At 41.9% G+C, this 54,136-nt stretch overlaps 1 protein-coding gene and 2 pseudogenes across 1 annotated transcript in view; 1 reads left to right on the top strand and 2 right to left on the bottom strand.

Moving 5' to 3' along the window:
• The window catches only part of LOC111958647 (metalloreductase STEAP4-like), a 10,211-nt gene extending 7,045 nt beyond the window's left edge, over positions 1–3,166 (top strand). The window contains exons 5-7 of the mRNA XM_023979904.1: positions 2,463–2,479; positions 2,525–2,692; positions 2,918–3,166. Of these exons, the coding sequence (XP_023835672.1) occupies positions 2,463–2,479; positions 2,525–2,692; positions 2,918–3,166 (434 nt within the window). The remainder of the gene's footprint in view (positions 1–2,462; positions 2,480–2,524; positions 2,693–2,917) is intronic.
• A 5,910-nt stretch (positions 3,167–9,076) lies between these two features.
• LOC111958646 (C-reactive protein-like) lies at positions 9,077–21,008 on the bottom strand (annotated as a pseudogene).
• A 16,714-nt stretch (positions 21,009–37,722) lies between these two features.
• Positions 37,723–49,048, bottom strand: LOC111959130 (metalloreductase STEAP4-like; annotated as a pseudogene).
• Positions 49,049–54,136: the final 5,088 nt, after the last annotated feature.

The raw sequence follows: 54,136 nt of genomic DNA, 5'->3' as shown, positions 1-54,136 counted from the left end.
CCATTGGTGGGATAGATAAACAAACAGGTGCTCACTGTGGCTTTCTAAGTGCTTATTCCTGATTGAAGTGGTAACAATTAACCATTGAGGTGTTTGGCCAGGTGGCACATGTATTGGCCAATTAGCTCATGTAGTGTCATTTGAATGGCAGTGTTTTGTAATGGCAAACAGTGACTTTATGTCAGATTGTTGTGTCTATTAGCAGAGAACCGTGTGCAGTGCATTTAAAAAAGTGCCCTTTTGAATTGCAAAATGTGTGTAAGCAGAAAATGTGTTTAGACTTTTGGAGACTGAGAAGAGGTTTGCTCTCTGTGTGGTCAGTTTAAATATTGTGCTGTGCATGTCATTTTAGTGTGTTAGCAATTGGAAAAAAACTGTAATGTGTATGTGACAGAGAAAATAAGAGAGAGGGACTGAGTGTGTGGTGTGTGTGTGTGTGTGTGTGTTGGGTGTGTGTGGTGTGTGTTGTGTGTGTGTGTGTGTGTGTGTGTGTGTGTGTGTGTGTGTGTGTGTGTGTGTGTGTGTGTGTGTGTGTTGTGTTGTGTGTGTGTGTTGTGTGTGTGGTGGTGTGTGTTGTGTGTGTGTGTGTGTGTGTGTGTGTGTGTGTGTGTGTGTGTGTGCATGCGTATGTGCATTCCCTGCCTTGCAGTTTGATTAAATCCGCAGGGGTGCTCTGCTTGTGTCACAATTACATTCAGATAGAGATCCTTGGTCCCTTGTCCCCATACTATTACTTTACTAGTAATGTGCAGAGACACGGCTCGCTGCCCGATCCACTTACACACAATATTGAGTGAAACTACTCTTAATCCTCCCCCCAATACACTATATAGTTGAAGTCGGAAGTTTACATACACTTAGGTTGGAGTCATTAAAACTCATTTTTCAACCACTCCACAAAATTTTTGTTAACAAGCTATAGTTTTGGCAAGTCGGTTAGGACATCTACTTTGTGCATGACACAAGTCATTTTTCCAACAATTCTTTCAGACAGATTATTGAACTTATAATTCACTGTATCACAATTCTAGTGGGTCAGAAGTTTACAACCACTAAGTTGACTGTGCCTTTAAACAGCTTGGAAAATTCCAGAAAATTATGTCATGGCTTCAGAAGCTTCTGATAATTTCAGTCAATTGGAGGTGTATCTGTGGATGTATTTCAAGGCCTACCTTCAAACTCAGTTCCTCTTTGCTTCACATCATGGGAAATCAAAATTAATCAGCCAGACCTGTAGCCTTCCACAAGTCTGATTCATCCTTGGGAGCAATTTCCAAACGACTAAAGGTACCACGTTCATCTGTACAAACAATAGTACGCAAGTATACACACCATGGAACCACGCAGCCGTCATACCGCTCAGGAAGGAGACGCGTTCTGTATCCTAGAGATTAACATACTTTAGTACAAAACTGCAAATCAATCCCAGAACAACAACAAAGGACCTTGTGAAGATGCTGGAGAAAACAGGTACAAAAGTATCTATATCCACAGTATAACGAGTCATATATCAATATAACCTGAAAGGCCGCTCAGCAAGGAGGAAGCCACTGCTCCAAAACCACCATAAAAAAGCCAGACTACGGTTTGCAACTGCACATGAGGACAAAGATCGTACTTTTTAGAGAAATATCCTCTGGTCTGATGAAACAAAAATAGAACTGTTTGGCCATAATGACCATCGTTATGTTTGGAGGAAAAAGGGGGAGGCTTGCAAGCCAAAGAACACCATCCCAACCGTGAATCACGGGGGTGGCAACATCATGTTGTGGGGGTGCTTTGCTGCAGGAGGGACTGGTGCACTTCACAAAATAGATGGCATCATGAGGAATGGAAAATTATGTGGATATATTGAAGCAACACTCAAGACATCAGTCAGGAAGTTAAGGCTTGGTCGCAAATGAGTCTTCCAAATGGAAATGACCCAAGCATACTTCCAAAGTTGTGGCTTAAATGGCTAAGGACAACAAAGTCAAGGTATTGGAGTGGCCATCACAAAGCCCTGACCTCAATCCCATAGAACATGTGGGCAGAACTGAAAAAGCGGAGGCGTGTTGCCAGCAAGGAGGCCTACAAACCTGACTCAGTTACACCAGCTCTGTCAGAGAGGAATGGGCCAAAATCACCCAACTTATTGTGGGAAGCTTGTGAAGGCTACCGGAATCGTTTACCCATTTAAACAATTTAAAGGCAATGCTACCAAATACTAATTGAGTGTATGTAAACTTCTGACCCACTGTGAATGTGATGAAAGAAATAAAAGCTGAAATAAATAATTCTCTCTACTATTATTCTGACATTTCACATTCTTAAAATAAAGTGGTGATCCTAACTGACCTAAGACAGGGAATTCTTACTAGGATTAAATGTCAGGAATTGTGAAAAACTGAGTTTAAATGTATTTGACTAAGGTGTATGTAAACTTCCGACTTCAACTGTATATTCCTGTGACTGGGATAAAGATAATACTGTATCTTTAGTTTTTACCAGCCTCTCGTTGTCTCGCTTTGTCTCTCTCTCTCAGATAAAAGCCAATAAGACCACTCCATTTGACTTTGACAACGCAAAGGCCTGGGGCACAGACTCCTATGTCCTGGGGATCCTGGGCTTCTGTCTCTACGTCCTGCTGGGGATCACCTCCCTGCCCTCTGTAGGAACAGCTCTCAGCTGGAGGGAGTTCAGCTTCGTACAGGTACAGGGAACGCATGCGTGCCTGTACATGTGTCATAATCTAACCCTCTCTGTTATCACTCATTCACTTCTGAAAATGTGTTTCTCTGAGAATTTCCTGCTGCGTCGTGGAGCTGTAAATAATAACATTGATTCAGTTATCATCAGAGCTGTAAATATGGTTAAATAAATACGTCATAAATTGTGTTCACTTGAGACACTTGTGTTGTGTGCTCTCCCCCACCAGTCCAAGCTGGGCCACCTGACTCTGCTGTTGTGTACAGCCCATGGCTTCCTGTATGGCTGGAACAAGTTCCTGCGTTCTTCCACCTACAAGTGGTACACCRCACCAGGCTACATGCTGTGTCTGGTGCTTCCCTCTGTGGTGCTGCTGCTCAAGCTGCTGCTCATCACCCCCTGGGTGGACCACACCATCAGCCAGGGCTGGGAGAGGGGCGTGGCAGAGGGGCAGGAGACAAAAATCAGCCAACTCTGAAAATAATTACTGTGATAAATGGTTGTTTTACATACCTTAGTAATTAAGTATTTATTGATTAGAGCTTCAGCTAAATGATTAAGATGCAATGCAAATAAAACTCCACAGGGTCACTGTATCTTGCCCACAGGTACAGATATACCCATCACAAATCCTAACTTTAACTATTAGGGCAGAAAATAAAAAAACTGACATCACATCATATGTCTAGGATACACTTCTCCGAGTCTCGGGATACAGTGCATTCGAAAGTATTCAGACCCCTTTACTTTTTCCACATTTGCTGCGTTACAGTGTAACGAMTTTCTTCTTCTTCCGATGAGGAATATGAAGGATCGGACCAAAATGCAGCGTGGTAAGTGTCCATGTTAAATGTATTAACTGAACACGGGAAAAAGACAAAAATAACAAAGTGAATGACAACAAAAATCGAAACAGTCCTGAATGGTGAAACAAACACAAAAACAGGAAAAAACTACCCACAAACACAGGTGGGAACAGGCTACCTAAGTATGGTTCTCAATCGGAGACAACGATTGACAGCTGCCTCTGATTGGGAACCATACTAGGCCAAACACAGAAATACAACACATAGAATATAGAACATAGAATGCCCACCCCAACTCACGCCCTGACCAAACCAAAATAAAGACATAAAAAAGGAACTTAGGTCAGAACGTGACATACAGCCTTAATTCGAAAATGGATTTGTTTTTTTCCCCTCATCAATCTACACACAATATCATATCATGACAAAGCAAAAACTGGTTTTTAAAATGTTTTGCAAATGTATTCAAAATAATAACCTGAAATATCAAATGTACATAAGTATTCATACCCTTTACTCAGTACTTTGTTGACACATCTTTGGCAGTGATTACAGCCTCAAGTCTTCTCGGGTATGATGCTACAAGCTTTGCACACCTGTTCTTAATACAGGGAAACGTAAATCCGTTTTACCTCATTTATGACAACATGTTAAATGTGCAACCAGAGGGGGAAAAACTCTAGACCACCTTTACTCCACACACAGAGACATGTACAAAGCTCTCCTTCGCCCTCCATTTGGCAAATCTGATCATAATTCTATCCTCCTGATTCCTGCTTACAAGCAAAAACTATAGCAGGAAGCACCAGTGACTTGTTCAATAAAAAGTTGTCAGATGAAGCAGATGCTAAGCTACAGGACTGTTTTGCTTGCATAGACTGATATGTTCCGGGATTCTTCCGATGGCATTGAAGAGTACACCACATCAGTCCGCTGGTTTCATCAATAGTGCATCGATGTCGTCGCCCCCATAGTGACTGTACGTACATACCCCAACCAGAAGCCATGGATTACAGGCAACATCCGCACTGAGCTAAAGGGTAGAACTGCCTCTTTCAAACAATATAAGAAATCCCGCTATGCTCTCCGACGAACCATCAAAACAGGCAAAGCATCAATATAGGACTAAGATTGAATCACGTACTACACTGGCTCTAACGCAGTCGGATGTGTCAGGGCTTGCAAACTATTACAGACTACAAAGGGAAGCACAGCCACGAGCTGCCCAGTGACACGAGCCTACCAGACAAGCTAAATTACTTCTATGCTCGCTTCGAGGCAAGTAACACTGAACCATGCATGAGAGCATCAGCTGTTCCACAGTCGTCTGGAACAGACGGATTACCAGGACGTGTACCAGACGGATTACCAGGACGAGTACTGCGAGCATGCGCTGACCAACTGGCAAGTGTCTTCACTGAACATTTTCAACCTGTCCCTGACTGAGTCTGTAATACCAACATGTTTCATGCAGACCACCATATTCCTGTGCCCAAGAACACTAAGGTAACCTAAAAAACTAACAAAACATTTGGCATGGGTCCTCAGATCCTCAAAAAGTTATACAGCTGCACCATCAAGAGCATCCTGACTGGTTGCATCACTGCATGGTATGGCAACTGCTCGGCCTCCGACCGCAAGGCTCTACAGAGGATAGTGCGTACGGCCCAGTACATCACTGGGGCCAAGCTTCCTACCACCCAGGACCTCTATACCAGGCGGTATCAGAGGAAGGCCCTAAAAATTGTCAAAGACTCCAGCCACCCGAGTCATAGACTGTTCTGTCTGCTACCGCACGGCAAGCGGTACCGGAGCACCAAGTCTAGATCCAAAATACTTCTTAACAGGTTCTAACCCCAAGCCATAAGACTCCTGAACAGCTAATCAAATGGCTACCTAGACTATTTATGTTGGCCCCCCTCTTTTATGTCACTTTCTCTACCTACATGTACATATTACCTTGACTAGGTGCCCCCGCACATTGTCTCTGTACCAGTACCCCCTGTATATAGCCTCGCTATTGTTATTTTACTGCTGCTCTTTAATGATTTATTACTTTTATTTTTTACTTATCTATTTTTTACTGAACAGTTATTTTTCTTAAAACTGCATTGTTGGTTAAGGGCTTGTAAGTAAGCATTTCACCGTAAGGTCTACATCTGTTGTACTCAGCGCATGTGACAATGTCACAATGGCGTGTATAAGTGGCAGGGAAGTCAGGCGCAGGAGAGTCAAATAGAGTGTAGAATGGAGTACTTTAATTAAAGTCCCAGTAATCTGCTCCATAACACTCACGGGAAAAACATAAAACAAATCTGGGTACGAAGACCCGTCGCACACCTATACACAATCAACACAACACTTGACAACGAACAATCTCTGACAAAGACATAAAGGGAAACAGAGGGTTAAATACACAATAGGTAATGGATGGGATTGAAAACAGGTGTGTGGGAAGACAAGACAAAACCAATGGAAAATGAAAAATGGATCGATGATGGCTAGAAGACCGGTGACGTCGACCGCCGAACACCGCCCGGACAAGGAGAGGCAACGACTTCGGCAGAAGTCGTGACAGACAAAGTTGATTTGATTTAGGGAGTTTCTCCCATTCTTCTCTGCAGATCCTCTCAAGCTCTATCAGGTTGGATGGGGAGCGTCCCTGCACAGCTATTTTCAGGTCTCTCCAGAGATGTTTGATAGAGCTCAAGTCCGGGCTCTGGCTGGGCCACTCAAGGACATTTAGACTTGTCCCGAAGTCACTCCTGCGTTGTCTTGGCTGTGTTCTTAGGGTCATTGTCCTGTTAGAAGGTGAACCTTTGCCCAGTCTGAGGTCCTGAGCGCTCTGGAGCAGGTTTTCATCAAGGATCTCTCAGTACTTTGCTCCGTTCATCTTCCCCTCGATCCTACTAGTCTCCCAGTACCAGGCCGCTGAAAAACATTGCCATAGCATGATGCTGCCACCATGCTCCACCGTAGGGATGGTGCCAGGTTTCCTCCAGATGTGACACTTGGCATTCAGGCCAAAGAGTTCAAACTTGTTTCTCATGGTCTGAGAGTCTTTTAGTGGGCTGTCATGTGCCTTTTACTGAGGAGTGGCTTCTGTCTGGCCACTCTACCATAAAGGCCTGAGTGGTAGAGTGCTGCAGAGATGGTTGTCCTTCTGGAAGGTTCTCCCATCTCCACAGAGGAACTCTGGAGCTCTGTCAGAGTGATCATCGGGTTCTTGGTCACCTACATGAACAAGCCCCTTCTCCCCCAATTGCTGTTTGGCCGGGCGGCCAGCTCTGGGAATTGTCTTGGTGGTTTCAAACTTCTTCCATTTAAGAATGATGGAGGTGTCGTGGAAATTCAGTACTGAGAGAGACTTGGTCTTGGTCAATTCTTCAAACAATCATCTTTATTTAATATTGATTAATTATTGCAATAATGAGACCGTCAGCCCACCAGTCTTGACTGACTGTTATAGCCTGTTATAGACTGTTATAGCCTTTATAGTCTTTACAGATGATGCACAGTTTTTATATAGCTGATACCAAGATTGCTTTGTCAGTCACTTCTAACTTTCCCATAAGTCACCTTGGTTATCTACACGGGATGGTATTTTYCTTAGTTTCCCAGATGCCAGGAAGATGAGACAATGAGGCATTGTTCTTAACTCTTCCAGGCTCTCTCTATCTCCAGTCACACACACCACATCTTGTCTATAGAATGCTAGCTTTTAGTTTTTTTTTACCAACACAAATCAATTGTCAGCTTCAAGCTATCTCTAGTAGAACCCATGTCCTCAACACCCAGACTAGCTGCAGGGTGCTAGTGTGGAGACCATAAAACACAGCATTTACAGGAAACACATATCTGACTGTTTGTTAAGTAAATAATTGTTGCATTGCCAACAAATAAGGTGAATACATAATTTTCTCCACAGAGGCCACTGTTCTTGGGGACCTTCGATGCTGTAGAAATTGTTTGGTACCCTTCCCCAGATCTGTGCCTCGACACAATCCTGTCTCGTAGCTCTACGGACAATTCCTTCGACCTCATGGCTTGGTTTTTGCTCTGACATGCACTGTCAACTGTGGGACCTTATATAGACAGGTGTGTGCCTTTCCAAATCATGTCTAAGCAACTAAATGTACCACAGGTGGACTCCAATCAAGTTGTAGAAACATCTCAAGGATGTCTGGGTGGCTGGCCTCAGACAATCCCGCAGGTAAAGAATCCGGATGTGGAGGTCCTGAGCTGGTGTGGTTACACGTGGTCTGCGGTTGTGAGGCCGGTTGGACGTACTGCCAAATTCTCTCAAATTTGGCAGTACGGTATGGTAGAGAAATTAACTTTCAATATCTGGCAACAGCTGAGTGTTGAGTCAAAACTGCACATTTAAGAGTGGCCTTTTGTCCCCAGCATAAGGTGCACCTGTTTAATGATCATGCTGTTTAATCAGCTCATTGATATGCCACACCTGTCAGGTGGATGGATTATCTTGGCAAAGGAGAAATGCTTACTAACAGGGATGTAAACAAATGTGCCCAGTATTTGAGAGAAATATGATTTCTGTGCTTACGGAACATTTCTGGGATCTTTTATTTCAGCACGAAACATGGGACCAACACTTTACATGTTTTGCGTTTATATGTTTCAGTAAAAGGAAATAAACTTTTCTACTGAAGCGTGTCAATTAAATCGGTTAAAGAAGTCTCAAATATCACTAATTTGTATTCCCTGTAGCTTTAGAGTCGCAGCAAAGTTGGTTCCCGTTTGTCACATTTGCATTGCTCAACCAAAACCCCCCTAATTGATTGGTTGACAAATAGTGCTACCCACAATGCAAGTGATGACTGCATGTTGCTGTGAAGCAACTGCAGTGACTTGAAGGAGAATATAAAAAACTGCATGACCTTTCATCACAAGGATTTTTTAAAGTTTATGGAATTCAAAATGTAGGCGCAAGTCAGTTGATTTTTATTCCGATAATGTAACACTTTGAAAGGCAGTGACAACCATCGTTGGTCACCGCCAGAGACTGAAGAGGAAGCAAAACACCTCACTTGCTGGTTTAATTGAAGCAAATTAACTAAATAGACCAGACCCAGCTGCTATCACATTAGGGTTTGTGGGAGAGCCATTCCATTAAGTAGACAGGAACTGACTATTTTTCCCCCCTAATGGTAAACACCCTGCATGAACTCTTCATCTTTGATCACCACCTTTCAAAGCATTTTGCATTATGGGGACAAAATGTTGCTGCTTGAACACAGCCATTATCTTAGTATGYTCTCAGATGTTGAATACCAATCCTACCTGCCTAAACTTGCAGATAAATATTTCTGGAGATGATGGATAATAGGATGCCTCCGGTTAAATTTTCTGCTCGGGCAAGAGTTTGTATATTACTCATTGACATATTGCTGGTGGATGTGTTATTCTCAGATTTCTGGTGTTCATTTTTGTCTGCTGTAGGGTGCATGACAGTGCATGGTATATTGTCCATACAACTGAAAGACTGGTATGGCATTGCAATTGTCAATTACAGAACATTACCCAACAGCATAACGTAATTTGACAATTTATTTGGTTGATTACATATTTGAACGGTTACAGTCGGAATGCTTGTTCTCTAGCAGTACTCAATTTGTAGTCAGAAAGTCCAGGGCCCCCTAGTTGAGAACGTTTCCAGGGGTGAAGTTTGTCTGGTTAGTGTACCTCTGGATCTCACAGGGAGACAGCATGTTGTCCCACATGTGGACATCCGTCAGCAGGCCAATGAACGACTGCTGCCGGGCGAAAAGCCAGCCAAACTTAACCTGCTCCTGAAACAGGAAAATGTGTTCAGTAATAGAATGCCTTCTTGTTCGTGGGTTCTTAACTGACTTACCTAGTTAAAGGTTAAAATAAAGTGTTATTTTCAGTGTTTAATGCTTTATTTCACAAGAGCATTACCGTATGTGGACAAAAGTAGCACTGTATGGAGAATAGGGTWTCATTTAAAACAGCCATGGTTTTGTACTAATCCTATCTGTCCAAGGATGATGGTTTTTGCTTTGATGGCTTCAGATTGGAGGAATTTCCTGGTGCTGGGTTTGCCGTCTAGCCACAGCTGTTCAAGGTCTGTCTCAGGCGCCCAGGTGGCGCAGAGAGTGCCAGGAGTTGAGGGTGTAGTCCTGGCCATCAAAGACTGCTGCGCCGTTCTTGGAACATTGTTCGATCTCACCTGCCAACATCCTCTTGAAGATGACAAAAGCGTCATCTATAAGTGTGGCAAGGGAGAACAGGATGTGGTTCCTTCTGAGATTTGTGAAAAACCTGGAGACACATGTAGAGGGACAGGGAGAAACATGGTGAGAAATGGTTATGGTTCATGCATCATACAATTTGCTAAATTGTATAACTTTTTTTTTTAATAAGTTGAACATTAGTCAATAAAAAAAAACTTCAGTTTGTTTTCAGTGTGTGAGATTTCTCTAGAAGTCATTAGTCTCACATGAGCTGTGTTGGTCTCTTGTGGAAAGGTCAACATTTTACCAGAGGTCTGCAGACAGATTGTAGTGAACAAGTTTTTCCTGATCAAAAAATCTATAATTTCACCTTTAGTCTATGTAGTCTGAAATATTTACATTTCACCCAACTTAGAAAAACTGCTACAAAGTGCGCATTAGCGAAAGCTTAAAAAAGCAGCAAACAAAAGCCCCAACATTACAAAATAAGTTTATTATTTACTGTCACATTTCATTTCAGTTATCAGTGACTATATTACAACTAGCACTAGTAATACGTTRTCCATATTGGGTAAGGATAATTGTAATTAATTTAAATTAACTGTTTATATTAGTGTCATGCACTGCAGAACAGAGAGGAGGAATGTTAGTTTGGTCGGGTATAAGTCATGGTGATTAAGGAGAGTGAGGACTGGTGTGGAGGCTGATTGGCAATGAGTAGCAGCTGGTGCATGTTGAGGTAATGGAGGAGCTGCGTTCAAGTCTGGTCCATAGAGTTAGTTAGAGGACCCATCTTTGTATGTTTCAGTATGGCGTCTGTGAACAAGGGCAGTGCCATTGAGGCCATCTCGTTTTTAAAGTAGTCAATTTTCTTCTTCTTTTGTATTTGAAAAAAGTATAAAGCTAATATTGGTGGTGGAAGCCCCCAATGGCAATGWCCATACAAAACAGGTTATATCCATGATGAGTCCTCTAAGTTCATTATTAGCACCATCTATTAACTTTTTCTGTTGCATAGCCTGTATGCTATTAATCTTCTACTTTCCGTAGAACCGGTGCATATCTAGAATGAGTTTACCCTTCCCAAATCCTAACTTTTGAAAACACTAGGGCAATAAATGCTAAACTGACTTCAGTGCCTAGGATACATTTCATCCTGCACTTGGGGATATATTGTTTCTCTGTAGATGGATAACAGACACAGGTTCTCCCTGGATGAAGTCAATGGTTTCAAACATTCATTTTTCCTGAAGGCATACTGTGTGTCCATCCCAAATTGGACCCTATTCCCTTTTTAGTGCACTACTTTTGACCAGGTCCCATTGGGTGTATGGGGGGGTAGTGTTCAGAGATAAAAGGCTGTAGACAATTTCAACTGCCATGGAAGTGTCTAGTCTTCAGAGGTGTAAGGATAATAATTACTAGAAGTGAAACTAGGGTATTTTGTCCAGGGAAAGTAGTGCACTATATAGGGAATAGGTTGCCATCTCTCTCATCCTGTTTCACTGACTGCAGAAGAAATGGACAGCTATCGTCGGGCGAGATAAAGATAGTTTTGACAAACATGGACAGAGCTTTTCTGTTTCCTGAGAGTTGCTGTGTCCGAATACCCAAGCTAGCGTACTACATACTTAAACTTCATAGTATGTACTCATCGTGGCATACTATTTAGCAAGTACCGTTTAGTAAAAAGCATGCAGTATGCCACAGCCGCAATGCAGTAGCAGCTCCTGACTGGCTGAGTAGGTGGGGTTGAGTGAGGGTGGATCAAAATTCCACAGACATCCATTGCTTATAATAGCTCATTTCCAATTGGATTAATTTATCTAAACTCTGAATAGAATAGGACTGGAGTTATAGGCCTACTCAGGCTGGTTTAGGCATATACTGCAGTCCATACTGTATATATATATATATGTAGCCCTTTTATCCTATTTAAAAATACTGAAGAAAGAAACAGATAATTATGACCATTTTCAATATACAGTACCAGTCAAAAGTTTGGACACACCTACTCAGTCAAGGGTTTTTCTTTAATTGACTATTTTCTACATTGTAGAATAATAGTGAAGACATCAAAACTATGAAATAACACATATGGAATCATATAGTAACCAAAAAAAAGTGTTAAGCAAATCAAAATATATTTTATATTTGAGATTCTTCAATGTAGGGAACCATTGCCTTGACAGCTTTGCACACTCTTGGCATTCTCTCAACCAGCTTCACCTGGAATGATTTTCCAACAGTCTTGAAGGAGTTCCCACATATGCTGAGAACTTGTTGGCTGCTGATCCTTCACTCTCCGGTCCAACTCATCCCAATTGGGTTGAGGTCGGGTGATTGTGGAGGACAGGTCATCTGATGCAGCACTCCATCACTCTCCTTCTTGGTCAAATAGCCCTTACACAGCCTGGAGGTGTGTTTGGGGTCATTGTCCTGTTGGGAAAAAAATGATAGTCCCACTAAGCACAAACCAGACGGGAAGGCTTACTGCTGCAGAATGCTGTGGTAGCCATGATGGTTAAGTGTGCCTTGAATAAAAATAATTTAATAAAATAAAAATCACAGTGTCACCAGCAGAGCACCCCCACACCATAACACCTTCTCTTCCATGCTTCAAGGTGGGAACCACACATGCAGAGATCARCCGTTCACCTACTCGGTGTCTCAGAAATACTCATCAGACCAAAGGACAGATTTCCACCGGTCTAATGTCCATTGCTWTCTTTCTTTCTTTCTTGGCCCAAGCAAGTCTCTTCTTCTTATTGATGTCCTTTAGTAGTGGTTTCTTTGCAGCAATTCTACCATGAAGGCCTGATTCATGCAGTCTGCTCTGAACAGTTGATGTTGAGATGTGTCTGTTAGTTGATCTTTGTTAAGCATTTATTTGGACTGCAAATTCTGAGGGTGGTAAAGAACTTATCCTCTGCAGCAAAGGGTCTTCCTTTCCTGTGGCGGTCCTCATGAGAGCCAGTTTCATCATAGTGCTTGATGGTTTTTGCGACTGCACTTTAAGAAACTTTCAAAGTTCTTGAAATTTTCCGGATTGACTGACCATTCTGTCTTAAAGTAATGTACTGTCGTTTCGCTTTGCTTATTTGAGCTGTTCTTGCCATAATATGGACTTGGTCATTTACCAAATAGGGCTATCTTCTGTATACCACCCCTACCTTGTAACACAAGGACGGAGTTTTGGAAACCCTGGCCTAGCCTACAAAACTAAAACAATCCATATGTTCAAATCAAAAGGCCTGATTAACATGATATCAGTAACGCAGTCACATCCCGAGTCCCTGGTGCAGACACATTCAGAAATCAAAAGAGGGTTTGGTTTAAAATCTCTGATGAAAGCAAAGAGATTAAGAAACACTTTTCAATMAGAAAACAGAAATCCACTTTAGGTTAAAAAAAGTTTTTTTTWAAATGTATATTACAAAGATATAGCCTATGARGCAAAATGGTACTCGTGATCATTTTAAGGAGAAAAACTTTGCCTACATTTGAACACCACCGCAGAAGCTTTGCTGTTTGTCATCTTCCCAATTAAGTAGCCTAGGTTTGTTGTTTGGCTACTTGAAAAGAACTAGGGCCTCTCACAGCACACCTCTTCCAATGCATTGTGGAAAAGTCTGCATCGAAATCTACTAGATGAATAGCCGAAATGAGTAACATCCTGGCATTTAAACCATATCCATTTTCAAAATTTCACATACTATTAAACATATTTTTGCATACTGAGAATGCGTCATGCACGATTGCGTATTTTCCCGCAATTTGTTGATTTTTAAATTAGTACATAAACACACGCCATCTTGGTTGGGGAGCATGATGGTGCTCTGATATGGCTGAACTGATATGGCAGGCAAAAACCCAAGGACAATCCATCCAGATTTTTTTTCTTCAGCTCACCACTGATTACAATGGCTGGGAAAGGGAATATAAAAGGAATACCTCCCAGATTGCAGTTCCTAGGGCTTCCACTAGATGTCAGTCTTTAGAAAGAGTTTCAGGCTTGTTTTTTAAAAATGAGCTAGAATTTGTAGTTTTTCTAAGTGGCTCCCATTTTGGCTGTAGTGTTTGTTGCACATTCCAGGGAGGGCGCGCACTTCGTTATTTATCTCCGGTAATGGTCTCCGGTATTCTCCGTCTTAAATTTGATCGTTGATTTACATATTAGGGTACCTGAGGATTGATTAAGAACGTTGTTTGATATGTTTGGAAGAAGTTTATTGGTAACTTACGGGATTCATTTGTATGCATTTTGAATGRGGGAAACCGGTGGATTACTGTGTCAAGCGAGCCAATGAAATACTTTTTGGGGATATGAAGTACTTTATCGAACAATAGGACCATTTGTTATGTAGCTGGGACCCTTGTGATTGCAACCAGATGAAGAGCTTCAAAGGTAAGTGATTTATTTTATCTCTATTTCTGACTTTCGTGACGCCTCTGCTTGGGTGGAAATGTATGTAATGCTTTTGTGTGCGGGCGCTGTCCTTAGATAATCGCATGGTGTGCTTTCGCTGTAAAGCCTTTTAAAAATCTGACAAAGCTGCTGGATTAACAAGTTAAGATTTTAACTGATGTATAACACTTGTATTTTCATGAATGTTTAATATTACGATTTTTGTAATTTGAATTTCACGCTCTGCAATTTCACCGGATGTTGGCCAGGTGGGACGGTAGCATCCCAATGATCCGCAAGAACACAGGTGTGAGTGTTGATGAGGACAAGGCTGGAGATCACTCTGTCATGCTGATTGAGTTCAGATAACAGACTGGAAGCTTCAAAAGGAGGGTGGTGCTTGGAATCATGCATGGATACCTGCATGGAAACACGTGCCATCATCATTGCTTTGCACAAAAAGGGCTTCACAGGCAAGGATATTGCTGCCAGTAAGATTGCACCTAAATCAACCGTTTATCGGATCATCAAGAACTTCAAGGAGAGTGGTTCAATTGTTGTGAAGAAGGCTTTAGGGCACCCAAGAAAGACCAGCAAGTGCCAGGACCATCTCCTAAAGTTGATTCAGCTGCGGGATCGGGGCACCACCAGTACAGAGGAGGCAGGTGTGAGTGCATCTGCACGCACAGTGAGGCGAAGACTTTGATGGCCTGGTGTCAAGGGCAGCAAAGAAGCCACTTTTCTCCAGGAAAAACATCAGGGACAGACTGATATTTTGCAAAAGGTACAGGGATTGGACTGCTAAGGACTGGGGTAAAGTCATTTTCTCTGATGAAWCCCCTTTCCGATTGTTTGAGCGGTGTGCGCTACCATCAGTCCTGTGTCATGCCAACAGTAAAGCATCCTGAGACCATTCATGTGTGGGGTTGCTTCTCAGCCAAGGGAGTGGGCTCACTCACAATTTTGCTTAAGAACACAGCCATGAATAAAGAGTGGTACCAACACATCCTCCGAGAGCAACTTCTCCCAACCATGCAGGAACAGTTTGGTGACGAACAATACCTTTTCAAGCATGATGGAGCACCTTGCCATAAGGCAAAAGTGATAACAAAATGGCCCGGGGAACAAAACATTGATATTTTGGGTCCATGGCCAGGAAACTCCCCAGACCTTAATCTCATTGAGAACTTGTGGTCAATCCTCAAGAGGCAGGTGGACAAACAAAAACCCACAAATTCTGACAAACTCCAAGCATTGATTATGCAAGAATGMGCTGCCATCAGTCAGTATGTGGCCCAGAAGTTAAAAACTTATTGAAAAAGAAGGGTCAACATTGCAAATATTGACTCTTTGCATCAACTTCATGTAATTGTCAATAAAAGCCTTTGACACTTATGAAATGCTTGTAATTATACTTCAGTATTCCATAGTAACATCTGACAAAAATATCTAAAGACACTGAAGCAGCAAACTTTGTGGAAATTAATATTTGTGTCATTCTCAATACTTTTTTCCACGACTGTACTGTCAGCTAGTAAATCAGCTGAGATGAAGGTACACAGATTGGGAGTGGAGCATGGCGAGTAGTCCCATAAAGACATGGACTGACAATCAGTTTTATCCATCACATCCTTAACATTTAAGGATGTGATGGATTTAACCATTGCTAATGTACCACACTGACTCAGYTGCAAATTGACAGAGGTATAAGTCAAAGAAACAGAGCAAAGAAACAGGACATAAGAGACAAACGGTGGTGGGGGCTGTAACAATGGTGAGGTGCAATTGTCAGGATAACTTAATGGCATGTCTCAGACTAAACACTATCCACATGCACCTAAAATTGCAGAAAGTAGGAGGCCTTCTGTTAAATCAAATTAACTGTATTTATATAGCCCTTCTTACATCAGCTGATATATCAAAGTGCTGTACAGAAACCCAGCCTAAAACCCCAAACAGCAAGCAATGCAGGTGTAGAAGCATGTCAAGCACGTGCAACTGCACATGGGGACAAACATTGTACTTTTTGGAGAAATATCCTCTGGTCTGATGAAACAAAAATGGAACTGTTTGGCTATAATGACCATTGTTATGTTTGGAGGAAAAAGGGGGAGGCTTGCARGCCGAAGAACACCATCGCAACCGTGAAGCACGGGGGTGGCAGCATCATGTTGTGGGGGTGCTTTGCTGCCGGAGGGACTGGTGCATTTCACAAAATAGATGGCATCATGAAGGATGAAAATTGTGGATACATTGAAGCAACATCTCAAGACATCAGTCAGGAAGTTAAAGCTTGGTCGCAAATGGGTCTTCCAAATGGACAATGACCCCAAGCATACTTCCAAAGTTGTGGCAAAATGACTTAAGGACAACAAAGTCAAGGTATTGGAGTGGCCATCACAAAGCCCTGGCCTCAATCCCATAGAAAATGTGGGCGCAGAACTGAAAAACCATGTGCGAGCAAGGAGGCCTACAAACCTGACTCAGTTACACCAGCTCTGTCAGGAGGAATGGGCCAAAATTCTCCCAACTTATTGAGGGAAGCTTGTGGAAGGCTACACAAAATGCTTGACCCAAGTTTAAATTGTTTAGGGCGATGTTACCAAATACTAATTGAGTGCATGTAAACTTCTGACTCAATGGGAATGTGATGAAAGAAATTTAAGCTGAAATAAATCCTTCTCTCTACTATTATTCTGACATTTCACATTCTTATATAAAGTGGTGATCCTAACTGACCTAAAACAGGGAATGTTTACAAAGATTAAATGTCAGGAATTGTGAAAAATGGAATTTCAATTTATTTGGCTGACGTGTATGTAAACTTCAACTATGTCTTGCTCCCATGCAGATTTTGTATTTGCATAGGAAGGTGGATTCATTGCAAGCATCTAAAAGTGGGTATTGGGAATATTGTCAACCCTCAGAGTATCAAATGAGACAAATGTCTTATCAACAAATAGGTCACCAAAAAAGACCAGACCGTTCCTATGCCAGAACTGGAATGCCATGTCAATCTGTGACGCTGGGAAGAGATGATTAGATGTTAGAGAGAAGCCGCTTGCTTGTTTAAGGCTAAATTGACTTCGGAATTGGGACCAGATTTTAAGGGAGTTCTTAACAATGAGGTTCAAAACATGGGTGCCAAGGTTCATGGGCAMTGGGGAGCAAGACAGGAGAAGTTGGAAGGCTTGACTAACTCCATGATGTTCCAAGTTGGGCCATCCTTGTTTTCAAATGTAGAAACCCAATTAACACATTTAGATATATTTGCTGACCAGTAGTAGTAATAGTGTAAAAAAAAATGTATAGGCCCCGCGGGCTTAGGTCTCTAGATCTACCTTTCTCATTTGTGAATTTGATTTATTCCAAATTAAGTTGGAAATGTAGCTGTCCAGTTGTTTGAACATCGACTTTGGCAGAAACATGGGAATCATTTGGAATAAGTACAAAAACCTAGAGTAGGTAGTACAGTCATCTTAACAGAATTAATGCGACTCGTTAATGAAATGGGAAGAGACGACCACCTTATGAAATCCTGCTTAGTGCGCACCAGGAGTGTTTTGAAGCGTCTTAAATGAGCACGTGATCTTTATCCCCAAATAACTAAACACCTGATGCGCCACCTTAAATGGGAAATTGGCATACCCAATTCCTTCTGCTAACTGATTAACGGGGAGGAGCACGCTTTTTGTTAGGTTTAACTTATAACCAGAGAATGTCCCAAAACCTTGTAGCATGTCCAAGAGATAGGGTATAGACTCCACAGGCTTAGCGATGTATAAAATAAGATTGTCTGCATGTAAGGACACCTTGTGAGTTATGTTGCCCCTTAATCCTCTCCTCTGCCCGCAGGGCAATAGCAAGAGGCTCAATAGCCATATCAAATAGGAAAGAGGATAGACAGCAACACTGGCTGCCCCCCCCCCCCCCCCAGAATAAAGAACATTAAATAGCCGGAGCATATTACAGAAAGATTGCCTACCTGAGATAAATCCAGTTTGGTCAGAGTTAATTATATTTGGCATCACTGTCTCCAAACGGCACGAGAGGACCTTAGTGAGAATTTCATAATCGCAGCACAAAAGGCTTATAGGGCGGTATGAGCCACAGTCTATGGGATTCTTGTCTTTAAGCAACATCGAAATAGTCGCCTGGGTAAGTGTCTGTGGCAGTTTCTGACTAGAAAGGATTTCATTTTACATTGAGCTGAGGATAGGGGATCATTTAGAGGAGAATGCTTTATAAAATTCAATAGGGAAGCCCTCAGGCCCAGGAGCTTTACGGCTCTGCATGGACTGGACTGCCAGAGTAGCTTCATCATCACTTATTGAGGCATCCATGTTGGTTTGTTCATCTGAATTGAGACAGGGGATGTCCAGATTGTCTAGAAATGCATGCATACGAGGTGTCAGGAAGAGCCTCTGACGAGTAAAGAGCAGAGTAGAATTGCTTAAATTGATTGATTTCTTTGGGATTGGTAGAAGTTAAATCAGCTGCAACACAGATTTCAGGTATGGTGCTGCGAGCAGCGGATTGTCAAAGCTGGTAAGATAACAACTTTCCAGATTTCTCTCTGTGTTCATAGAATTTGTGCCTCGACTTAAACAGAAGCTGCTCCGTTTGTTTAGTGGACAGATTGCTACACCAATTGGATTTTGACAATCTCTTTGTAGAATTCACGAGTCGGAGAAGAGGCATGTCTAGAATGAGTTGAGTTAGCTCCGATAAGCATCTGGTGCGCTGTTTGTTGTCATACGCTGTGTATGAAATAATTTGGCCCCTTAGATATGCTTTTAACGACTCCCACACAGTAGAGAGAGACCCATCAGGGGTGCAGTTGATCTGTACAAAGACATCAATGTGAGTTGAAATGTTTTTTTTAAAGGCACTACAGGATAGTAGTGGGTCAAGTCGCCATGCGCGTTGTGACACTGTACTGTCCGGAAAGCGGTTATCTAGCTGGACAGGGCTATGGTCTGAGATAATAATGCTGTGATTATTACGTTAGCACAGCTGAAAACAGTTGTTCTGATTAAAGAAGCAATAAAACTGGCCTTCTTTAGACTAGTTGAGTATCTGGAGCATCAGCATTTGTGGGTTAGATTACAGGCTCAAAATGGACAGAAACAAAGCACTTTCTTCTGAAACTCAGTCTATTCTTGTTCTGAAAAATTAGGGCTATTTCATGCGAGAAATTGCCAAGAAACTGAAGATCTCTTACAATGCTGTGTACTACTCCCTTCACAGAAAAGCGCACACTGGCTCTAACCAGAATAGAAAGAGAAGTGGGAGGCCCAGGTGCACAACTGAGCAAGAGGACAAGCACATTAGTGTGTCTAGTTTGAGAAACAGACGCCTCACAAGTCCTCAACTGGCAGCTTCATTAAATAGTACCCGCAAAACACCAGTATCAATGTCAACAGTGAAGAGGCGACTCCGGGATGCATGGTACTGGAGTGCTTTAAGACCATGCAAATGCTTAAGAGCGGTCAGGTAGGCTGGTTTCAGAAGGCCAGCATCCCGGAGTCGCCTCTTCATTGTTGACATGGTACTGGAGTGCTGGTATTATAGTGCAATGATACCAGAGGGAAACAGTAAAAAAAATGCTATTTCAGAATGTGGCTAGGGGTGGAGTCATGTTCCCGTCATCCCCAGTGAAAGTTGCACCCGATGTCAGCACAACTGATATGAGCCATCCGGAAAGTAGGTGTGGCATTTCAATTGAGAATTGCAGAACGTTACCAGAAAGCATGATAGAAACTTCATTTGGTTGATTAAACGTTTTCATGGTTACAGTCTGACTGCTTGTTCTCTAGCAGTACTCAATCTGTAGTCAGAAAGTCCAGGGCCCCCTAGTTGAGAATGTTTCCAGGGGTGAAGTTTGTCTGGTTAGTGTACCTCTGGATCTCACAGGGAGACAGCATGTTGTCCCACATGTGGACATCCGTCAGCAGGCCAATGAACGACTGCTGCCGGGCGAAAAGCCAACCAAACTTAACCTGCTCCTGAAACAGGAAAATGTGTTCAGTAATAGAATGCCTTCTTGTTCTGTTCAGTGTTGAATGCTTTATTTCACTAGAGCTCTACTGTATGTGGCCAAGAGTAACACTATGGGGAATAGYGTTTCATTTAAAACAGCCATGTTTTGTACTAATCCTACCTGTCCAAGGATTATGTTTTTCTTTGATAGCTTCAGATTGGAAGAATTTCCTGGTGCTTGCTTTTCTGTGCAGCCACAGCTGTCCAAGCCCTCAGAGGCCAAAGTGGAGCAGATACAGTGCCAGGTGTTGAGGGTGTAGTCCTGGCCATCAAAGACTGCTGCGCCGTTCTTGGAACGTTGTTCGATCTCACCTGCCAACATCCTCTTAAAGATGATAAAAGTACCTGTAGAGCCCTATAGAGGGAATGGGAGAAACGGTTAAGCATGATGAGAAATGGTTAAGGTTCAGTCATGGATAACACCATACAAGTAGCAAAAATACTTAACTATAACAGCCATTTGTTTTAATAAGTTAGTCAATAAAAATAAACTTCAGTTTCAGTGTGAGAGATGTCAGTGTTTACCGGAGACAAACGGTGATAGCAGTGCATCTCTCTCTAGAGGTCAGTCTCACATGAGCTGTGTTGGTCTCTTGTGGAAAGGTCAACATTTTACCTGAGAGATATGTAGAGAGAGAACAGATTCTTATTTTAGCTTTTACATTTCACCCAACTTTTTAAAAAATGGTGCAAAATGCAGTCTAGCAAAAGTTAAGTGAGTGAACAAAAATCCCCGAAATACATTTGACTATAAAAGAATTTCATTACCATCATCACACTGACTAACTTACCTTGACATACAGCACATGTTGTAATCACCACAAGTACCAGTATGAATTGCTCCATTGGCAAAGATGAACAAATCCTTTTTTTCTCTTCTTAATCAATTCACTTTTTCTATTTCAATGTCATGTAACACAAAATGCACTGCAGAACAGAGAGGAGGAATGTTAGCTTGGTCAGATATAGGTGTGGAGGCTGATTGATAATGAGTTGTAGCTGGTGCACGTTGATGTAATAGAGGAGCTGCGTTCAAGGCAGCTACAGTAGTTGAACGAGTTACATTCAAGTCGGGTCTGTAGAGTCAGTTAGAGGACCCATCTTTGTATGTTTCAGTATGGCGTCTGTGAGAACAAGGGCAGTGCCATTGAGGTCATCTCGTTTTTAAAGTWGTACATTTTCTTCTTCTTTTGTATTTGAAAAAAGCATAAAGCTAATATTGGTGGTGGAAGCCCCCAATGGCAATGTCCATACAAAAACGGGTTATATCCATGATGAGTCCTCTAAGTTCATTATTAACTCCATCAATTACTTTTCTCTGTTGCATAGCCTGCCCTGTATGCTATTAATCTTCTACTTGCCATAGAACCGGTGCATATCTAGGAGGTGTTTACCCTTCCCAAATCCTAACTTTGAAACACTAGGGCGAAAAATGCTAAACTGACTTCAGTGCCTAGGATACACTTCATTCTGCACTTGGGGATATATTGTTTCCTGTTAGGCAACATCCCTGTAGATGGATAACAGACACAGGTTCTCCCTGGATGAAGTGAATGGTTTCAAACGTTCATTTTTCCTGAAGGCATACTGTGTGTCCATCCCAAATCAAACCCTATTCCATTTTTAATGCACTACTTTTGACCAGTATTGGGGGGGTTAGTGTTCAGAGTTAAAAGACTGTAGTTCTTCCGACTGCCATGGAAGTGTCTAGTCTTCAGAGATGTAAGGATAATTATTAGGAGCGAAACTAGGGTATTTGATGCAGTGAAAGTGGTGCACTATATAGGGTGTCATTTGGTAAACACTCTGTATCTGTCTCTCATCCTGTTTCACTAACTGCAGAGGAAATGGACAGCTATCCTCGGGTGAGATAGATAGTTTTGACAAATATGGACAGAGATTTTCTGTTTCCTGAGAGTTGCTGTGTCCGAATACCCAAACTGCTAAATAAACTCAGCAAAAAAAGAAACATCCCTTTTTCAGGACCCTGTCCTTCAAAGACAATTTGTAAAAATCCAAATAACTTCACAGATCTTCATTGTAAAGGGTTTAAACATTATTGTTCAATGAAACATAAACAGTTAATGAACATGCACCTGTGGAACGGTCGTTAAAACTTCTTGTCAATAGGGGGGCGGTGTTTTCACTTTGGAAAAAATCGTGCCCAATTTAAACGGCCTCGTACTCTATTCTAGATCATACAATATGCATATTATTATTACTATTGGATAGAAAACACTCTCAAGTTTCTAAAACTGTTTGAATTATATCTGTGAGTAAAACAGAACTCATTTGGCAGCAAACTTCCATACAGGAAGTGAGAAATCTGAAAACGAGGCTCTGTTTCAGGGCCTGCCTATTCAATTGCCTTAAATTTATCGATATGCATGCACTTCATACGCCTTCCACTAGATGTCAACAGGCAGTGGAAGGTGGAATGGGGTGTCTAGCTTGATCTGAGGTCGAACAAGAGCTTTTGGAGTGACAGGTCAGCCATTTTGTCAGTTTTCCAAGGCGCACGAAGGACCTCGACATTGTCTTCTGATAAGCGTTCGGTATACACGGCGAATATCTCCGGCTTTGATTTTATTTGATACATATTAGAAAAACATCATAAAGTAGGTTTTTTCAACCGAGTTTTATCAGTTTATTCAACGTTTATTGGGACTTTTGGAGTTTTCCGTTCTTTGCGCCAAGAGAGGATGGGAATGTTAGTAACCTTGGCTAGCATTGTGGCGCGAATTCGACAGAATAAATGGACATTCTAAAACCAAACAACGATTTATTATGGACCAAGGACTCCTTGTACAACATTCTGATGGAAGCCAGCAAAAGTAAGAAAACATTTATGATGTTATTTCGTATTTCTGTGTAAAATGTTGACTCCTATTCTCTTCCGTTTTGGTGAGTGCTGTCTCACAATAACGCAAGCTGTATGTTATGGTAAAGTTATTTTAAAAAATCTAACACAGCGGTTGCATTAATTAAGACACTAACAGCTTACAGACGGTAGGCAATTAAGTTCACAGTTATGAAAACTTAGGACACTAAAGAGGCCTTTCTACTGACTCTGAAAAACACCAAAGAAAGATGCACGGGGTCCTTGCTCATCTGCATGAACGTGCCTTAGGCATGCTGCAAGGAGGCTGAGGACTGCAGATGTGGCCAGGGCAATACATTGCAATGTCCTTACTGTGAGACACCTAAGACAGCGCTACAGGGAGACAGGATGGACAGCTGATCGTCCTTGCAGTGGAAGATCATGTGTAACAACACCTGGACAGGATCGGTACATCCGAACATCACACCTGCGGGACAGGTACAGGATGGCAACAACAACAGCCCCAGTTACACCAGGAATGCACAATCCCTCCATCAGTGCCCAGACTGTCCGCAATAGGCTGAGAGAGGCTGGACTGAAGGCTTGTAGGCCTGTTGTAAGGCAGGTCCTCACCAGACATCAATGGCAACAACATCACCTATGGGCACAAACCCATAGTCGCTGGACCAGACAGGACTGGCAAAAAGTGCTCTTCACTGACGAGTCGCGGTTTTGTCTCACCAGGGGTGATGGTCGGATTCGCATTTATCGTTGAAGGAATGAGCGTTACAGCGAGGCCTGTACTCTGGAGCGGGATCGATTTGGAGGTGGAGGGTCCGTCATGGTCTGGGGCGGTGTGTCACAGCATCATTGGACTGAGCTTGTTGTCATTGCAGGCAATCTCAACGCGGTGCATTACAGGGAAGACATCCTCCTCCCTCATGTGGTACCCTTTCCTGCAGGCTCATCCTGACATGACCTCCAGCATTGACAATGCCACCAGCCATACTGTCGTTCTGTGTGCGTGATTTCTTGCAAGACAGGAATATCAGTGTTCTGCCATGGCCAGCGAAGAGCCCGGATCTCAATCCCATTGAGCACGTCTGGGACCTATTGGATCGGAGGGTGAGTGTTAGGGCCATTCCCCCCAGAAGATGTCCAGGAACTGCAGGTGCCTTGGTGAAGAGTGGGTAACATCTCACAGCAAGAACTGGCAAATCTGGTGCAGTCCATGAGGAGAGATGCACTGCAGTACTTAATGCAGCTGGTGGCCACACCAGATACTGACTGTTACTTTTGATTTTGACCCCCCCTTTGTTCAGGAACACATTATTCAATTTCTGTTAGTCACATGTTATGTGAACTTGTTCAGTTTATGTCTCATTTTTGAACCTTGTTTAGTTCATACAAATATTTACACATGTAAGTTTGCTGAAATTAAACGCAGTTGACGTGAAGGACGTTTCTTTTTTTGCTGAGTTTATGTACTCATCTTCGTATACTATTTAACAAGTAAAAAAGCATGCATTATGCCAACAGCCTGCAACAAAGCAGTAGCGGCTCCTGACTGGCTGAGTGTAGGGCGGGTGGATTTTTCCAAATTCAACAGATATCCATTGCTTTAATAGCTCATTTCCAATTGCGATTAATTTATCTAAACTCTGAATAGAATAGGACTGGAGTTATAGGCCTACTCAGGCTGGTTTAGGCATATACTGCAGTCCATACTGTATATATATGTAGCCCATTTATCCTATTTAAAAAGACTGAAGAAAGAAACAGATAATTATGTKCAATTTCAACATATTCATTAGTGAAACCAAAGTGCATGTATAAATTAAATGATATCCTAGTACACACATCAAAACTTTTCAAAAGTTAAAATCAGAAGGCTAGTGCATAGACAATCTTGGACAGTTGGTTGCATGGCAAATTCAGAACCACTGGACATCAACATAATAAACTAAAACTCGAGGAAAGGAGTCAGGATGACAGCTGGGGCTTAACCCAGGAGTTTTGGAAACTCTGGCCTAGCCTACAAAAGTAAAACAATCCATATGTTCAAATCAAAAGGCCTGATTAACATAACATCAGTAACGCAGCCACATGCCGAGTCCCTGGTGCAGACACATTCAGAAATCAAAAGAGGGTTTGGTGTTTAGTTTAAAATCTCTGATGATAGCCAAGAGAACAAGACACACTTTTCAATGAGAAAAAAAACACTTCTGTTTTCAAAGCTGTAGTCTATGTCAAGGCTACTCGTGATCATTTTAAAGAGAAAAAAAATTACTTAGCCTACATTTAAACACCACCGCAGAAGCTTTGCTATTCGTCATCTTCCCAATTATCTAGCCTAGCTTTGTTGTTTGGCTTCTTGAAGAGAACTAGGGCCTATCATTTGCAGCCCACCTSTTCCACTATAAAACATATTTTTGCATACTGAGAATACGTCATGCGTGATTGCGTAGTTTCCCACTATTCGTTGATTTTTAAATTAGAATGACACACACGCACATAATCAAACACACAAACACATGCCTACACACACACACACACCATCTTGGTTGTCCATCGAAGACGATGATGACGGTGCTCCCCTTGGGGACGCTGGGGTAGGGGTGGGTTATATCTTTTGGTGCTTGTGTCACTTCATCTGGTTGTGGAGGCCGATGCGAGAGCAGCACACTGGTGCAGCTGTGTTGGGAGTCTGATTGCATTATCCCAGCTGCGTATTGGGGTGCGTCTCTTGTATCTCATTTGTAAGATAGTGTCTTCCAGGTGCTGGGTAATCTGTCCTCCCAGGTTAGCCCTAGGATGTGCTGGATTCTAAATAGAGTGTGCATTTTGTTGCCAAGGGAGCACGTTGGGGAGAGGGCAGCACCAAGGTAGATGAAATGGGGTACCACTTTGAAGGGCACACTGGGGGATGTACTGTAGATGAGTCAAGCAAGTATTTCTGTTTTCTGGGTATTGACTTGGAGGCCGACAGAGAGGTAGAAGGAGGASACCAGAAGTGTGTTCAACAAGGATTTGGTTTGTGAATGCTCGTGGCGAACTATGAGTTTGTTTTGAACAGAGTTTGCTGAACGTTTTCAACGTTCCATTTCTGTTAGTTCTTGGCAAAACTGAAATGGATGTAGCAAGAAGAGCAGCTGTTCTTGCTGCAGCTGGAGAAATTGTGGAAGATTTTTTTACATTGTGTTCCCGATCCTATTGAAGCACTGTTTACCCTACTAGCAGTTGCTATATATGGGATTGAAGATGAGTCCGGTAGAATACTGAATTATGTGGAGGAGGTGATCCCAACATACAGTGACCACTCCTTTCGGGATCAATTTCAGATGGGTCAGAAGACTTTCCAGGTAATTTGCACCACATTTGCATATTATATTTTGCATTAGATGTATTATTTATGATATGTGCATTCTCCTCTTTAAACATTTCTGAACGCTGTCTGATTTCCTGAATAAAATGAAATCAATCATAATACAAACAAGCCCAGCCTCATTGCCAGGTCGCAGTTGTAAATGAGAACTTGTTCTCAACTGGCCTACCTGGTTAAATAAAGGTGAAATAAAATAAAAAATAAAAATGATCTAGCTAGCCAACCACAGCTTTGCAGTCTCCATTTGCGTTGTGTTTGGTCAGTAGAATTGCCTCTTATGCAACTGAATTAAAATAATTATAAAAAACATATATGTCTCTATATATATCAAAACATAGGCAAATACATGATGTTTCAGTGTCCAGATTTAAAAAGTAGTGATTTACCAATTTACCAATCATTAATTAATTTAGTAACACCATCCTCATAAATTACAGCCTATTATTTAAGATACTCTGCACTGTAAATCTTTGTAAACTGACTATCAATAGGCTACTGCTGCCATCTACTGGCAGATTTTGCATAGCAATTATGCAGTAAATCAACAACACCAATGAATAGCAGATTACTCAAGATTGTTAAGTGTTCTCAGCTGAAGGACAGAGCTAACAGATTCTTATTTTGCTTTGTTCCAGATACTGTGTGAAGACCTGGCTCCTCTGGTGTCTCATAGAGGTGGACCCATTGAAAATAGGGTGTTGGCCTTCCTGTGGCAGATGGCCACAGGAACTCAAGGTAGTGTGCGACAGCCAGCTCATTTTTACAAACATCTACACAGGGAATGCTGGTTCTGTGCACAATGTCAGAGTGTAAAGGACCAGCGACCRCAAGGCCCACCTGGAGACCAACCCAATTCCATCTGCTCTGGGATTCTGCATGCTCCCTGAGTGTGGATTTAATTGTCCCATTCAGAAACAACGGCCACCTTGAAGACGAACAAAAGCATTTCAACCAGYTCCACAGTTCAACACGTGGACACATTGAGAGGGCGTTTGGGATACTCAAGTGGAGGATACTGCTACACTTGGACATGTGCCTTCTTAACAAAGTACCATGGGATTGCCAGTGCATGTGTTCTCCAGAACTTGGTCCTGATCCATGAAGGGATAACGGAGGAAATACCAGTGGAGGCCCCCATTGCCCTTGTCCCTGCCCTTGCCCCAGACCCCCAAAGGGCAGCTGTTCTACAATCACAAACACACATGAATACCCAATCACACACGTATTTATGTGTTTGTGTTATTTGTGTTATTTAAGTTTCKATTTGAATAAAACATGTTCCAAAACAATTAGTTATTAACGATTTCAGTTAAACATACGAACAAGGAAAATCTCAGGATAATTCATTGTTAGTGTATAATTAAACAATAAATAAATAAATAGATTTAGGCTACTGTTCTTTGAAATTCTGGAGTGCAGCGGTAAACTGTTTAAGAATATTGTTCCTCTCACTCTGTGCTTGAATTGATCCAGACCTAAATTGTGTAGGTCTGAAATCCGAGTGGAGTTAGGGGGTGAGGTGCTGACTACTAAAACCTCTGTTAGCTACTTGGGATGTATCCTTGATGGAAGCTTGGGAGGTGGAGCATGGCCAATAAGGTGCTAGGGAAGGTTAATGCCAGGACTAAGTTTTTGGCTTGAAAGTCCACTGGCTTGAAAGTCTACTGCTCTCATTCAATGCCCTTTTGACTATGCTAGTACTTCCTGGTTTGGGGGCTTATCTAAACTTATGAAGGGGAAGCTCCAGATAGCCCAGAATAAGTTGATCAGGGTAGTATTGAAGGTGAGTCCACGTACTCACATAGGCAGGAGCTGCTTTCAGGAACTAAACTGGCTGGCTGTTGAGGCTAGGGTGTACCAGATTAGACTAGGTTTGGTTTACAGGAGTATTTATGGTCCTGCACCCAGATATTTAAGTGATTACTTTCCTCGTGTTAGGGATGCACACAATCACAGCACCAGATCAGGTGTTGCTGATACAGGTTCAGGAGTAATGTTTGGAAAGGTACTTTCTTGTATACTGGATTCTCAGAATGTTAATGAGTTGCCTCTGCCTATAAAAACAACATCCTCTCTGGACAGCTTTAAAAATAAAGTAAAAGAATGTTTGATGTCCTCTGTGCCCATATGAATAACCCCTATGATGTAACTGGAATGATGAGATAGATGTTCTTCTTTTATGTTTTTGTTTTATTATTTCATTGCCATACTGTGTTCGATCTTGTATAGCCATCTTGTCTCAAGAGGACCACAATGGAAATAAGTCCCAGACTTTATTGTGTGTTATCCTCAATGATTTTATTCATGTGCATGTATGGCTTTTAAGTTTTATGTGTGCCTGTTTTTTTGGTTGAATTAATAAACTAAACTAAACAAAACGGTCTGTTTCTGAAGTGTGCTGATATTGTCCAGTTTTGCCTCGAGCATCTCCTTTGGTCTTCTTTTTGGGTTGAGAGTGGGGAGGGTTGAGAGTGGGGAGTGGTGTTGGCATGAGAGTTATAAGGTGCTGTAGCAGAGGGAGAGGGTGAGAGTGCATCAGTGTTACTGTGTGGGGTGTCTGCGGAGGTGCTGGGTTGAGTGACAGTGTATTTAGTATTGTGTGCTGTATGTTGTGTGTGTAGTGKTGTTGGGGTTGGTGTAGGATGGAGGTGTTGTGGGTGACAGTATGAGTGTTGTGTGTGTGGGAAAAGATGATATAATGACTGCTGGGATAACCAGAGATGACATCCTCCATTATGGAGTAGAACTCCCACTTCCTTCTCCCCTGCCCAGTCTTCTGATGACCATCAATGATGGCCTTGTACCTGTGACACACAATTTGGCATCCTGAATGAACATTAACAATAGTTACATGACACTAAGCAYGAGTCATGTAGGTTGAAAAGTTTCAAGCCAGATGGTACTGTAGCTGGATTCTGTCGATTGAGCTGAGGGAGTTGTGTGACAGGTGTTTGACGGCAACAAGGAACATGTTGAATATGACTGGACCCATACCCCCACGTTGAAGGGCTCTGATTGAAGCCCACTAAGCACCACTCTGGCATGCATACCTTCATGGAACTGTTTTTATCAGGCATCAAGTTAAGACCCAAGTGCAGACTGTGTGAAGTAGCAATYTTTATTGTAACCGCAGGGGCAGGCAAATGACAGGTCAAGGCTGGCAGGGGTCAATAATCCAGAACAGAGGCCAAGARACAGGACGGCAGGCAGGCTCAGGTCAGGCAGAGGTCGGTAATCCAGAGGTGGAGCAAAGGTACAGGACGGCAGACAGGCTCAGGGTCAGGCAGTGGTCAGGTGGGRGGGTACGGAGTCAGGACAAGCAAAGTTCAAAAACCAGGAGGACGAGAAAAAGAGAGACTAGGGAAAAACAGGAGCTGAGATAAAACGCTGGTAGGCTTGAASAAACAAGACGAACTGGCAACAGACAGACAGAAAACACAGGTATAACTACACAGGGGATAATGGGGGAGATGGGAGACACCTGGAGGGGGGTGGAGACAACCACAAAGACAGGTGAAACAGATCAGGGTGTGACAGTTTTAGTATGCTCAGAAACTTGGGTGGCACCCCAAGTTTGGTGAGCTGCTGCCTGAGTATCTCACAGTTGATGGTGTAGAATGCTATTGCCGTAAGCCGCTTTGTCACCCTTAGTCTTGTAGATAGCTACAACATTTGCATCCTTCCAGTCCTGTGGTATGGCTTTGGACAGCCAGATAGACTTGATGAGACGATGCAAGTGGCAAAGGAGGAGGTATCTCCCATGCTTCAGGATCGCGGCTGGGATGCCATCGGTTCCAGAACTTGTTGTTTTTCAGACCTTTGACCACCTGGTGGACCTCAGAGAACTTTGGTGGGATGTGTAGWCCCTGAATGGGCGGGATGTCTGGGAGTTTGTCGAGGTTGAGCAGGTCTGTGGGGTTGGTGTGGTTGAGGAAGTTTTCAAAGTGCTCCGCCATCTCTCTAAGATCCTTTGGTGGTCCTTGAAAAGCYTGTTGCCCTTGGCAGACCTGATAAGGGTTATGGTGTGTTGGGTGTTTTTTGCATCCGCGAGGCTTTGGATCGCATCTGCCTTTTGGACCCACCAGTTGTCCTCAATGGCACAGAGAGTGCGCTGGGTCTCTGCTTAAGCCTGGGAGAGGGAGAATTGGAGAGTGGTGGAGTCTGGGTTGGACAGGAGGGCTTGGTGATGTTTTTTGGTGTACCCGACTGATTCAGAAGCTGCTTCTGGATGGCTGTGCGCAGCTCAGTCTATATGGTGTTGGGGGAGTGGTTGGGGGGAGTTTGTTAGAGAAAAGACGTCAAAAGTTGTTAGTGATTGCAGGGTTTTTGAGGGCATTACAGTTGAGTCTCTTATTTGGTGCTTTCCTTGGATAATGTGGAAGGATCTTAATGCGGAGCTTGAATTTGATAATACGGTGGTCAGTCCAGCATTCCGCCCCACATATGGCTCGGGTCACTAGCAACTCCTTTTGGTTGCACTAACGGACAATGATGTAATCTAGGATATGCCAGTGTATGGAGAAAGGGTGTTGCCAAGAGGTCTTGTATTTGTCCTTCAACTCGAACATGGTGTTGGTGATCACTAGGTGGTGTTCAGAGCATAGGGAGAGTAGCCTCAGCCCGTTGCTGTTCAGCTTTTGTCTTTGATTATTATTTGTGTACTTATTTGACATTTTAACACACACATTTCGCTGCACCCGCTAACATCTTCTAAACTGTGTATGTGACCAATAAACTTTGATTGACTTAGTACACATTCCCAGATCTGGTGTTCGAAACCCACCCTGGCATTGACGTCTCCCATGAGGAGTAGCTTGTCTGTGTGTGGTGTGTTTTGAATGGAAGTGTTGAGAGCTTTTTTTGTTTCATTGTCTGCGCATCCAGTGCCAACAGGGGAGTCAGTGATGCGCTGGAGGAATTAGGTTTTTCACAGCAAAAACCACTCCATGGAAGCAATGAACATTTTCCAGAACACCCTTCAAGAAGATGGTGRAGCACTCACCAATTTCTGTGAGAGTCTTCTCCATGTGAGCAGGTTTCACTGAGCGCTGCGATGTCGATGTTGCACTTCCTGAGTTCAAATTCAGAGATTCAGTGTTTAATAGTCACATCTACAGGGTTGCAGGTGTGATTGCAGGGTACATTGAAAATCTTAGGCTTTGAGCTCCAACGTGCAGGACTAAGTGAAATAAAATAATGACAATAGTAATAAAAAACATCAATAGAAATCGAAATAGCACTATATACACAATAACAATTGTGGCAGTGAGGAATAAATAAATATCCATTGTGGTGGAGGCAGAGTACAGATTGTTGAGCGGGTGGGGTGGAATGACCATAGAGGGAGCAGCAGCATGACCATTGAGTGAAATAAAAACATGAAACATTTTAATATATATAATAAGTAACAATCTACATACTAACAACTGCAACAGGGGTGGAATGTCCATATGGGAAGCAGCAGGTAAGGTAAGTGAGATTTGAGGGTGTGGGGGGGAGTAGCGGGGGGATGTCCATAAGGGAAGTAGCAAGTGGGAGGGGAGAGCAGGTAGCTGACTAGTGGTGGCTATTCAGCAGCCTGATAGTCTGAGGGTAGAAACTACTGGCCAGTCTTTCAGTTTTTGCCATGATGCTCCTGTACTGCCCACGTCTGAGTGTTTGAAGGTGGGAGAACAGGGCATGGCTTGGATGGCTGGGGTCCCTGATGATCTTCTTGGCCTTCCTGAGACACCTGGTGTTGTAGGTGTCCTGTAGGGCAGACAGTGTGCACCCAATGGTGTGTTTGGCTGCACGTATCACCCTCTGAAGAGCCTTGCGGTCCGTGGCGGTGGAGTTGCTGTGCCAGGCTGTGATGCAGCCCGACAGTATGCTCTTGATTGTGCTCCTAAGGTCGTTGTGTTCATGGGCCAAGAGGGCTGGCCTTCTGTTCGGATGGGGGAGGGGTGGAGCAAAAAGCTTGCGCAGGGAGTAGATTAAGGGGAGGGTATGGGTGCGRAGTCCCTACACCCACCATCTTCACTCCAGCCAGACAGACTACTGTAAAACATATTACAGCATCCCTCTGCTGATGTAGAATTTCCTGCCACAAGGAATTATTTTAAACACAAAGTGACTGTGGAATGAATTCACATCAAGCCAAGTACTGCCACAGAACATGAATAACTGCAGTTTAATCAATTAAATAGGCAGAAAACACAGTTATAGATTTAATAAGAAAATGATAAGGGATGAATGTTCTCTAAACTTTGTGTGTAGTATTAGAATCCTCAGTGGTGTTTCTGTATCAAKATCTGGGAGTAAAATGTGAGTATTGGGATATATGACCTGTGGGTGTTGTTTTTCTACTGTTAAACCTTCCAGAGGTCTACAGAGGATCAGTTATAGCTATGGTTATAGCTACATGGCTTCTTCTCAGATAAGAATGTTTGGCAACAAACATTATCTTAGTATGGTCTCAGATGTTGAAAACCAATCCTATCCACATACACGCACATGCACACATACACATACACACACGTTATCTGAGATTGCAGATAGTGTGTAAATAAAGCAGTTAGATGCTGGATAATAGGATGCCTCCTGTGAAACGTTCTGCTTTGGGCAACAGTTTTCACTCTCATATTACCATATTGCGCGTGCGCGTGCGTGCGAGTCTGCGAGTGTGTGTGTGTGTTATTCTCATATTATCAGATTGCTGGTGTCAATTCAGGATAGTTATTTTTTTGCGTAAAAGAAAACAAGGTTTGTGTGTGTGTGTGTGTGTGTGTGTGTGTGTGTGTGTGTGTGTGTGTGTGTGTGTGTGTGTGTGTGTGTGTGTGTGTGTGTGTGTGTGTGTGTGTGTGTGTGTGTGTGTGTGTGTGTGTCGTGTGTGTGTGTGTGTGTGTGCTGTAGGTGTGCAGCAGGTTGTGTGTGTGTGTGTGTAGTGCATGGGTGAACGCTGATCTACAAAATTAGATATCAGTGTATATCTTCAAGATCTTATTAAGTTGTAACGACACTAGTAACATTGTGAAACACACTGGCTTACATCCTGCCTTTGCACTAATGTTTAATTTCACGCTGAAGAGCAGCCCTGACATTCGTAACAAGGTTATATTTATCCTAGCATGATAGAACCACTGACAGCTAAATCACGCAACCGACACAGTACGTACTGTAAGCTCAACGTTTATTTACATTGTCAGTTTCTTATGGTATACTGTCAGCTGAAAGACATCTAGTGACATGGCCTTTTCAATTTACACAATTATAGAAAGTTACCAGATAGCATAAAAGATACTTGATTGTAATTTGTTTGAGTGATAATGGTTACAGTCTGATTGCCTGTTCTGCCTTTAGTCTGGAAGTCCAAGGCCTTCCAGTTGAGCATGTCGCCGGTGGTCAAGTTCATCTGGTTGGTGCTCCTCTGGATCTCACAGGGAGACAGCACGTAGTCCCAAATGTGGACGTCTGTCAGCAGGCCAACAAATGACTAATGCTYGTTGAAACGACCGCTGAACCAATCCTGATCCTGAAACAGGAAACAACAACATGTTGTGTTCAGTAATCGAATGCTTTCTTGTTCTTTTCAATGTTGGATGCTTTATTTTCAAGCAGGAAAGACTATGTGCATTTTTCAYCTTACATTTAGTTCGACTTGGAAAATAAACAGGTGCAAATTGTGTACTCTAGCAAAAGTTTAAATAGTAGTGAGCAAACACAAAACCACTAAACATGTCAAAACAGAATAAGTTTTACTTTCTACTATTTACTGTCATATTTCATTGCAGTTATCACAGTGACTATCTTACCTTGAGGTACAGCACAGCATGTTGTAATCACCACAATTACTAATAGGAATTTCTCCATCTGGTAAGAATTAAAAAACGGTTATTTTTTCTTAATTAACTTTTTTAATGCATATGAAAAACACCTGCTCTGTATGTTACTGAGCAGAACAGTAATATACCATTTATCATAGGTGTGATGAAAAACATCTGCCCTGTATGCTAATAAGCAGACCATTTAAGTTAGATTCATGGTGCTGTTTAATATTTTTTTTAAATAAGCTTTTTTAAGTTGACTGAGKACACGTTCTCATGTACAGCAACGACCTGGGGAATAGTTACAGGGGTGAAGAGAGGGGATGAATGAGCCAATTGGAAGCTGAGGATGATTAGGTGGCCATGGTAGTATGTGGGCCAGATTGGGAATTTAGCCAGAACACCGGGGTTAACACCCCTACTTTTACTATAAGTGTCATGGGTTCTTCAGTGACCACAGAGTCAGGACACCCGTTTGACGTCCCACCCAAAAGTCGGCACATTACACAGGGCAATGGTTAACATCAATTTGTAAAACACATGATCTTACCTTGTGGGTTGTCAGAGTGCCTTGTTGGTGTGTGTGAGGGAGATGAATACTTATCTTCTACTTGTTTCCTCATTCATTTATATCATCAGCAGTTATGACACAAAAAGTAACAGGTATATTATGCAAACATGACAGGCATTATTGACCTAAACAGGTATTATTCACCAGTTCCCTTACTTATAGAAATATTGACTCAATCACACAAGAGGAAACATCAGCATAATAGACAACTTGAACTTTAATAGATCTTAGATCTCTTTTTTTGAGTTCGTCAAGAAATGATTCCTAAACCGGGAATTTTACATCAGGGCTTTCATTAATAATGTAGATATGTACTGAAAAACATAACATTATAAACATTTATTTGTTACAGGTGAACAATTGCAGTCACAAGTTTTGATATAACATTGGTAAACTTGCAGCCSTAAGTACTTTACAAACACTCACAAAACACATTCATAAAAATAACATTATACCAAGTACATACAATGAAAGAAAAGGAGATGAGGCTAAAACAACAGAAAAGGAAACAAACAAATCAACAGAACATTTCAAATGTAGAAACTTTTTTGAGCATAAACAAATGAAAAGGTACATTTAAACAGTATGGTGCATTTTAAACATTTTAAATAGCCTGCATTATTAACCTGTGCATTTTTAGTMTCCTCATGAACCAGGTTTCCATCCAACATTTTTATGGGAGTAATGTTGTTGGATAAAAAGTTTATGACAGGTTTGATAGAAACTGCACATTTGAAGCTAAACTTTCAAATGTTGACGAAACATGCTAGACAAGGTGAGATCTTTTTTTGCGTCTAAAATAAACGCCTTAATGCGCAAATATCGATACAATAACCATCACGATGGTGTGTGGTCCTCCCATTACAACTCCGGAAAGCATGCAGTTTATCAGGCTACAGATTAAATACAGTTGAAGTCGGAAGTTTACATACACCTTAGCCAAATACATTAAAACTCAGTTTTTCACAATTCCTGACATTTAATTCTAGTAAATATTCCCTGTCTTATGTTAGTTAGGATCACCACTTTATTTCAAGAATGTGAAATGCAGAATAATAATAGAGAGAATGATTTATTTCAGCGTTTCTTTCTTTCATCACATTCCCAGTGGGTCAAAAGTTTATGTACACTCAATTCATTTTTGGTAGCATTGCCTTTAAATTGTTTAACTTGGGTCAAACGTTTCGGGTAGACTTCCACAAGCTTCCCACAATAAGTTGGGTGAATTTTGGCCCATTCCTCCTGACAGAGCTGTTGTAACGGAGTCAGGTTTGTAGGCCTCCTTGCTCGCACACGCTTTTTCAGTTCTGCCCACAAATMMTCTATAGGATTGAGGTCAGGGCTTTGTGATGGCCACTCCAATACCTTGACTTTGTTYTCCTTAAGCCATTTTGCCWCAACTTTGGAAGTATGCTTGGGGTCATTGTCCATTTGGAAGACCCATTTGCGACCAAGCTTTAACTTCCTGACTGATGTCTTGAGATGTTGCTTCAATATATCCACATAATTTTTCTTCCTCATGATGCCATCTATGAAGTGCACCAGTCCCTCCTGCAGCAAAGCACCCCCACAAAATGATGCTGCCACCCCCGTGCTTCACGGTTGGGATGGTGTTCTTCAGCTTGCAAGCCTCCCCCTTTTTCCTCCAAACATAACAATGGTCATTATGGCCAAACAGTTCTATTTTTGTTTCATCAGACCCGAGGACATTTCTCCAAAAAGTACAATCTTTGTCCCCATGTGCAGTTGCAAACCGTAGTCTGGCTTTTTTATGGCGGTTTTGGAGCAGTGGATTCTTCCTTGCTGAGAGGCCTTTCAGGTTATAATGATATAGATCTCGTTTTACTATGGATATAGATACTTTTGTACCTGTTTCCTCCAGCATCTTCACAAGGTCCTTTGCTTGTTGTTCTGGGATTGATTTGCACTTTTTGCACCAAAGTACATTCATCTCTAGGAGACAGAACGCGTCTACTTCCTGAGCGGTATGACGGCTGCGTGGTCCCAGGGTGTTTATACTTGCATACTATTGTTTGTACAGATGAACGTGGTACCATCAGGTGTTTGGAAATTGCTCCCAGGGATGAACCAGACTTGTGGAGGTCTACAATTGTTTTGCTGAGGTCTTGGCCGATTTCTTTTGATTTTCCCATGATGTCAAGCAAAGAGGTACTGAGTTTGAAAGGAGGCCTTGAAATACATCCACAGGTACACCTCCAATTGACTAAAATTATGTAAATTAGCCTATCAGAAGCTTCTAAAGCCATGACATAATTTTCTGGAATTTTCCAAGCTGTTTAAAGGCACAGTCAACTTAGTGCATGTAAACTTCTGACCCACTGGAATTGTGATACAGTGAATTATAAGTGAAATAATCTGTCTGTAAACAATTGTTGAAAATTGACTTGTGTCATGCACAAAGTAGATGTCCTAACCAACTTGCCAAAACTATAGTTTATTAACAAGAAATTTGTGGAGTGGTTGAAAAACGAGTTTTAATGACTCCAACCTAAGTGTATGTAAACTTCCGATTTCAACTGTTTGTCCAATGGCCGATGAACACCGATACATTTTATCTAGAATTTCTCTTCATATGACAAGGATTGAAAAGGATTTGCCAGTAGATTGTCGACTGGAATCATGATGACTGCTTGTCTAACATGCTAGCTAAGATTTTTGTATGTGGCTTTATTAACTCAATCATATATATATATATTTTTTACATTATTTGCAAACTGATGTGTGACATGTATTAATGCCAAAATAACATGCAAAATAGTCAACAAAAACATGACATTTATTTTGCTAAACAGGTGGGGCTGAATGATGGGTTGCCACTGATTGTGTGTCACTTTTGCCACTAAGTGTTCTTTAATGAAGAAATCACAAAATTCTCCAAAAGTCTAATAGGCACACAGGCTAATGGAACTTCACACCATATTTTGTGTGTGTAGTATTTTATTAAGTAAGTAAGTGAGGAAAAATATATACCCATTTGTTTTATTGATGCAATACAAATAATTAACCTTGTCACAATTATGTCTAAAAGATCTCACTGGGCTCACACTGGTTAAATCAACATTGTTTTCACATTGTTCCTGTGTTCTTAGTGTTGGTACAAGCTGTTTCTGGGAGTGTGTCTTTGTGCTTTGCCTCTTCATCTATGTATTTAGATATTTGGCATCTACACAAACATCCAGCTATATCCACCACAAATGGAAGTGCTCCCCATAACAGAAGACACTGTGGGCCACTTTGTCTATCTAGTGATGAAAGGGAAGCCTGTTGCTGGGACTCAGAGAGTCTGTTTTCTGGAGGAAATAACAACACTGCCCCAGAGAGGATCACACTGATAGATGTGTTTTTATGAGTCTGACCTGCCCCTGGAGATGTATCAGACAGACACAAAACATAAATTGAAACACTTTTATACGTCTCTGAAACCTGTGTTTCATCTGGGGATAACTGTACATTCAGTCAAAGAAGAGAGAGGATATACAGTAAGAGAGAGGATATGAGAGAAAGAGAGAGAGCTTTCACCAGTGAAAGCTAGTGTCTGGTTTACGTATGGTTAAAAATATATGCATTAAAATGCAACAATGTTTACAGTGTAATACAAAAATAAATACGACTGCATATCAATTAAATAGTATTGCTGGTTTTTGATCCCAGAAACATGGCAAACGATGATTGAATGGTAGCCAACCTCTGAGGGTATAATAGCAAAGAACCAAGAGTTCATGCCTTGAAGACAAATCTATCATCACACTGAGGGTGTTATTTTGTCTGTGTGTGTCTGTGTGTCTGTGTGTGTGTGTGTGTGTCCTCTAAGGTATCAGTGGTTGGCTGTCTTTAGGGTTCCTCTGATCTGCCCCCCCTCTCCCATCCCTGGCGTATGCGGGTGATGGTGTGGTCCACACAGGGGGTGATGAGCAGCAGCTTGAGCAGCAGCACCACAGAGGGAAGCACCAGACACAGCATGTAGCCGGGTGGGGTGTACCACTTGTAGATGGAGGAACTCAGGAACTTGTTCCAGCCATACAGGTAGGTGTGAGCCGTACACAACAGCAGAGTCAGGTGACCCAGCTTGGACTGGTAGGAGAGAAAAGAAAAAACCCACATTTAAAGAAACACACTGAAACACCAAACCCCACACATACACCACACACACACCAGGCACGTGCACAGAGAGAGGTCTAAGGGAGCTTGAGCACCTGCCCTTTTGCCATCCTATGAGAAAAAAAACTTTTTGTGTCAATTTTAGTCTATTTTCTCTATTGTATCTAATGTGAATTGCCCATAAAAAAGTTAATTTCTAATTGTTTTTATCTGGAAAGTTTCCCAACCCTAGCTGCCAAGAAAGCAATTCTCGGCTATCAATCAGTTAAAGTATCTAGCTTGTATAACTATCTTAGCTGGCATGCCTGCTGGCAAGGTTGGTAGACTTGAAAAAAGCAGTTATAAATGTCCTGAATAAGACTCACATTCCTTTCAAGCTTTTACCCAGATTTTAGCAGAGATGCAGAGAAGAATATTTCGTTTTTTTTTAAGGACCCACCAGTCGAGGGGATACATGGAATTAAGCAATAATGATTATTGGCTCAAGATTACAGGAAAAAGCTGCTTCCGGGTTTGACAAATGCAAAAATGCTCCAACTTCCCAGTGGGCTTAGCCATCACCCAGCTATCCTCAAGTACTTTGTGCCCCTTAATTTTTTGGTGCATTGCCGCCCCTGCCGTGCGCGCGCGCACACACACACACACAACACACACACAACACAACACACACACAACACCACCACAACACACAACCCACACACCACACACACACACCACACACCAACCACACACACACACAACACAAAAAAATAACAGGATCTCTAGGTAATTCTCCTGGCCCTGTAATATATTCCTCCCAAATTAACATCTTATGAATAATTTAACATTTAAATCACTGCATACATTTGAGGGAAATTATGAAATTAGAGGAATGAGCCGGAGTTCTCCTGACCCAGGACATTATGAATGAGTGTGTGTGTTCTCTGTAGTGATGGAAATACAACTTCATATCCCCAGCGCATAACCTCTGGCTTGTCTGCGGAAATCAGATTACTCCTGGAGTTTTATTTGCATTCTCGGCTGGATGTTGGCTCTGCCCCCGCATGAATACGTTAATAAAGGGAACACTGAAGAGATAAGTGTACAAAATTAGGGATGGGAATTGCCAGGACCTCATGATACGATATTATCACGATACTTAGGTGCGATACGGTATGTCTGTGCAGAAACGAGAGGAGCATGGAAAAAAAGTTTTTTATCAGTCATGGAAATAAAAAGTGCTGAAAAACATTGGCTCACTATTTAAAAAGAAGATGAGAACAAGCTATAGGATGAAAATACCAAGTGCACAGCCGACTAGCGCTAGCTAACGCTACCTAGGCAAATCGATACTTGGAGTCCAAGTATCAATATAATATTGTACACAAATATTTTTTGCGATATGTAAATGTATCGATTTATTCCCCCATCGCTAGTAAAACTGTCTTGTCTAAGATTCAGTGTGTTCGGTCCTGGTAATCCCACCTGTATGAAGCTGAACTCCCTCCAGCTGAGAACGTTACTGACGGGAGAAGAGATGTGATTCCTAACAGGACGTACAGGCCAAATCCCAGATCCCAGGATAAGTAGAGTCGCCACGCCAGGCCGTCGTTGGGTCAAACTCAGTGGTCCTGTTCTCTCTGATCTGAGAGAGAAAGAGATTAGAGAGAGGGGGGGGGGGGGGGGGCAAGAGAGAGGTGCAAACCCAAGTGGTTATTAATCAAAAACCAGTGCCTGAATACTGCTATATACTCTAGGTGTGTGTCCAATGTACAGATGTAGGATCTTAATATGACCAGTGTTGTCAAAGCAAAAAATAATCCTTCAGCAACAGCATTTGAACGTTTAGTCCGTTCACACTTTTTCGCCAATGTAATGTTACTTGATTGGTGGTTAGGCTATTAGCTGGCCAAAATTAGGCTACATGAAAAGTGCTATACTGTTAAGACATGCTTGAGTACGTTGGCGACTAAGATAATATTAGATTTTTTAAACCTCCTGCTTTGGYCTGGATGTCTTAATGTGTAGTTCATACATTCATAATCAATGAGCAGAATTACTTTCTTACCTTAATTAGCCACAAAATACTTGAAAAGTGACTGTTTTCTTGAAGCTGTGCATCGCCATTTTCCCTACATTTCCCCCATGTGGGCCAGCCTCCTAGCAATTTGAATTTTAGCCAAAGAGCTTCAGCCCCTCGCATTTGAGTGACAGCTAGCAAGAGGCCAGCCCAGCATTAACCAATGAGGTTGCAGGGCTGGCCCAATGGCTCAGTGGCCACAGCAGATACAGAGAAAGCAATGACGTGGTGTCACGAAGTACTCGTTTTCGCCACTTTTGGCTCGTGAGTGCTACTTTCAGAGCTACTGGCCAAAAAGTATACAAAAGTTCCACAGAATCTCTTTAATATAATGTATTAGTGTGAATTTATGTAAATCCTGCTGCGCATAAAAATTCTCAGCGACAACAGAGTGATCAAATTAAGATCTTAAATCTGTACACTATTTCGTCTATCCAATGTTCACTGTTTGAAAGTGTTTAATTTGGTCTTACAGCTAGGTAGGTGTTCTTACCACAGAGACAGTGCTTTCAGTGGCCTTGAACCTCACATAGTACCTGGGAACAAAATCAATACTTTCTTTACTAAAATCCAAAGGAAGACACATTCCACTGTGTGTGTGTGCACGTGCACGTGCATGCGTGTGCATTTGAGTGTATGCTCCACTGACCGTATGGGTATGATAAGTGTATAGAGCACATGCAGAAAGGCGAACCCCAATGCCAGAAGACCCAGCTGTTTCCTGCACAGCATCCAGCGATCCAGCCAATCAGGGAAGCGCCTGATGTTAAACATACATAAACACTTATAATCAACAAAAATACAATATACACTGCTCAAAAAAATAAAGGGAACACTTAAACAACACAATGTAACTCCAAGTCAATCACACTTCTGTGAAATCAAACTGTCCACTTAGGAAGCAACACTGATTGACAATAAATTTCACATGCTGTTGTGCAAATGGAATAAACAAAAGGTGGAAATTATAGGCAACCTGCAGGTGGTGACCACAGACCACTTCTCAGTTCCTATGCTTCCTGGCTGATGTTTTGGTCACTTTTGAATGCTGGCGGTGCTVTCACTCTAGTGGTAGCATGAGACGGAGTCTACAACCCAKACAAGTGGCTCAGGTAGTGCAGRTCATCCAGGATGGCACATCAATGCGAGCTGTGGCAAYAAGMTWTGCTGTGTCTGTCAGCGTAGTGTCCAGAGCATGGAGGCGCTACCAGGAGACAGGCCAGTACATCAGGAGACGTGGAGGAGGCCATAGGAGGGCAACAACCCAGCAGCAGGACCGCTACCTCCGCCTTTGTGCAAGGAGGAGCACTGCCAGAGCCCTGCAAAATGACATCCAGCAGGCCACAAATGTGCATTTTTGTTTCCAACTGCCGTGTCTTTGTGAGACGCAGTGTGGTTGAACGGATGATCTCCGCATGTGTATTTCCCACCGTAAAGAATGGAGAAGGAGGTGTTATGGTGTAGGGGTGTTTTGCTGGTGACACTGTCTGCGATTTATTTAGAATTCAAGGCACACTTAACCAGCATGGCTACAGTACCACAGCATTCTGCAGAGATACGCCATTCCATCTGGTTTGGCTTAGTGGAACTATCATTTGTTTTTCAACAGGGCAGTGACCCAACACACCTCCAGGATGTGTAAGGGCTATTTTACCAAGAAGGAGAGTGATGGAGTGCTGCGTCAGATGACCTGGCCTCTACCAAATTGAGATGGTCAGGGTTACAATTTTTGGATTACTACATGATTCCTGATGTGTTATTTCATAGTTTTGATGTCTTCACTATTATTTTACAATGTATAAAATAGTAAAAATAAATAAAAACCCTTGAATGAGTAGGTGTTCTAAAACTTTTGACCGGTAGTGTATGTCGACACCCCTTCAAATTAGTGGATTTGGCTATTTCAGACACACCCTTGCTGACAGGTGTATCAAATCGAGCACACAGCTATGCAATCTCCATAGACAAACATTAGCAGTAGAATGGCCTTACTGAAGATCTCAGTGACTTTCAAGGTGGCACTGTCATAGGATGCCACTTTTCCAACAAGTCAGTTCTTAAAATGTCTGCCCTGCTAGAGCTGCCCCGGTCAAAGTTAAGTGCTGTTATTGTGAAGTGGAAATGTCTAGGAGCAACAGCGGCTTAGCCGCGATGTGGTAGACCACACAAGCTCAGATCAGGACCGCCGAGTGCTGAAGCGTGTGGCACATAAAGATCGTCTGTCCTCGGTTGCAACACTCACTACAGAGTTCCAAACTGCCTCTGAAAGCAACGTCAGCACAATAACTGTTCGTCTGGAGCTTCATGAAATAGGGTTCCATGGCTGAGCAGCCGCACACAAGCTTAAGATCACCATGCGCAATGCCAAGCGTCGGCTGGAGTGGTGTAAAGCTCTCCACCATTGGACTCTGGAGCGGTGGAAACGCGTTCTCTGGCAGTTCGACGGACGAATCTGGGTTTCGCGGATGCCAGGAGAACGCTACCTGCCCGACTGCATAGTGCCAACTGTAAAAGTTTTTGGGAGGAAGAAACATTTTCTGGGGCTGTTTTTCATGGTTCGGGCTAGGCCCCTTAGTTCCAGTGAAGGGACATCTTAACGCTACAGCATACAATTACATRCTAGATGATTCTGTGCTTCCAATGTTGTGGCAACAGTTTMGGGAAGGTCCTTTCCTGTTTCAGCATGACAATGCCCCCATGCACAAAGCGAGGTCCATTCAYAAATGGTTTGTCGAGATTGGTGTAGAAGAACTTGACTGGCCTGCACAGAGCACTGATCTTAACCCCATGGAACACCCTTGGGATAAATTGGAACGCCAACTGCTAGCCAGGCCTAATCGCCCAATATCAGTGCCCGACCTCACTAATGCTCTTGTGGCTGAATGGAAGCAAGTCCCTGCAGCAATGTTCCAACATCGAATYGAAAGCCTTCCCAGAAGAGTGGAGGCTGTTATAGTAGCATAGGGTGGACCAACTCCATATTAATGTCCATGATTTTGGAAGGAGCTGATCGTCAAGCTTGTTTCCACATACTTTTGGTCATGTAGTGTAGATACACACATATACATACATTGTATTGTATACATGTATGCAAACACACTCACATACACACAGAGGTCTGACCTGTACTTGGTGCCTCTGTAGAGCTGCAGGAAGGAAGCCAGGACACCAGGCAGGTAACAGAGAGACAGCATAATCAGAGACACGATGGGACACACCTGGCGAGAACACACACACACACCTTGAACAGCTGACAACACACACACAAACACAAACACAAACACATAGAGGGCCTGTGGCCAGTACCTTGTTAGCCAGTGAGACCATGATTCTGAAGGAGATGTCTTTGCCCTGGGTGGCGTATGCATAGATGATGTCTCTGATCAGCAGGTAGAAAAAGAAGGCAGCGCTGAGGCCGATGGCGATGCGCAGGGGGAGCCTCCACTGGGGGAACAGCTGCAGGGGGAAGTCCTCCAGCTCCCGGGCCACTGAGAGAGATCCCCGGTCCAGGGCACTGAGACCCAGCATGGTGACTACCGCCATCACCACCTGCTTGGCCTCCACACTGTCTCCGCAGATATACACCTGACATATATTTATGCACATACAGTGGAGTCCAAAATTATTGACACCCTTTATAAATATGCGCAAAAATACCTGAAACAAATGTATCATTCAAATACTGAGCTATAATGTATGTTCCAAAAATGTCGGAAATGATATTATTTTATACTAATACTTGTGCTTAGTGAAAGATATTTTGTTTAACAAGTAATTTAAAAAAGGTATTGACACCCCTGTTTTCAATACCTCACMTTGCGAGGATAACGACACTGAGTCTTATTCTAAAATGTGACCCTTTTCAAGAAACTAGGTGTATGTCGTGGGTCACAACTTCACACAAGAGCCATTTGAACGTAATKTTTTTTTTAAGCAAAATGCGTTTATTGACAGAAATGCCTTCTGGAGCATGTGAACTTTCATGTGCCTTAATAACAAACTTGTATGCCATCTGTAAATACAAATCTTTTTTTTTAAATTACCAGCCTAGTTGGTTTAGCCACTGAAAAAGGAGGCAACCTTCCCGCAAGCCATGATTGGCTGAGATAACGAGTGGGCTGGATATGCTGAGAGATGAGTTCGGATTGGACTGCCATATAGCACGCTTCTGTCTATTTGAGCTGGTTAGTATGTGTAGGTAATCCTGTCTAACGCGGCTTTTAAAACATATATATTGCTTAGTAGAACTGCATAAGAGTTTGAAATCTGTGGAATTAGAGTATGATAGCTAAGGATATGGAGAAAACACTTGTCTCCGGATTACATCTTTAAGCATCTATGACAGGGAGAAGCATCCAACCATGATGTAAGCTAGTCTAGCCTTGACAAAATACTCCACTATGCAAGTATCCATTTCAATAGAATGTCACTGCGACAACTGCTGATAGAAGTAGCTGGTAAATTCGCTCTGGCAATCTACTCCGATTTTAGACCATAGGTAAGATAGTCTAGCTAGCTARATTTTCAGYTATTACACGTGTCTAATTTTTACATAAAGTCTTTTCATTTCAAGTTAAAGTATACTGTTAGCTAGATCCTGGCTGGATCGKTAGCTAACATTATGTGGATGATCTTATTATTCCTATCTCAGAGCAATTTGCTTTGCTTGTTATAGCCTAATGTTAGCTCGCTAACATTGAACCTGGTTGGTTAGCTAGCTAGCTACATGTCTTAACAAAAGACTCCACTATGCAAGTGTCAATTTTAATAGAATGTCACTGCGACAACTGTTAGCCAGTTAGCTTGGGTGCTTGACTGCTGTTGTTTGGACAGAACGCTCAGATCAACCCTTAAAGAGATTGGTGGAGCTAAAGCTTAAGAGGGTGTGAAAGATGCTGAATGGGTGTAGACAAAGAAGAGTCCTCCAGTATTTTTAAACCTTTATTTAACTAGGCAAACCTCAACTAGAGCTCTCCAGTATGTACCAAAACATTCAAAGGCCAATTCCTCAAAAGTGAGGTTACAAGTTTATCAACTTTCAAAGCAGAATTACTTTCCCATTGTTCCTCAAATGCAGTATATTATATCCCATTGTGTAGCTCTGTGTCTCTGCTTTTATCCAATGTAAAAAACACAATTTCAAATGTTGCTACATAAMACCAAATCAAGGCTGAGCACACCAGTTGTGGATTTGGCATTGAAAAACACAAGCATATGCAGAAAAGTTCTTCAAACCCACTGTTACATTTTTGACTCATTTCAGGACACTAGGCGTATGTTGCGCGTCACTACTTCAAGATGAGACATTAATATAATTTTATGAAAAAGAAATCCAAATGCTTTTTTTGGCAGAAATGCCTTCTGGAACATGTGAACTTTCATGTGCCTTAATAAAAAACGTGTATGCCATCAGTAACTACAAATAAAATTGCCTAGTTGATTTATTTACGGAAAAAGTTAGGAACCTTCCCGCTAGCCATGATTGGCTGAGATAATGGATGGGCTGGACATGCCCATCTGGTCACTTGTGTAGGTAATCCTTTCTAATGTGGCTTTTTTTAAAGATATCACGTATACATGTAGAACTGCAAAAGTGTTGTTTCGGAGGACCATTTTTGAAATCAGTGGAATGCCGTGGAATTAGATTATATAGCTAATGAGATGGAGAAATTCTGGCATTTGATTGCAAATATGCAGAGGAGTCGAAAAGAGAACACATAAAAACACATCTTCAAACTAAGGACAACCATGGTATCCGTGAAGAGAGGGAGAAGTGTCTATCCAAATATACGGGTAAGATAGTCTAGCTAGCTACATTTTCAGATATTATACGTTTGTAATTTTGTCAGAAAGGCATTTTCATTTCAAATGAAAGCGTATATTTAGCTAGCTAGCTAACTTTAGCTGCTGGCTGGCTGCTAGCTTACTTAACGTTACGTGTATGATCTGTGTAGTAATATTATTTGTATCTCCGAGCCATTTGCATTGCTAGTTATAGCCTAACATTAGCTAGCTAGATAACATTGKACCTGGTTGGTTAGCTACCTGGTTGGTTAGCTACAAACTTTGTGTCCTGAATACAAAGCGTTGTGTTTGGGGCAAATCCAACACAACACATCACTGAAGAGTACCACTCTTCATATTTTCAAGCATGGTGGTGGCTGTATGCTTGTCATTGGCAAGGACTAGGGAGTTTRTTTTTAAGATAAAAAAAGAAACAGAATAGAGCTAAGCACAGGCAAAATCATAGAGGAAAACCTGGTTCAGTCTGCTTTCAAAAATATACCAAAACATGCATCCTGTTTGTAATAAGGCATTAAAGTAAAACTGCAAAAAAATGTGGCAAAGAAACAAACTTTGTGTCCTGAATACAAAGCCTTTTGAGTGAATTGGAACACTGACAGAGAGCCTCACTACTGCTCTTGTGGCTGAATGGAAGCTAGTCCCCGCAACAATGTTCCATCATAGTGGAAAGCCTTCCCAGAAGAGTGGGGGCTGTAATAGCAGCAAAGGGGGGACCAACTCCATATTAATGCCCATTATTTTGGAATGAGATGTTCGACGAGCAGGTGTCCACATACTTTTGTACACATGTAGTGTACACACTACACATGTAGTGTATATAGACTTGAATCTAGTAGCCAATTGGTTTCATGGGCATGGCTTGAACCTCGGTGTGTGTACCTGTCTGTTGGCATCTGAAGGTCCATTCTGCAGACTCCAGGCAGACAGGGTGTTGAAGCCTTTAACCACCTCAGCTCCAGGGACCAGACTGTTCATGTACATATAACCACATTTACATTACATCAACATACACAGCAACATATAAAAACATTCCTAATTTACAAAAGACATACACATAATAACAACATCTACTGTATAGCTCTCACCTTTGCAGGTATTCTGCGTTGGCCTCTGGGTACTGATTCTTCCTCAGGTTGTTACTGACATCCACCAACACCTGCAATTCAACATGYAATCAAATACACTGATTCATACTTTATATTTGCCAAAAACACTGGAATTCACATTCTATTGGCTAAATACACTGGTACATACAATATATTGGCTAAATAAACAAGCATGTCGCTCGACTCGCAATAACATCTGCTAAACATGTGTATGTGACCAATAAAAATTTGATTTGAAATACATTGGGACATAGAATATACTAGCTAAATACGCTGGGACATACATTATATTCGGCAACTTTACAGTTACATGCTGGCAAAACAGACATTCATACATATGGCAGAACTAATAAAACATATGCTACCTTCCCCTTTAYCTGATTGGCCAGTGGTACCAGGAAGTCGTAATGTTCTCTCTGGACAGCGATGAAGATCATAAGGGCTGACTGAGCAGCTGCAGCATGACCCAGGACCTGCATATACATCATCAACATATTGATACACATATAAACACACATACATTATATTCACATGTACTCCTTCAAACATAAATAAATATATTGAAATACATTTACAACACAGTAAAAACACGTCACCAGATCTATTTTATTTTGTACCTGTGCTCCGTGGGGTATGAGGGTGCTGCTGCTGTGGGGCCGTCGGCTGCCGAACACCACKCCGTACCCCGCCTGCAGCAGACGCAGGCCCAGAGAGCGCCCCAGGTCCCCCGTCCCAAACACACACACCCTCTCACACTCAGGTGGGGCAGGGACAGCCTCCCTCATCGGAGACAGGGACACACATTCACTCTTCTCCTCACTCCTCTCCTGACCCGTCATGCCTGAACAGAGACAGACAAAGATCTCCTCGAGTCGTAGATAGTCAACAGAAAGTGTCAGAAAGACCAGAGAATTTAAAATAACTTCCTGAAGTTGCAATCACAGAAAAAGTACATCCACAAGAATGGAGCTTGCAGGATGAACGTCCCTTTCACTTTGTTAAGTTCTTCAGCAGACACCTCCTCTAGACGGAGTRTTATAATCCAGACAGAGCACTGTCAATAAATGCTAGGACATGAAATGTTTTCTGCATTACATGTCCCAAAACAATAGTCTTCAGAGTTGGAGCAGCTCCTCTGAGTTTTCTAGATGAAAGTCTGACTGAGACACTACTGACTAAGTCTCTATTTGTGTCTGGGCATGCTCCTGGAGGGAGGAGGGAAGGGAGTAGTCTCACTGCCAAGCTGGAAACTACGTTGGAAGAGGAGGGTTTTTGCTTGTGTGTGTGTGTGTGTGTGTGTGCGCGTTTGTGTGTGGGAAGGAAACCCATGGCACTCACTCTGCAGTGTCTCTGAGGAGAGGCCAGTGGTTTCTGGGAAGCAGGGAGGTTAGATAATAGTGGAATACCAGACCTGGAGAGACGCCAGATCACTGTGGTCTTTCTGTGTTCACACAAGCACAGGTCCACAGTTCATGACAATAACACAACAGCAGATGCACTTTGGTTTGTTGTAATACTACCTTACATCAGATGTCTTTTGTTCAAAGATGTGACAACATTCCATTGTGTGCAACAATAAGCTTGTAACTTCAAAAAGCACAGAATGTGAAATACCAGAAGAACTGTGTCACATCACCATGAACAGTATCTTGAAACACTGGTTTCATGAAAAGAAATAACAATCCAAATGATTGAGGTGGGGTCAGAGCACAGTAGAATTAGTCTACCCAAGTTTAAGACTGGGCTTAGTTTACAGTAATCTAGAGACGAAAGAAATGCATACCTATTTAGGCGAGGTGCTGGCTAGCGGAGTGGAACACTTAATTAACAAAATAAAGGAGAGCCGCACACTCTAGGAGCTCAGATGCAAAAATATTTATGTATATACCCTGATGAACACAGCTTGTCTGTCGAAACGTTGGACGTAAATATTTTTGCATCTGAGCTCCTAGAGTGTGCGGCTCTCCTTTATTTTYAAAKGTTTTCTTAGTTTACAGTAAACCAGCAGCGGTGTGTGGGTAAAAATCACTGGGGAAGCTAAGCCAGTAAAATATAGCCATATCACAACCTATGTGTTGTGATAATTTCATTGTTTGCTCTATAAACTGTTAGTTCATATGCCTTGTGACCGTGATATACAAGTCTGAGACAATATGAAGACAGTGGCAGAAGAATATTCAACCACACCTTTTTTTCATCACAACACCGGAGAGCAACCTCTGTCCAGTGAAGTCCACAAAACATATTGCATGTAACAAACAGTTACATGACCTACAGCATGGTCAAGCAAGTTAATGTTTTCGGACTAATAAACAATCATTGATTTACAACCACGGAAAGTGGTTCTACCGCAAGTCGCAAAGAAAACAGGAGCTGCCTCCATTATTCCAAAGCCATTTCAACATTTCAACATCATCAAATCACCTCTGATTTATCCTAGCATGAAAGAACCACTGACAGCTAAATTACGCAACCGACACAGTACGTACTGTAAGCTCAACGTTTATTTACATTGTCAGTTTCTGATGGTATACTGTCAGCTGAAAGACATCTAGTGACATGGCCTTTTCAATTTACACAATTATAGAAAGTTACCAGATAGCTTAATAGACACTTGATTATTATTTGTTTGAGTGATAATGGTTACAGTCTGATTGCCTGTTCTGCCTTTAGTCTGAAAGTCCAAGGCCTTCCAGTTGAGTATGTCGCCGGTGGTCAAGTTCATCTGGTTGTGCTCCTCTGGATCTCACAGGGAGACAGCACGTAGTCCCAAATGTGGACGTCTGTCAGCAGCCAACAAATGACTAATGCTGGTTGAAACGACCCGTGAACCAATCCTGATCCTGAAACAGGAAACATGTGTTCAGTAATCGAATGCTTTCTGTTCTTTCAATGTTGGACTGCTTTATTTTCAAGCAGGAAAGACTATGTGCATTATTCAGCTACATTTCATTCGACTTGGAAAACATAAACAGGTGCAAATTGTGTACTCTAGCAAAAAGTTTAAATAGTAGTGAGCAAACACAAAACCACTAAACATGTCAAAACAGAATTGTAACGGCAGCCTTCCTCTCCACGAGAAGAGGGTGTAACAGGGATCGGACCAACACGCAGCGTAGCTAGTGCTCACACATGTTTAATAACACGATAAACAGTGAACACGATCACAAATAACAATGTGGCAAACCGATACGCCCTATCTGGTGCAGAAGAAAACACAAAGACAGGAACAACCACCACAAACCCAACACAAAACAAGCCACCTATATAATGATCTCAAGATCAGAGACCAACACAAAACACCTGCCTCTGATTGAGAACCATATTAGGCCAAACATAGAAACAGACAAACTAGACACACAACATAGACTGCCCACCCAGCTCACGTCCTGACCAACACTAAAACAAGCAAAACACACAAACTATGGTCAGAACGTGACAGAAATAAGTTTTACTTTCTACTATTACTGTCATATTTCATTGCAGTTATCACAGTGACTATCTTACCTTGAGACACAGCACAGCATGTGTAATCACCACAATTACTAGTAGGAATTTCTCCATCTGGTAAGAATAAAAAAAACGGTATTTTGTCTGAATTAACTTTTTTAATGCATATGAAAAAACATCTGCCCTGTATGTTACTGAGCAGAACAGTAAGGTTTAACATCAATTTGTAAAACACATGATCTTACCTTGTGGGTTGTCAGAGTGCCTTGTTGGTGTGTGTGAGGGAGATGAATAACTTATCTTCTACTTGTTTCCTCATTCATTTATATCATCAGCAGTTATGACACAAAAAGAAACAGGTATGTTATGCAAACATGACATGCATTATTGACCTAAACAGGTATTATTCACCAGTCCCTTACTTATAGAAATATTGACTCAATCAACAAAGAGGAAACATCAAAATAATAGACAACTTGAACTTTAATAGATCTTAGATCTCTTTTTTTTGAGTTCGTCAAGAAATTATTCCTAAAACCGGGAATTTACATCAGGGCTTTCATTAATTCTGATGATATTGTACTGAAGCAACATAACATTATAAAAAATGTTTTATCCGAGGGAAACAATAGCAGTCACAAGTTTTTGATATATATTGATAAACTTGCAGCCGTAAGTACTTTACAAAACACTCACAAAACACATTCAGTAAATAAGTAAACATTATACTAAGGTACATACAATGAAAGAAAAAGGAGATTAGAGCTGAAACAAGCAGAGAAAAGAAAAAACAATCACAGAACGATTCAAATGTAGAAACTTTTTTGAGCATAAACAATGAAAAATACATTTAAACCAGTAATGTGCATTTTAAACATTTTAAATATCCTGCCATTTATACCTCTTGCATTTTTAGTTTCCTCAAGAAACCAGGTTCCATCAAGCATATTATGCGATAAACTGTAGATCAAAAAAATCTTGACAGCTGATTGAAACAGCACATTTGTCGTAAAACCTCCAAGATGTGACAAAACACGCTAGACAATGTGGGATCTTTTTTGAGTCTAAAATAAATTATGGCGAGAAGATTACAGTGAAATGCAAATATTGATATAATAACATCATATTGAAATATAACATTGAGATTCACACAATGATATTGTAACGCTCGTCTTCCTCCTCTCTGAAGGATGAGCAAAGAATCGGACCAAAATCAGCGTGGTTTGAATACATACTTTAATAATATCTAACGAAGACGAAGAAACACTTGAGAAAACTTACAAAACGACGTGAACAGACCTGAACGATGAGAACATAATACATGTGAAGCTGATGCGCAACAGGAACAGAACCGAAACGAAACGAAACGAAACGAAACGAACGAACGAAACGATAGACGAAACGAACGAAAACGACTAGTACCGTGTGTGAACAAAACAGCAGACACAGCAACAATCACCCACAAAACAAACAGTGAAGGAACAGGCCTACCTTAGATATGCGGTCTCAAATCAGATGGCAACGAAAAACACCTCCCCTCGATTGAAGAACCATATCATGCATTTGTTGACACCCAATACATAAGAAAAGACAGCATAACCATAGAATGCCCAACCCGCCCCAAAGGCTCACGTCCTGACCAGCTTAAACAAGGACGATTAACAAAGGAAATAACGAGTCAGGAACGTGAGACAGATATAGTGTGCGGTCCTCCCATCTACGCACCCAGGAAAGCATGCAGTTTAATAGTCTACAGATGAAATAAGTTATGATAAACTTCACAGGGTGGTGAAAGTGCACYGTTATGAGCTTGATGCTCCTTTTCAAGAAGTATTAAGGGTCTTTTTCTGGTAATATCATGATTGATGCGCTTGGCTGCCGTTTAAGAAATACAAATACTCATCTGTCCATAATAATCTCATCATGTAGGCTATACCCGCACTGTATCTGCGAGCTGTTCTATCCAGAGTTGAAAATGGAATGCAAACACATTTAACTTCTATTTTTTATTTGGTACATGGGAATTTAACCACAGAAGGTATTTTTATGTTGATTACATCATCACACACAACATTTTACCCACAAGTAAATTTGATGGAAACATCTCTGGTGGGAAAATGCACATTTTGTTTTTATGTGTATTTTAGAATATTCGCATGAAAACCTGTCACCAACTGGATGTAAACCTAGCTAAATCTCGGTTTGGTGAAATTCCACTGGCAAAAACTATAGGAAAGAAGACAATTATTCTGTCACCAGTCATGGTGTGTCACTTTCTCCACGTGAATTGTTCTTCCAGGAAGAAATCACAAAATTCTCCCATAGGCTAATAGGCACACAGGCTAATGGAATTTCACACAATGTTTTGTTTGTGAAGTATTTCATTAAGTAAGTAAGTGAAGGAAAATATATACCRATTTATTTAATTGATGCAATAAATATCATTTGTCCAAAGATCCCACTTGTCAGACTRTGGTTGAATCAACATTGCTTCCACATTGTTRCTGTGTTCTTAGTGTTGGTACAAGCTGTTTCTGGGAGTATGTCTTTGTGCTTTGTCTCTACATTCTGCATGCACCTAATAGTTAATCTATGTATTTAGATATTTGGCATCTKCACAAACATCCAGCTATATCCACCACAAATGGAAGTGCTCCCCATAKCAGAAGACACTGTGGGCCACTTTGTCTATCTAGTGATGAAAGGGAAGCCTGTTGCTGGGACTCAGAGAGTCTGTTTTCTGGAGGAAATAACAACACTGCCCCAGAGAGGATCACACTGATAGATGTGTTTTTATGAGTCTGACCTGCCCCTGGAGATGTATCAGACAGACACAAAACATAAATTGAAACACTT

This window comes from Salvelinus sp. IW2-2015, linkage group LG35 (assembly GCF_002910315.2).
Source record: "Salvelinus sp. IW2-2015 linkage group LG35, ASM291031v2, whole genome shotgun sequence".
In the NCBI taxonomy this organism is placed as follows: Eukaryota; Metazoa; Chordata; class Actinopteri; order Salmoniformes; family Salmonidae; genus Salvelinus; species Salvelinus sp. IW2-2015.
Note: the sequence above shows the minus strand (reverse complement) of the source record. Positions and strands in the feature narration are given on the sequence as shown.